The sequence below is a fragment of the Aphelocoma coerulescens genome, chromosome 13, assembly GCF_041296385.1.
Source record: "Aphelocoma coerulescens isolate FSJ_1873_10779 chromosome 13, UR_Acoe_1.0, whole genome shotgun sequence".
Lineage (NCBI taxonomy): Eukaryota > Metazoa > Chordata > Aves > Passeriformes > Corvidae > Aphelocoma > Aphelocoma coerulescens.
Genome location: NC_091027.1, coordinates 12,336,037 through 12,402,123, shown reverse-complemented (window position 1 = coordinate 12,402,123; position 66,087 = coordinate 12,336,037). Strand labels below are relative to the sequence as shown.

The 66,087-nt window shown below is 37.0% G+C and overlaps 1 protein-coding gene across 5 annotated transcripts; it reads right to left on the bottom strand.

Annotated features, from left to right (window-relative positions):
• Positions 1-14,039: 14,039 nt before the first annotated feature.
• GABRA1 (gamma-aminobutyric acid type A receptor subunit alpha1) lies at positions 14,040-56,801 on the bottom strand. Of its 5 annotated transcripts, XM_069029060.1 has the most exons (11): positions 56,623-56,801; positions 55,770-55,807; positions 54,300-54,387; positions 50,535-50,647; positions 40,849-40,916; positions 36,157-36,377; positions 34,495-34,577; positions 29,816-29,959; positions 22,852-23,004; positions 20,119-20,321; positions 14,040-16,840 (listed from the first exon to the last, which is right to left on the bottom strand). In XM_069029060.1, the coding sequence occupies exons 3-11, from the start codon at positions 54,371-54,373 to the stop codon at positions 16,532-16,534; spliced, it is 1,368 nt and encodes a 455-aa protein (XP_068885161.1). In that variant the 5' UTR covers positions 54,374-54,387; positions 55,770-55,807; positions 56,623-56,801; the 3' UTR covers positions 14,040-16,531. The 5 variants fall into 5 exon arrangements, with proteins under 5 accessions (XP_068885161.1, XP_068885162.1, XP_068885163.1 ...); XM_069029061.1 differs by lacking the exon at positions 55,770-55,807; XM_069029062.1 differs by lacking the exons at positions 55,770-55,807; positions 56,623-56,801 and adding an exon at positions 56,476-56,582.
• Positions 56,802-66,087: the final 9,286 nt, after the last annotated feature.

Below are 66,087 nucleotides of genomic sequence, written 5' to 3'. Positions count from 1 at the left end.
TTATTTGAAGAAATAAAATATTACATTGTCAGACGTCTAGCAGAGGAATACATTCTTAATTTTAGAAACGTTCATTTCCAGTATTAATTTCCCTTTTTGTAGTTCATAAAATTACATGTATGCTTGCTGCATATTTGCATACACTTGTTTTCTTTGCATATACTTTTTCAACATTTTAAGCTATTGCACAGATATTCATGAAGTGTGTTATTCTGTGTAGGTAAACTCATTTAATTTTTTCATTCCTGGATGATTTCATTCATCTATAAACCTCACTAGATATCTCTGCTATGGAAAAGCTGACTATTTCTTTAAATGCCTGTCTTCAAAATAAATAAAGAAGCATGTGCAAGAACAAAGTCTCAGTGAGCTAACATTAGTCTGATTACTAAAGAAATTCAGTTTTCTATTACTTTTTTTCTTTAGTCTCTTTGAATATCTGTTCTAAAGAATCCTGATTATGAACCAGTCTGACAGCTGTCAATCACAGGCTAACTGGAGTGTAACTGTGCAAAGAGCTTGGACTCAGTTATATGTTGAAAAAAATGCCTTAGAACTAACCTTGACTTCTTGTATCTTAAAGTCAAAATAAGGAAATATGTGTTTCAGTTGGGGGTTTTTGTTCTTTTGAGGTTTGGGGGTTTTTTTTAGGACCATATCTGTTGTTTTCAGAATGTTTTTTCTGTAAGGTAAGTAAGATATGGAGAAAGAAAAGTAGATGCTTTTCTACTTTTCTTTCTTTCTCAAGCAAAAAGAATGCTTCCAAGTACAGATCTTTCTTTTATGAATAAGTGTTAAGGATAGAAATAATGACTTCAAGGTGCCCTGCACTGTAACTGCTCTGGAGCCATTGTGGGTTAGCAGAATTTTCCAGGTCATTTATGATAATCCTTTTGTTGTAGCAAGATTGGTAGAGTGATGCAAAAAGTGAACTAAGATCACTTAAATCTGTTTATGACAAAGGCTATAGCACTTTGATTATCATGGGGATTCAGGAGAGACTGATTTTGTATTTGAGTGGCAAGGTCTGTTGGGGGATGGAGATTAATTTTATAAAGAGGTTATATGCAATCTCTCTCAAATCTTTGGATGATTGTTCCAGCAAAGCTGGAAAGTGAGCCTCCAATCTGTTGTCTCAGCGTCTTTCAGTGTCTGAAAAGACATGGAGATAATCAATGATTTGGATGGGATGGATGAGGCAGGGATGTGGCAGGGGGAAGAGTCTAAGATGTAGTTTTTATATCCTGAGTGGGATGGAGATACAGCATAGTATAGAAGTGAAACTGGGCAAAACGTGGAAGAATTGGTTCTCTTATATTAATCTGCTCTGATCTGTGTGTCTGGCTCCCTTATCAACCTTTCTTTCTCTTCGTTTGCTAATGGTCATTTCCTGGAGAACTCTCATTTGTTTAAAAGTGCCTTTTTCAAGGAAGCCACAGTATTGTCTGGGGCTCTAAGCTGTCTGTTGTGCAGACGGAAACTCATGGCAGGCCAAATCAGCATTTACAAATATCTCCTTGAACTGGTCATCAATCAAGATGACCCAGAGGACTCCCAGACTGGTCTGCTCATGTGCTTCTCATCAGTGTGTGCCATGATGGAGAATTAACCCTAGAGGCTTACACTTGACATGTCAGTAGGATTTGGTGATGAAGCAGATTAATTTCCTCACTTCAGATTGGGAATTTGGCTTTTCTGATAAATAATAATTCTGCCTTTACAGAGGGTATCCCAGTAGGGCAATTAATTTGAATTTGCTGCATAATATTAATTGGTTTAGTCAACGTGCTTGATTACTGCTTCTTAATGAAACAGGTAGCATGTCATTTTATGTATAGTTGTTCAAACTACTGCACAGATTCCTTGTTTGTACCACATATTTTAATCTCTCCTTTTTTATCAGAGACAGTTTTTAATTTTAATTTACTATATTTAAAAAATTAATTCTGATCTGTATTAAGTCATATGATGTACATTAGTTGTGTTGCTCAGGCACTGTGCAATAAATTCTCATTTTTTTCTCAGCTTTCTCATCCAGAATTGAAAAGGATTTCTGTATTTAACATCCTATTGCTGTAGATGGAAAAAAAAGCAGATACCACCAATTCTTTTTATTTATTTTCTACTTCAGTCTCGTTGGAGCTCTGATTCTAATTTTCACTTTCCTGCTTCATGACTGCATTGTATTGAGTTGAAATTTGGGAGCAGTAGCTCCCAAATTCCTACCCATGTCAGTTTACAGCAGCATAAGCCTAGACCTCATGTCAGCACTTTTACTACTTGCTTTTCTGTTTCGTTTTCCCACTTTGGGCTTGTAGGTTTTTATTGCTAGGTAAAAGGATCCTGCACTCATCTGCTATTTCTATCAGCTAAGCCCAGGAAGTAAAATGCTACTATAATCCACTTCAAATCACATTATAACAATCCTTATTAATTGAGGCTTTGTCTTTAATCACCTCATAAGATTATGATGATAGAGTTTTGCCTAAAACCTGCCACCCAAGCTGTCAACTGGGCCACTGGATCTCCCTGGAATCCTCTATTTCTATACAGTTGAACATGTTACTTCATTAAAGTTTTAATTATATTTATATTGGCTCAATTAGTACCCTAGCAAAATTTTGTGATGTAGCTGGAGAGGGTCCTAAGTCAAATCACTACTTAGGTCTTGCTTTCTTAACATGAATCAAAAATGTAGAAATACAAACACAACTAAAGTACTGGGATGTTCAAGAATATTCTCAAATCTCTTTACTGGTGGATGGAAGCTTATTCCCTCTTATTTTTTTCTGCTGCAGCTTGTTTGAATCTTCCTTGTATTGCACATAGGGCTTTTTTACTTCTTAATATTTTCCAGCTGAATTTCTGAAATCCATTATCTGTGCTGCTTTTTTCTTCCTCTTTCTTTTTGCCTTTTGTACAGAATAAATTTTTTATACTATTCAGTATAAAATACAAGACAGACTGCAGATATGAGAATGTTTTATATAGCAGAATACACCTAACATTTATTAACTTTATTAACTCATGGAAGTTGAGCAGGATTTTATTTGTCTGCTATCTATTTCTTGTGAATCATTTGATAGCCTAATAATAGTATTGCTACATTATCGACCTTGCATTTTAGTCATCATATATAGACCCACATTTTTTGCATAGCATCTTATATCCTCTATTAACTTAGAAATAAAATACCAACATCATCTCATCAAAATATTTTTTAGAGCAAAAATATATTTCTCAAAATAAAGTATAAATATACCTTTTAAAGAAAAAAACCTTATGGAGCACAGAAAGTAAAATTTTATGTTTCAGTATTTACAGGCTATTTTTTATACTCATGTCTCAGTCTTGCACATCATATGGTCGGATTGTATTCAGTTTAGACTAGAGCAACTGTACATTGGTGTTCCTGATTCAGGCTTCTCAAATGATACACTACTGATTCATGAAGAGTAGACTACTCAGAGGTTGATTCTGTACCTGCTGAGTACCTGCTCATTTAGTATCATCTAATCCAAGTAAATTCCAGTATTTGTTTAACACTCATTAGGGTCAAACTCATTTCTCCATTTTTTGAGTCCAAATACAATTTATCATAGGGAGGAAAATTATATTAAAAAATCCAAAAACCGAAAGAGCATTTATATTCATGCCAAAGATCCAGTTTGGTAATTCAGCATCTTACTGACAGTAACAATACACTTTTGCTCCAGAAGATAATTTTTTAATCACATACAAAGGCTGTGTTAGTTCAGGATGAAAGTCTCAGAATGGACTGGAATGCAACAACTACTTAGTTATTCCTTTCTATGTCTTACTGTCTCCTTTGACTAGATTGGACATGACTAAATGGGGTGGTTTCTTTGGTATTTAGGCCATATACAGTTGTTACAAGTCACAGCTCTGGGGCACTGCTGTCCCAGGACTACTGCTTTCTAATTCCGACATAGGTTGCCTGCAGCCACAAAATCATTCCACAAGCTCTTTGTGTTTCTTAATCCCATAGTCTCTTGTGGCATGAAACAATCTGTCATCTCACTTTTTTTCCTAAGTCTTTTCCCTATATCTTATCCTAACAAGTCTTGGCAAAAGCAAGAGTGAAACAAAAGCACACAATTGAAAGTTTAGCAAAATTGAGGTGAGGGAATCTGCAAGGGAATTCTAGCTCAAATGTTCCATTAATATCACTGAGAACAGAATTTCCATGATTTGTTATTTTAACAAGATCTGTTGAGAGTGAAATTCAATACATTTCAGCCTACGTGAGCCAAGAGCCCAGACTGATTTAGGCACCCACATTTCAGTTGCTAGCTGTGGTTTAGATATCTGGCCATCATGTGCTCAGTCATCATATTTGGCCACCTTAGCTTTCCTAGCTCATGACAACTCTGTCTAGGTATGCACAGCTTGAAAAACGGCTTTGTAAAAAACTCCAGGACTGTAAAGCAAATTATGCCAATACAATAAGAATTTGTGGAGAAAAGAGGAGAAGAAAGTGGCAAATGAGTGAAGAGTTCTGCCTCTGTGTACATGCTGAAATATCCACTTAAAATCAGACTTCCAGATTACGTGCATCAATGTAATTCACGCATTTGAGTAGCTCACCATTTATCTCCATGTGAAATTGGAACACAGTTTTGGGGGTTACTGAGATGGACATCGCTCATGAGGTGCTTGCTCTGGCTCATTTAAAACTGTGGTTATGTTGTACATATGGCTTTAAGTAAAAAGGAAAGCTTGAAGTGAGTGTCAAACCCAAATTTTCCATTGGTTTCCACAGTTTAGGAGAAACTGTGGTTCCGTGGTTCTGTTCATCCTTCTCAGGAAATTATGCAATGTCGTATTCCGTGCATGTCAGAGACTGAAATATTATAATTTATGACTTAAACATTTTCTTGAAGGACTTTTAAAACTGTATTACAAAAGCTGTAGAAAAGACTACTGCACCCTGAATGGGGCCCTGAGTGAGGCCTTACACGGATCGATGATGAAGTAACAGCTCAGGACTGGGGACATTCACAGAGTACAAGCTTAACACCTCCAAGGTGGAGACCACAGCCCCAGGGCTATCAGCTGCCAGGCTCACACAGACCCTCCAGTAACCGGTGGAGGGAGGAGAGGCTTTGGGTATCTTGGAAAGGCCTCTGGTCAGAGGCACAGTGACTGCCCATCCTCCACTGTGCAGAGGAGCCCAGCCAAGGGATCCTCACTGGCAGGGGGAAGCTTATCCACAGCAGAAGGGGGTGACATGGCCCATCACAGGGGCCCCCCTCAAAGACCCCAGACCCTGCACCAGAGATGATGCAACAGACCTTCAGTGTTGCAAGGGACAGTGTCAAGCTAGCCCCTGCAAGAGGAGGCACGTGGGTGTTCCCACCTGGCCCAAAGCATGTATTCATCCACGGGATTCTGTACTCTTTGGCGTGTGGCAGTGCGGCAACGGGGGACCCTCACCACCAGCAGATCAGATGGAGGGGAGAAACAAGACGTCGTTGGGACCCTCGGATGGGTGATATGCTTCCACCTAACCCCTGTCACCTCTCCCTGCTCCCCTGCCCCCCCACACACACTCCTCCCCTGCTCCCCTCCTCCCCTTCTCCCCTCTTCCTCTCTTCCTTTACCATTAAATACATCAATTTTTTGGCATCAACATCTAACCTCATTTGGTTTTAATTTCGTTTCTGGGAATATTTTGAACCTTCTAAGTTCTTTCCAGTTTATGCTCAGAGACTTAGCTTTCTTTGCTTTTCTGGGTTTAAACCGGATCGCAACAGTGCATGAATCCTGTTGTGTTGCAGGTGTCTAGACAGAAAAGTTTAAGTGCAAATTAACACTGAAGCTATGGCAGATAGAACACTCACTTAAACTTGGGGAGAAAATTCATATATATGTGTATAAATTAAAAAAAATGTCAACGGCATTTTAATAATTTGATTAGAGATTTAGTACTGTTTCATTAGGGTTGAGAGTTCCTCATCATCATCCCACAATTTAAGCTCTAAATACACATATTTAAGACATAGTTATTTTTCCTCAACGACTTTGTGCCCTTGGCAGAGTCCCAGAGCTGATGCAAATTTCTCTAAGGTTCAGCAGGTTTTGCACTCTTTCTGTTATGTTAGCCATGGAAATATTTTTAATGTATTTTATAAACACTCTACCATTCTCCCCCCACCCCCCCACTCAAACAGTAATTAGGAGCAATGAAAAAAAATCTGTTTTTTTCTGACTTGCCCGAAGACTGTGTTTGACTGTGTTTCGTATTTACTGAACAGCAGTCTCACAGCATCCTCCTTGGAAGATTCAAGAGCCATAAGGCAACTGGTTGTATTTAGTAATCTTCTGCATCGGTAGTTTTGCCTTTTGGGCTCCAGAATTGATTTTCCTCATCTTGGTGTATTTTTACAGCTCTGCCCCTTGACCTCTGTTGCTCTGCACTGGCCAGCAGTGACATGAGTGGCAAAAGAAATCTAAGTCAGACTGGTGATTTCTGGAACATCGGAAGTGACAACTGTAGAGTAGAACTGATGGGTAGAGTGAGTTAAGACAGTTCTTTTGAAATATATTACAGCTGGGAATCAGTCACCACAGAGACACCATTCAAACTTAGGAAACTTTCTTCTTTATGAAGAAATTCACTGCAAGTAAGGGAAGGTGCCTACCCTGCAACCACAAAACCCAAAGGCTGTAGAGACATTTTAGGCACCTGCTAAGAATTCCATAAACTGTGTGAGAACCATCTATCTCAAAAATCATAATGTCTTGGATTTTTCACTAGAAACATGCTGGGGTGAAAAGGGCTTCCACAAAATGTATTTTTGTTTAATTTAGAATTCTTTTAAAGCTGACTTAGCCACAATATGCTTGTGTGCTATTGCCTAGTATGGGCTAGACTTTTGGGTATTGATAGCACATTCCAGTACTGAGACTTCTAATGTACATGAACATTACCATTACTGTGGTGAGATTTCCAGCTTTTTCACCCTTTTTCTAATTACCTGCCTCTTAGCTCTTTGTACAGCATTCACTGCTGAGAAGTCCCAATTGCACACCACAGAGCCTAGCTGCTATTAGAGACAATAGCAGTAATACCTAGCTGATACCTGACATTTTTTCTCAGCAGAATATAAAGGTCATTGAAGAAGCCTGGGAGAACAAAGTGAGTAGATACTTGCATGATTCTTTCAAATCCAGTGAAGCACAAACAATTCTTCCTCTTAAAAGTCATTTATTTAAAGAGGGAAACATGGGCATTAGCAAGCAACTTGGCATTATTATTGCTATTTCACGTTATTGACAAAGCGACTTATCTGTGTTCACCCAGAAAAATACTCGATAATTTGAGTCCTTGGACAGTTAAAACATACCTAAGCCTTTGGGTTATATCACCTAAAATATGGTAGTGTGACCATGGTGAATTTTTTCTCTTGACTGTGCAGAAGTGGACTGCAAGTTATGTTCAACTGAGCAATTTCCTGAATCTCAGACATCCTGAGTTACCAGTTATTGCAGCCAACAGGTTGTGGTCTGGTCTGGCTGTTTTTTTGCCTGCAGAAATCTGAGTTTCTTGGACAGAAAACTGTTGGCATACATCCAATGTTAATGGTTTCTTGGCCTTTCTGAAACACTTGGTTTAACTGTGGAAATAATCCAATTAATACATTTAAATAAGAATTATTCAGAGATAGGGAATAGTGTTTCTTGTGAGAACCATTTGTCTGCCTTTGGAGCAAAGACTGTTCAAGGACAACTTTGTGTCCTTTTCAACCTCATTGTTCAGTGATGCCACAATGTTTCTCCTGAGGGGACCGCAGAGACAGCCCCACACCAAGGCTGAGGATTTTCCCCAGAAAGCTGTAGCAGGCACAATCCTACTCTGTGTCAGGTCACTCCTGCAGGGAGACTGTTTGGGTCGGGGCAGCCAGGCAGGGCAGTGGGCAGGGGAACATTTTCCAGATGGTTTGAGCATGCAGGCACTGGCTGCTGGTGAAACCCAGGAGTCATGGATCAGTAGCTGTGGCATCATTTCCTCCTCCCTTCATACAGGTGCACATCTGGTGCTTGCCAGCCAGCCTCAGCCTGTGTTAAGCTGCTTCAGCTCTGACTTTACACCTTTCTTACCTTAATTATTCCCTCTGGTGTTGTATAGGCAAAGTTCCTTTGTGTTATTTTTCTCTGTGTGCACTGATGAGAATTGGATGTCCATTCTAACTATGCAAAGTACACTCTGTGTAATGGGTCAAGTGCCAGAGCTGAGATCTCAGGCAAGTTCTTTTCTGTTCCTACATAGAAACTAAAAGTAGTAGAAACAAGTTATATTTTCCATCTAAGATTGTTATGTGATTCATAGCAATTCTGTTTGTTCTGTGTTAGTTTCTGTTCACGATCCTTCACTGCACTGACCTTGATGTAAACTTGTTTTCTTTTATTCTTGCATACCATCCAGCTACAGTTATGGTGTGAAAAGAAATCAGTGATTATTTGCTTTTGCACTGACTGTGCTTTAAGATATTATCAGTCTTTTTATCTTTAAAATATACTTCCCAGCTATTAAATGCTATCTATAATAAAACAAAATAGCTAATAATCTGTGTAGCTTGCTTGCAATACAGAGATATAGTAGCTTGTCTGACATTTTTTAGAGCCAATATTTACCTTTATCACTGGTAAGTGCCTCCTGAGACTCATTATTCATGTAATTCCCATTAAGAGGCAGTAGTAAAACAGCCTGTTGTCTTACAACTCTTGTTAAGTACATTATGTTTAGTCATAAATACGTCAGCTTTTGTTACACAAGAGAATTATTATTTCTTATCTCTAGACATTTATAAATAAATGAATCATGTTTATTTATAAACTTCTTTCCATTTATTTCTTGCAGCAGCCAGATAAAACTGCTTTTCTTTAGGTACGTGGTTATATCTCTCAAAGCTTATTTATTCCTTTTGAACCTAAGGCTGTAACAAAATTAATATTCTTGCGCTTTTTATCTTTTACTTTTCAATTAACCAAGATAATATTTAAGAAAAAAAATAAGTTGTGTTCAAAGATAAATTTTGTCAGTTTAGAATAATGTGGTAAAAATACCTCACAGAATTGAGTTACTTAATTGTTATTCCTACTGTCACTACTAAGGCCTGATACAGGAACATAAAAACTTGTGTCTTTGTCTGATCAATGGTTCCATGCAGATCTATGAAAACCCTCAATATAAATTTCAAGATCTGTTATATAAGTAATAAAATGTTTTGCAGCAATGTGAATATAACCTAGAATTCTTTGTCTCTTTCAAAGCCTTGAAACCCATGTTTCCATGGCTTCCCACCTAAGTATTTATGGTATTGTTCACATAGCTGCCATCGGAAGATTTTTAGCCACATGCTCTGGTAGAATTCAGACTCAGAAAATTTTGTTTGCAGAACTTGCTGCACAATCTAATGATGTTTTTCTTGTTATAATTGCTTTTTAGCATCACCAGTATGCTTTTAAAAGTCATTCTGTACATGGAAAGAAATAATGAGGTTTTCAAAATCATCAGGCACCTGTTTAATTCTGCTCATATCCACTTGAAAGTGTTTTTGTTGTTTTATTAACTCATTTGCTAGGAGCAGACCAGTGCTCTCAGGGGATTGAATGATGGATGGTTAGTCATCAACTAAAGCTACAATAAGCATCTGAAAGTGGACTTTCTGCTTTACCAGTTGTTTGTATTGGCTCCTGGGTTGCAGTGTATTCTATTACCGTCCTCATGAGCTGTTGAAACCAGGGGGGGCAGTGTTTTCCTTGCCTCCTCCTTCCGGACTATCTTTCTGATTAACGGCCCATCAATGCCTTGCCTCGTGACTCATCATCCCATTGTGAGATGCTCCACCCAGAAGGAGGAACCAAGCATTCCATCCTGGATATAATCTGAGATTCCCAACACCACAGACACCCTTTCCACTGGATTCCCAGATGACAGAAGCTACACAGCAACCACTGGACTTTCCAAGGAAGAGCAGACCCTTTCTACAGGATCACCTCTTCAACAGAACCACATCCACCACTTCAGGAGGACTGCAGCCACCATTTTATCAGACTGCTACCACCACCCTGACTAACAGGGAGTCAGGTTGTATCCTGACTGTCAGTTTAACCCAGTGTTTTCTGCCTTTATTTTTTTGATTTCCCTATTAAAGTGTTACTCTGACTTGGTGCCTCCCACTGGTTTGTTTTCAAACTAGTACAATTGGCCATAATGACCTTTCTCTTCTGTCTCAGTAGTCTTAAAATCATTATTCTCTATATTGTTTGGGATCTGTCTGTTCAAAAACTATTAAACGGATGCAGAACTTTTGGCCCTGCAACCTTTGTTGGAAAATAAAGCCTAGGTTAGGATCAGAGATGAACATAAACATTGAAATTCAGGAACTCCGTGACCAGAACAGAGTTTCAATACATTTTTAGCAGCTGCTAGTGGAGTCATGGCTGGCATCCTCTGGAACTGGAAATTATTTACCGTTTCTGAAATCTGGTTATCTTTTGAGGGGTGAGCTGACATGGATGTAAAAGAAGTGCTTGCGGGTGAGAGCATTCTGGCTTTGAAGCCATTAAACATTGTATCAGTACATTAATTACTCTCATAGTTCACACTGTCCTTTAACTGTTGTAAGGGGATACATTGCTCCAGCAACTTCTTTAAAGTTTTCTTTATCTTCCACAGAGAAGATGAGAGAGGTTGGTCAGGAACAAGCTGGTAAAGGTGCTAATGGACCAAAGCCCCATTTTACTTGATCTAAATTAGCTGAGTTCCTACAAATCAGGGCTGGTGAGGCAAGGTAGGGAAGTGTGCGTCAATGGAAACCAAACCCTATCAAGCCCACAATGTTTTTACATTAATCTGTGTACTATTTTGTAGTGTCCATGAGGTTTAGCTGAGCAATATGTGTAGCTACAAAAATACAAGACCATATTAAAGAAAATATTTATTGTAAGATTCCTATTTCCTGACAAATACATCACTATCTTGGAGAATGATGTCCCAGACCTCTTCATGCCTGCCATAGCTCCTCAGGCAGGAGAAGGAGGAAAACAGGTGTTGAGTTTTGTGGGGCTTTGTAACAAAAAAAACGCAAAGCAAAACCTTGTCTGAAATGCCTCCTGAATTATTAAAATTAACAATTTCATCAAGAAAAAGAAATGAATTATATCTGATTCTGTGTAATTGAAAAATGTTAGTTTTCTTTCCTAAATTTATGTGCCTACAGCAGGTCCTAATAATCAGCAGAGGTTTTTACTATGACCTCCATTGTCTTTTTCTTTGATTCAAAAGGTGTATTCATTGGAAAGGTTCTTGGCTAAAATCCATTTTACTGCTTTTATAAAGTATTTAATAAAAAGATACTTTAATTTAAGAAAAAGATCTCTCTACTGTAGCTTTACTATGTTTTATATTTGGTTTTGGATAACCATAAAAGATTTTCTTTTAATTTTTTTCTGGGATTTTTCATATCCTTGCAGTAAATTTGTTACATTAATATATGTCACTACAATGGAGAGCCATCCTAGGAGCAAACCACTTCTTCAAAGTGTGGTTCTGCTGCTATGGGAATAGCAGCAATGGAATAGGTTCTCCAAGTATGTGAGGTCTTTAAGAAACTTTCATTAATCCTATGGCAGCTGAATTATTTTTTTCCTATGAGGCATTGCAGTGATCTGGTGCTAAAGGATGATACATGTAAAATCAAACAGAGTGTAGCAAAGGTGGTGTGTGCTGGGCAGACAACAGCAGATCACTGCTAAACAAATTTAGCATCTTGGGGCTGGTTCAGATCTTTAGGCTTATACCATTTGAGGCTGATCAAATACTGCATATATAAGGACACTAGAAAAGAAATTCATTGTATGTGTTTACATTCAAATACCCTCAGCTGAAGAAAGAGTTCAGCAAACACATCTTTGCTCCCTTGACAGCACATTCAGAAAAGCTGTGCCCTTTGTTGGTCGATCTGCAGGTTTTTGAGGGGAAGCATCCCTAGCCTTTGGGTGAGATGCCTGTAACAGCTGTGCTGGAAGTGCAAAATCCACTCAGAGCATCTTCAAAAGCCTTAAAGCAGTTTAATCAAATAAACTTATCAGCATCTGTGAAGTCATCGTGCCAGTTTGGGTGGGCCTATGGCCAGAGAGAATGAGCCTATAGAAGCTTGTGGTTTCAAGGCTTTTACCGCTCTTGTTGTATTTGACATAGTTTGCAATCAGATGGAACATGACAGCAACAGCTTGACAAGCTGATAATACACTTCACTTGCAAAATTCATGTGCTAGGACTGTAAACACTCTTTTTTTAAGCTGTGTCATTTTTATGCATATCACAAGGATTTTTTCTTCAGTGGATCTGCTCTAGAAAGTCTGAGGAGATCTAGCATTTTTATATTTTAAAGTATGACTGATATTTTTACCACCCCTAAGAATAAGTTTGACTTTGCCCAGTCACACTAATTTATTTGGACAGTCATTCAAATACAAAGCACAGGCTGAAAGAAGTTATCTTATTACTTGCTCCTTGAGGCATGTGGGCCCCATTTCCCTGACGTTAGGGTGTTTCATAAGCTGTTATTATTTACCATATGGATGAAAAATAGAAGGAGATGGAAAGAAAATCAGGTTTTTTAGGTCTTAAAAGTCCAAGAGAAAGAATTTCATTAGAAAAGTCATTTGTGTTGTAAAAAAGGTTCTTGATCACTAAGAAAATCCTGCAGTAGCTTCTAGGGATGATTCAAGGAAAACTGAAGGAGCTTCTGTTGATGTAATATCAGAACAAACACAGAACTCCTGTGTTGGAGTGTCATGCTGGACTGACTGGTAGCTGTAAATCTGTCATCATATGAGGCTGTTCTTCCACACTGTGAAACTGAATAGTGCTATATGTTTTTTTTCCTCTGAGTCAAATCTTGCCTTTAGACATTTTGACTCATTTTTACTTGGGTAAAATTCTGCCTAAAAATGTCTGAGCAATGACAAAGCTGTGAAAATCCCCATGTATGCTCTGCATCTGGCTTGTGAACATAGGAGGTGGGTGTTCAAACACTTTCTTTACCATCCTCTTCCAGAAAAGCCCATGTGGGTTTTCAGAGGCATTCATCTCTATGGAGTCAGTTGTAGGAGGCAAGGAACAAGGATTCAGACTGCATTATCCTAATTCAAAATAGAGGAAAGTATCATAAATTAATAGAATCTCAGTCCTTCCAGACTTTCCTTCCATTTTGAAGAATCCTTCTGTAGGAATCATGTTTAAGAACACTACGAACATTGTTATATACAAATATACACTTATATCAGCCTTTTGTATTCTCTAAAGCTGTATGTCTGCAATTGCTTGTCTCTCCCTACATAAGAGCACAAGCCTTGCTTTCAAGGATCTTTTCCAAGAAAATTTGAGGGCTGAATGCACTGGAAGGACTTTTCCTCTCTCTTTTTTTCTATTTGAGGGAGAAAGAGGAGTTGAAAAGTAAAATTTTCAAGCTATACATATGCTTGTTTGAAAGCTATCCCTACAACTATTTTAGTAAGAGAAATATTATTTTATACAGCCTGAGGTTCTTCTCTAACAGTCTCTTAGATTTGTGTGTTTATTTAACCAGTTAAATCTCTAGCTTAAATAGTCATATTTTTACTCTCAATCTCTGGTTTATCTGCCATTTTATGTGGGAGACAATGCATTTTATTTTGTTCCTACCTTATATTAAAGTCAATGTTGTGGTACAAAACCTTAATAATTGTTCATCTGATGCAATTAATTGCCTTACTGGATACACATGGTATGGAGTGAACTCTTTTCTGAATGTCAAATTAGATTTGGGAAATGTTCCTGTTATATTTGTCCCTGGAAAACACTGTACAGAAAATCACATCTATTAAAAATGCACTCATTACCAAATTCAAGGAAACTAAGTTTTTGAATGAATAGCAGCTAATCAAGCAATGTGTCATAAAATGCAGTAACTAAAGAAAACCAAAGTAAAACATTCACTTTCATTATTGAACATTTTTAGCTTTATTATTATAATAGAATTACAGTCTGACATAAAATAAAGAGCTTTTGCTAAACTCTGTAAAGCAATACATGCTTCTGCCATAAACAACCTCTATTAGATTTAGGTTTTATTGCCACATCACTGCACTGAGGTGCAATAAACATTCAATGTCATCTTTTTAAAATTATCTCAGGAGTAAACAGAAACTGTCCTCTATAAGAGTGTATCATTATTTTCAAGGAAGACTTACTATTATTACATGGTTTAGCAAAGCATTGTAAAAAAGCTACATAGAGAATACCTTGTCTTTGATAAACTGTGCAGTCAAGTTTATACAGTATAATACTATTGGCATAGACTAACTAAGAGGTGATATAATGCAATCATTGCATAGCAAAAAGCAGACTAGTTAAGTAATATTCACATCTAATGTGCAAAATGCAGACCAAAAGGTAGCTATGAAAAGGTAGCTAGAAAGATAAAATGCCCTAAATGAACACACTAGTTTAACGCCAAAAATAACAAGATAAACAAGTACACAGAAGTTAAAGAGCCATAGTTTATTTTTTTCTATACATATATCTACACATGATACCAGAGATGAAACATCCCCTTTTAAATAAGCTCCAATCAGATAACTTATCAAGTTTAGACAGGACTAAATTTTAGACAATGAAGCATTATTAAAAAAAAAAAAAATCTCTAAATAAAACATTAAATATTTTCTTTTGTAGATAGAGAATATCAACTTTTTGATTTATTAAGAATTTAGAAATCACTGCCTATTAAACTTGACTCTCAATAGCTGTTTCTCTGGAGGCCCATGTAGCATTGTTTGAAAATCCATTCAATACCATATATTACATTTTTTAAATTGATGCTTGCAAATACCCACCATTCTTCCAATGTCTTTGAAAAAACTTTATCTGAAAGTTTACTTCTAAGAATCAGCAATAGTGATACTGACTATAATTTTTTTAAAGGGAGCACAATACCTGCAAAATGGACATCTTGTATTTAAAGCCCTTACATATTGTTCCTACAAATATATTGCTACAGTAAAAATGAAATGTAGTAAGTTTACTCAATAAAATCTATTTTCCTGTACATTCTTTTATGTATGACTTCTTTGTATTTAATGCTACATATATTACATCACTTATTGTAACAGTTATGTTTCAGGAAATATAGCAGTAATATACAGATGAATTTCTGTCTTAACAAATATTACACCATTTTTACCTACCAAATATAATCCCATACTTCAGTGTTTATGCATGACCTGAGCAGACCAGTCATTAATCTAATAGTATACAATGGATGACATTGTCAAATTGCAAGCTGCTGTACACTTAACCACTTTACAAATTGAATAAATTCCAAGCACTTTCTGCTTATTTGTTTTTTGTAAACTTTCCAGTACCACTGATTTATTTCTTCTCCTTTAATTCAGGCTCTAAATATGTTTTATTGAGCGTTTAACAACATATTAAGAGCTAAGAGGTGAATCCTACACAATGTTTTAAGAACACAACTTTAAAAAAGTAAAAAAATGTACAATCTCATGCTGCTTATTTACAGATATTATTTAAATACTATATTTTATCTTTCTGCTATTCATAAATCTCAATCCAAAGCTTCTTTTAATGTATCATTTTATAAAAGAATACATTCAACATATCTAGAGCTTGCAAAAATTTTGTTGTGTGTTTTTTTTTGTTTTAACCCCCTAAAACATAGTGATGAGTAAAAGCTATCCTTAAAGCATCCAGGAATTGTTTGGATTACACAGGTGATAGTAGAAATTTGGGATCTGCACTTGGTTGTGCAACAGGTTTTAAATCTAGTCTAGTGACAACTTAATGCTTGGAACAAGCCTGCAGTAAGAGAGCAGATTAAAGCATTTGTTACCATTAGATCTTATGTGCTATACAGTGACAAACTGTACCTAGAGTGAGTAGATTTCCTTTCTCATTAAAGATTATTTAATATTATAAGTCAGGTAGTTTGGAACATAGAAGAGAAAAGGGATTATGAAAATAACGTATCTTATGGGATTCAGCAAATGAAAAATTTTACATCCTTGAAAAGATTATAAACAGTGGCTGAATAAATGATACTGTCTAGAGTGTGCATCAGGAATGTCATAAAGAGTATTTCCCCCCTCCCTACAATCCTCTGAATAAAAATATCTTTTTCATGTACATATACAATATCTTTTGGGGACATTCAGTACTAAGCTTGCTACAAATGTTTCTTTTTTTTTTCTGCCCTCCCATTACTTTATAACTCTTTTCCATTTCTAAAAGCACTTTTCCAAAGTATATAGTTTATAATGTTCTCTCCCTCGCATACAGGTTTTTTAAATATACAGATATATTTTACCTTTAGCTAACTAAAGAAACCTTTATTTTCTTTAAGACAGAGGCAATGAAGTAAATGGGAATTACCATATGTGAAAAAGTAAAGCAATTCCCAGAGCAAAAGACAAAACAGAAATATACAAATAAATGAGGTTATTGATGTGGAGTTTGAACTTTTAGCTGGGGCTCCCGGTTTAGATAGGTAGCCCAATAGACTAAGTTAAAGATTCCAAAAAGCAATGGGAAGGCTATTCTTGATAGCCGATCAATTTTACTGACACTGTTAAAAGTTTTCTTGGGTTCTGCAGGTTTTGTTTCTGGCTTAACTTCTTTGGGCTCAATTGTTGCACTTTTAGCAATGGTTGCCAGCCCAGGGTCCCTTGCAATATTAGGGGTGTAGCTTGTAGCTGCAGCTGTATATGTGTTGTTTTTCTTGATGAGAGGATCCTTCACTTTCTTTGGCTGAAGAAAGAAGAAAATATTTTATTCCTAATATCTTCTGAACAGATGAAATTATGAAAAAACACTGTAACATTTTGCAATTAATTGAATTCATACCACAAAGTGTAATAAGCTGTAAGAGAGAAGTTAGTTCTGGATATCTAACTCATGCAAAATATTTAGGTGACAACAAAGACAAAATCATCCATTTGTATTACTTGTATTAGGTAAACCATATTAGATGATAGATAAAATATAATGAGACTTGATAGCTAGGCTCACTGGCAAAATCACCTTTAATGATAATCAGCAGTGAAAAACCACTCATAGTTCATTATTCCCTTATTCAACTGTTTTCCTTGATCAGGATGAAAACTTATAAGATGCCAAATTCTTAATGTAGCTTTCCAACATTACGACAAATATTATGATATGAAGACTTTTAACATAAGTCATACCGAAAAATACACACTAAATTATCATGTAACCATGCACTAAAGGACTGGTTTATGCAATAAGATGCAAAGCTGCCAGTATTCTACTCACTAATGGTTTACACCAAGGGCAAGTGCATTATGGATTAGGAACTTAATGTTCTTGTTTGAGTGTTACAGTCGGATCATCATGGCTGAGATGGCATTCTATATACAAATACTTTAATATCTGTATGACTTTTTCATCCACCTACTTATATTGTTAAAGCAGGAATATACTGAATATCTTTTGAGGGAGGAGGACTTATTGATCTTATTTAAACTTATTTTATCCCTAGGTCCTTATATTTTCTAGTATTCTATATTTGTGATCTAGTTGTAGGAAAAAATTTAAATTTTGACATCTGGGCATATGAGTTAGAATTCAACTGTCCCAGTTTCTGGAAGACCAAACCCCTTCTTCAGCCACCGCCCAAGGATAAACAGAGAAGAGAGAGGTAGTGGGTCATTAAGAAGGTGTAAGTATTCATCCAATCATGAGAAAAAAACCCCAACAACAAAACATATAGCAAAAACCAATTCTAACAGTTTAGAAAAATCTTCAGGCAGTATTTGCCACAAAACGAAAGGCAAATGTTATCCCTTTAGTCCTCTTGGGATGGGGGGAAAGATATGGTTGAAGAGAAAATATCAGTGGAATTTGATCTATTATGTCATTTCACAAGACAGCAAACACAATTCTCTGTTTTCAAGAAGCAGCTGTCCCAGGGAAACAATATTTTTTATGTGGTCACAGTACCTTTAATGACAGATCAACTATAGGTTAATGGCTACTTTGACCCCCTAATAGTGGAGTTTTGGTAAAAAATTCTCGTTCAAGACGTGAACATTTCACGGAGTGGACAGCTCCTGTGGGACACCTGGGAACAGGAAACGAAGCTGCAAAAGCGTGAGGGCAAGTGGGAAGATGCTTGTGGAGGAACAGCTTGGAGCCCCATGCTGGAAGGAAATGTATGCTCAAATGTTAAAATTATGCTACTTAGTAAGGCAAGGGATTCACCTAATGACTCTGATGTAGATGTTCTTTAATTCATGGCAATAAAATTCTTAGCTTCGGGCCAGAAAAAGCTTCAAATCTTTTTCGAATATTTCTACTGAAAAGGAGGAACAAAGAGGTTGAAAAAACATTCCCAGGCGGGGAAGCTGCTAACATGGTTGCTGAGTGTGAAAGCCAGTCCTGTTTGTTTCTCATTCAGATACTCTGGAGAGCAGCAATAAATCCAGCAGACAAAGAGCAGCTTCACTGAAGTCTCAGAGGAAACCCTTCCTATAGATTTAAATGTCACTAGAAATCTGATCCACAGAAAACATTGGCACCAGCCTGGGCCTTAATATTTCATGTCAAACTCAACTTCATGAAAAAGCAGTATGACAGCTAATTAGAGCTCTAAATTTGTTTAAGCTATGATGCTCTGATCATTGTGAGCTTGCCTTGCTCTCTTTTCCTCACTGCAGAAAACTCACACCACCAGGTACAAGCAAATGACACATAAAGCCCCTTACCTGCTGAGGAACACAAAGCCATAAATTTTCCAGTGTTTTAAACAGAGTTTATTGGTGTGGGTGTTTTTAGAATGTAATTTTCTTTGTAACAAATGAAACAGCTCATTATAGTAACTACATTACAAGGGAGGATAAATTAGCAAGGCCGTATTTAATATTTAAGGATACAGTTCTATCAATACAGCTCATTTTTATAACAAATGTAATGAAAACAGGAAAAAAAGAATCAAAAAAATTATTTTCAGTGAAAGCATCATCAATAACTGAAAGCTCAACATTCAGCAGCAGTTGTGCAACTCATTACTGTAAGTTTGTTTTGTTACTTCACTCGTTTGTTCTACAATACTTGTGTATTAGTTGTCATTGTATAAATGCCCTAATTTAATTTGGGTTTTTTTTCCCTGAATTATGCAACTAAAATACATAAATAATATATAGGCCTATAATCCTGAATTAAAAACATATCTTTGCATACCAGTGAGTCACATCTGCTCCTCCACATATCTGTTCTGTTGAATCTCTAGTCTGTGAATGCTCATGATAACCAGTTTGGCAAGTTAAAATAACCCAACCAAATGAGCTTGCTCACAGAAGAAGCTGACATGGTAACTCATAGGAAATGGGAAACTTCTTCATTCCCTAAATGTCCTCAACAATTTCTTGATGTACTTGTGGTTTACAGACCAGCTCTGATCCCAGAAAAAGGAATCAGTGCAAGTTTTCTCTAGTGCATTCAGGGAGGTACGGATCAGGACTGCACACTCCCAGCACAGGTCTCAATGTCTCCTTCTAAACAAACACATATTTCCTATACTTAAGAAAGGAAGAAAGAACTCCTGTGATGATTTTTTTGGTCATGATGATAGAGCAGCCCTTCTGAACTTCATGTTGGGGAGCACTATACCTTGGGAACTGTCAAATACTGCAGCCACAAGATTTTTTTTCCTACGTTTATACTAAGACATTCACACTTTCTCCTGTTCAAACACAAAAAATTAATTGTCTTCCCTAACAATTATACACATTCATCTTTTTTTCTGCTCAGTTGCAGAAGTCAAAATCTCAGTAGAATATTTCATTATTAATAGCATTAAGTATCATCCAGTATGTCAGAAGTAGTATTTAGGTACTCAATGTCTAAGTAATCATGGTGTAGAAATGCTATGTGTGGACACAGAAGGAAACTCTTTTGGAGTAATAACTGCTCTACATAATAAGAATTTTTAGTGTGCTAAACCCTCTCCCACAGAGTGACCAGGCATGGCTGAGTATGATGTTTTGGGATGGGTATGAGGGTGTTACCTTTTCTGGAACGACGCTTTTGCCATCCCACGCATACCCTCTCTTGGTGAAATAATTGACTGTGGCAAACTCGATAAGTGCTGAGAAGACGAAGGCGTAGCATACAGCTATGAACCAATCCATGGCTGTGGCATAGGCCACCTTGGGCAGCGAGTTCCTCGCACTGATGCTCAGAGTAGTCATTGTCAGCACAGTTGTCACTCCTGCAAAGCAAAGATTTTGTGTCTTCAGGGCAGGGGCTGGTTTTTGTGCTTTGTTTCCCAGCTGCTGCTATAAGTGGGAAAGCCTTTTCTTACACCCCTGGTTCTTACAAACTTCACCACCTGAGTTCAGTTTCTAATTGAGGATATCAAATTTCATGTTCTGTGGAAGTTGCAGGATTTTCAAAACATTTTTCCTGCTTTTATTATTGGATGTTGTTATAGTAGAATACTATTTTTGAAGCTGGAATAGAAATATGATTTGTGAACTACTTGTATTTGAAGGATTTGTGAAACACTTCCTGGTATTTGAAGGATCATTGTCGCTGTTCTTTGTTCATGCCCTGCAAATTGTACTACAGATGTAGCAATTTAAGATCTTTAGTTTTTTCTTGCAGCATTTCTGGGATACTTAGAAAACTAAAAAACTTGTTTCAGCTTATTTGGGATATTATACTTCAAAGGTATACTCAAGGGCACCAAGATTTATGTGTTATTCATTTTTTTAAATTGTTGTTTTTACAGATTTCTGTCCCTTTGTTCAGTGACTCCCTGAAAATAGCAAAGACTTTATGTAAGAACAAAGACAATGTAATTTGCATTTCTGATATCAGAGCTTCTCACTGCTGAACCTTTCCTCTTACCTGGCCCCAGAGAGCAAGCAGGACTGTACTGAATTCACTCTGCTTGCAGCTGCTTAGAAAAATTAATCTCCAGGTGCACACAAGGCATTTACATCAAATCACATGTCCACAAGTTACCTTGACAACTGCTCTGTCAGGTCTTGAATGTGTCTGGTGAGTTCATCTTCACTGCACTGAGTGTTAGTGGAAATGAGAAGTGGTCTAAAATAGGCCAATCAATGAACAACATATTTATGTTGTAGTGTGAAGAGGTTGAATTATTAGTGCCTAATGAAGAAGCAATTTCTCTTTCCTGAGACGCAACCAAATGGGTTTTTTTGACTTATTACTAGTGAGCTTATGGTTCTCTTACATAGTAGCAAAAAAAAAAAAAAAAAGTATAACTTTTATTATCTGTGGTACTAAGTGGGGTAAAAGATGAAAGTTGTGCTTCTGTGTGTATATGCATTCATGTAAGATGTTCTGAAACTGTTCATTTTGAAATGAAAAAGCTATCTTGATACATAATGATAGAGTAAACACAAGAGTATTTGCTAAATAACTGTCTTCTAAAAGGAAAACTGAGAAATTTGTGGGTTCTTGAGCCTGTGAAGATAGCAGTTTGAAAATTGTGCAGTATTATATATTATTCATTGAGACTAGAAAATTCTGTTCTCCATTTAGTGACAGTGAAGGACAGCATTTCAAACTGATGATCAGACATTTCTTTTTAAATGGTATGTGCAAAAAGAGGTAAAATAGCTACAATTTCAAAAGCTTTGACTATAAAGGGCCATAAAAGTCCCTAGTAGAGTAGTTCTCAGCAAAGCTGATGTTAATTATACCATAGTCTAAACCACTGTTCTGTAAATAGACTTCTGTATATCAATGGAAAACCATTGCTTGGTTCATGAGGTCTAAGGTTATGCAAGTTGTGATTGATTTCTAGAATAAACTGGAAAACTAAAGCAGAGCTGTGAAGAGTGCAAGAAAAGATCCATAAAAATAGCTCTTGTTCAACAAGAGTTTCAGAGGCTGCATTTCTCAGCACTGGCTCTCTGGCTTTGCCACTTCCAGCATAAATGGGTTCATTCTCTTTGGCAAAGCCAGAGGGCCTAAAGCATCCCGCCCTTGCAGTGCTCTGAGGCAGTGAAACGAGTGTCAAAGCCAGTTTGGCTGGGGGTGCTTCTACCTCCTGCCAAAGGTGTTCAGCAGTTCCATCTGGATATCATCAAAGACTAGATCACATAGCAGAAATCTCAGGCTCTAGTTTTCCTTAATGAAAATTTGGTGGGGTTTTTTTTTTTAAGTATGTACTTGACTTGGATTAATATCTTCAAAGAACATGAAAGTTGTTTGTTTCTAATTTTAAGATAAGCATTTGCAAGCAGTAGTTAAACTCTAGGGATCAGCTGTATAAACTTGAGAGTCCTTTAGATTGCCTTCTCACTGCATTCCTTGAGTGCATGTATTCACTGATGCACAATAAATTGTTGCTGATCTCAACAGTAGCCTGTAAAAGTGATTAAGGAAAAAAAAAATTAAAGTAAGAATTTCCACAGGGCCTAAAGATGTCAAATGATGGATACCCTTTGATTAAAGCCTTTTTGATAATCTCATGATTAACGTTATTGCCATTGTCAGAGATGTTTTATTCATATTCTGATTACTTAGGAAAATTCAAATGGTAATAGATGGCTTGAGGTATTTTCAGGTCTCTTTTCACAAAGAGTTTATCAGTTTAAAATCAGTTTAAAAGCTTTGGACCTATGTCTTCACAATGAAATTTGTCAGCTCTTGTGTACTGTACCATGTCTAGGCTCACACCGTTCTCCAATACTGCTTTTACCATAACATTTCTGAAACCAAATTGCCTCATTATTGCCAGGAGGCTTATCGGTCTTGCTTACCAAATACAGTTCTTGCTGGAACAGATTCTCTGTTAAGCCAGAAGGACACCTGTGACAGTATCACTGTCATGATGCATGGCAGATAAGTCTGGATGACAAAGTAACCAATCTTCCTCTTCAAATGAAAATGTGTAGTCATAACAACATATTCCCCTAAAACCAAGAAAAAAGAACATTAAAGCTTTTATAAATATACAGATCAGAGGTCTTTATAGGAAGTATTTTTTTATTATATTAACTCCTATTATAAATAGTCCTCAAATCAAAGTGGGTCAGCTTTAAAGAAAACACTTAATAAACCTGGTGGGTTTTTTAAATTTTTCCCTAATAATACAAAATTAGACATTTCTGGGAAATGCTAATTAAATGTACATATTTTCATCTCTGCTGAATAGTGAATGAAAGCCTGCATTAACTGATGGCTGTTCAAAGCTCTTGTGGAAGAAGATGGAAAGCCACCACAGCATACCCGTGTAAACATCATCAAAAAATTAAATCAAGACAGGCTCCCGGAAGTGTTTTTGTTGGGCCAAGCTTTAGATGTAATTGCTGATGTGATTGTTATCTGCATTACCACTGTCAGTGCTTTATGTACTCTGAAGTGTCCCTGTTCAGCTAATTTATTACCTTAGTAAATTATTATTCTCTCCTGAAGTAAATTACTGCAAGAATAACACACAATATTTTCATTAGCACTAATGCTTTTGGATCTAAAAAATCATATGAGCTAGGTACTACAAATGCTATGAAAAGGAATTGTTATATATATAAATACATTTTATTTATACTTTTAATAAGTAAATATAAATATATTTAATATTCTAATATACCAATGTTGTTCCATAAACCTTTCTTGCCAGCAGAGCAAATAATGCTCATTTTCAGATCATTAGTTATATAATTTAAAATGGATTTTAAAAAACAGTATATTCTCCAAAGATTGAAAAAACCTATTGTTTTGATTTTTTTTTTTTTTTTTTTTTTTTTTTTTTTTTTTTTTTTTTTGAGTAGACTGATTCTTCTTATGCAATAAACACCTTAGGAATGAAACAAAAAGACACATAACTGAATGGAAACTTCTGTTTATATCAGAGATGACGTGAAATTAATGTAGTTCTATTTTAAAATGCAGGCAGCTGGAAGGAGAAAACTGCTCTTGTACAAGAAAAGCTTAAACTTGTTCAAAAAACTATGTCTAGACATTGATTACTTATGCATCGAGCATGTCAAATGCCCATTTCTGTTATGCAGAGTCCAGAAGAACATTAATTTGAACAATCTTGCTCAACATCTAACCCCGAGGAAAGCTTATTTATAAGATGTGACAATACTCCTGGTATTTCAATATAAAAGACAGTAGCAAAGAGGGAAAAGAGAATAAATTTTAAATTGAGAGGAAAAGCAAAGGATATACAAGGAAATCTTTTTATTTCAAAAATAGGAGTGGCTATAGTATAGTGGGAATTATTACTTGAACTTTGCTCATCTTTTTTTAATTTTCACTGAAACAACTTCCTTCTCCTCTGTACCAGAGATTATGATTTTACGAAGGGTGCCAGTCTTGGCTAGGAGAGCCAATCATTTAATTTTATCTACTTCAAATATGATGTGGGAAGCTCTTCTAATGCAATCAGATATAGAATGTGCACAACGGTATGTCAGAATTAATTTAGTGATTGTAGATGGCAAGCTAAGAATACAGAGTGAACACACCACTGTACTCTGAAGCTTTATTTAGCTGCTTAAATTATCAAAGTATTTTTAACCTCTGGAAAAATGAGAACAAGATCCAAAGCATAAAGGCAATTAAAAAGACAGGGATTACTCTGGTCTGTTACACGCTGCAGCAGGTCTGAGCTGGAAGTTATCTAAAGGTAATGCTGGGAAGAGTGAATTAGGCAAAGCAGAGGCCTGGAATAATGCTCTGCACTTCAGTTACAAGGCAAAACCATGCTCTTAAGTTTCCACAGTACCAGTGGACTGGACTTATTGGACAGTCTCTTATTAAAAGGTAGTAGATGTTTGATAAGATTGATTGAAATTACTCTAGGACATGAAAGCACTCCAGTTACTTACTGAATCTTTAGCTTCCCATATTTTATGGCTTTCTTTAATTGAATAGCATCGCCACATTTGTGACAGTTGCTGATCTGACTCTTGTAACTTCCCAATTCCTCTGTAATTCTCTTTTGAAAGCATTGCAATACAGCCGTAAAATTCCCTACAATCTAAAATTTCACATAGCTCTTGAGCAAAATATTGCCTGTATTCACAGTGTCTGATTGCTAGTGCTGATTTCACAAGTTGTAGCTTATGCATATGATATTGTCTTACCGCTTATCTTTTTTTATCCAAGGAAGTTAGAAAGGTATTTCTTCTTAGCTTAATCTTAACTCCTGAAGTCTACAAATAACTGTGTTGTGCAGATAAATCTGGTTTTCATTTTATTTATTCCAAGAAATTTAAATTAGTTCATATGTAATACATGATAGGAAGCATTTAGAAGTTGTCAAACAAGTTCTGCATCTTATATTAACTTAATTTTTGAATGACTGTCCATGTTGGAACATTTCCAGTGGTCTGGAAGAGTCTGTACCTGTGTTCAGTGCTTCTGTAGCTGCAGTTTTTAATTAGCCCTTAATTCTACAGTGTACTGCAATAATTGAGTCAAATGTGCAGGTGCTATAAACTAACCTGTGCCCTTAGAAGAAAGTAGTTGATAATTCAGTAAAGTTACATTAAAGCTATTTCTCAGTGTTCCATAAACTATTTGTAAAAAGCCAGATTTATCACCACCTAAAGTTAATGTGCATCACATCAAAAGTAAGGTTTGAGGTGTGGACTGAGTTTGAGCTATATCAATACTTTTTCTATTACTGTAAGTAGAGACGTAAGGCTTTCCTTGCCATTAATTTAAAACAACATATTTATCATTTCATATTTATGCCATGTAACTCAGTAAGAAAAACTCTTAAGAACAACATTATCTCTGTAGATTTACAGAAGATAAGAAAAAAATAAACTGTTTTGAGTTTAAATCCTGATGATTCTCAGTGCAAAGCAATGTTTTCAAGGTGGCAAAGTAATTCTATATAAATAGAAACTTGCACAAGCCCTTTAAGTGTTTGTTAAGTGCTCACAAAAAGGATAATTTTAAACTCTTTCTGAGTCAATATAAATCCATAACTGGAGAGTGACAGAAATTTTACATACAAATAAAAAAATGAATGATTCTGCTTAAACAAAACAGCAGCAGCAATAATTATCATTTCACTTAGTACTATTTTTAAGCCTGTAGTACCTGCATATTCCATTGCTAGAATAGATGAATAAACTATACAATAAAAAAATTTTTCTTGTTTCAAGCTTCTCTTGTCATTAAAAAAACAGTGTTTGTAATTATCATGCTCTATATCCATAAATAAGAATTGCAGGTGGCCTACTAGCCAAGGAAGAAATTAAAGAAGAAAAAAGCACTATATAGATTGTGTTGGTTTTGCAGGGCCTGGTTTTGGTAGCGGGGCAGCCACAGAGGTGGCTTCTGTGAGAAGCTGCTGGAAGATTCAACTACGTCCAGCAGAGCCAACCCCTGATGGCTCTGAGGATGAACACACTGCTGGCCAAAGCTGGGTGAATTAGAGATGACAGTAAAACCTCTGTGATAACACATTTAAGAAGAAAATCAAAACAAAGTACACCCAGTTTTTCTTCTAGTCAGAGAAGAGGAGGAGGTGAGAACATGTGAGGGAAACAACATGGACACACCAAGGTCAGTGAAGAAGGAGGAGCAGGAGGTGCTCCAGGCGCTGGAGCCAAGGTGCCTCTGCAGGCCGTAGCGATGACCATGGTGAAGCAGCTGTGCCCCTGCAGCCCATGGGGATCCACGGGGGATGCAGAGATCCACCCACAGCCCGTGGGGATCCACGGGGGATACAGAGATCCACCCACAGCCCGTGGGGATCCACGGGGGATGCAGAGATCCACCCACAGCCCATGGGGATCCACGGGGGATGCAAAGATCCACCCACAGCCCGTGGGGGAGGTGCCCGTGCCAGAGCGGGTGGGTGCCTGGAGGAGGCTGTGATCCAGTGGAAGACCCAGTGGAGAGAGAGGGCCCTGCTTCCAGGCTGGAGCAGCCTGTCCTTGGAGGACTGCACCCTGTGGAAGAGTGACCCACACTGCAGCAGTTTTGAGAGGACTGTGTGCCTGTGGGAGGGACTCACGTTGCAGCAGGTGCAGTAGGACTGCTGCTTGTGAGAGCAGACCCACATTTGAGAAGTTCATGGAGAATTGTCTCCCATGGGAAGGGACCCCATGGTCTCACAGGGGAAGGACTCCTCTCCCGGAGCAGTGGAAAAAAAATCTCGGATAAATGAACTGACCAAAAACCACCATGCGGTGTCAGTGGGAAGGAGGGAGGGGTTGGGGGAAAAAAAAAAAAAGTGTTTTAAGGGCTTCTTTTACTTCTCATTATCCTCCTCTGATTCTGTTGGTAATGAATTCACTTTGCAACTTGAGTCTGTTTTGCCCTTGAAGTGTTTTCTCCTGGTCCTTATCTCAATTCATGAACCCTATGTTAATTTTTTTCCTCTCCTCTGCCCAGCGAGTGACTCTTGTAGGTGCCTGGTGTTGGGCCAGTGTCAAATCACAACAAGATCCATGAAATTATTTAATAGTTTTGAGAATATTTAGAATAACCTGGCTCCACCCAAATCCTTGGGAAAATAAGTATCTAGAATTCCACACAACTCTGAGTATCATCTTAAAGTTGCCCAAGATGTTGTAGATTGCTCTGGTGATCCACAGAATTAGCTGCAAAAGAGCTTTATTTTCTGGCATAATAAAGGTGTGTTGAGAACTCTTAAGTGAAGATTGACTTCAATTCCTTTTGTCTTTTTGTAAGATGAGTCACTATCCATGACTCTGAAAGCGGGGAGGAATTTCATAATTTTCATTAGATATGTTGCATCTTAAACCAGAGATGATCAGAGGACAAAGATATACTGGAAGATTCTGTTGAGACTACCTGCCCACCTACTTCAAGAGGGAGAAAAGGAATTATTAACCACTTCTGATCCTCACCTTTAGTATGGGGAAAGCAAAGCATTTTTCTTTCCAAAGCAAGTAATGAAGAATTTTCCTTCAAGACTTTAATTAGTAGCTGATAAGAATATACAGTTGTGGAAGAAACATATTTATTGCTAGCAAATTCAAAGAGGATTGTAAATTTGTAAATACTAAAAAGATTCTCTAATGAGATCGTTTTTAGTTTTGGTAACTATTGCATTTAGTTCTTTGTATGGTTTATCAGCATCTAGACAACAATGTCTTCATGTCAGCATATTTTATATATTCACTATACTGTATTTAACTTTATAGATAGGAATTGTAAAGAGTTTCTTCAGGTAGAAAAAGGAGGCAGAATTCAAACCTTTGAAATAGCATGGGCAAAAAATATTGTTTTTTAATGGAAATGCATGAAGAAATCTTATACTTATGTTTCAGTTCTGTTTGAAAATTTCTTATCTGCCCTTCTTAACAATTTATAGCATGCTCCTCACATTGCTCTCTAATTACCCTGAACCATGTCTGGCACTTCTATTTGGTTTAGTTATGTTCTCAAGCTCATGAGTCTTTTCTGATTATCCTACTGCCCTTAGAGCACATGCAGCAAGCAGGGAGCAAAGGCAGCCCCACAGGCTGGCAAGGTCACTCTGAGAGAACCAGGAGCTGAGCTCCCTCTGTTCCCCTCAAATCCTATTGACTTTTCAGCAAAGGGCAGTTGTGGTGAATTACTGGCTGCAGAAAAGCCAATGGCAACATTTCCATCTGTGGGAAGGTCAAGAGTTCTCCCCTTTTCTTTTTACCTGCCTGTTGCACACCTCTGTGCTCAGCAATGAGAGCAGTTGTGTTGATGCTGTTCTTATGCAAAGTTCCTATTATTGCCATCCCACCTACTTTTACAATTATATCAACTGAACAGAATCTTCCAAGCAGTAACCTAGAAACTTGTCTATGAGAACTTTTCTAGGCTTAACAGAGCATATGAATATATTTTAGCAAGCTAAATAAAAAATTCAGACATAAATTACGGTTCACCTTAAACTGACTCACTTTCCCTTAAATGTTCATTGACTTTAACAACAACACATTAGGGAATTTGGTTTATGCAGCTGTAAGTGAACTTCTCTCTAAGTCACAATGTTGGATGTATCCAAAGCAATGCAGCCACTTCTCCTAAAGTAGTGTTGCTTTTGGTCCATTGACCAGTCAATCTGGTCAACAGAGCTCTTGTTCATGTCCAGTGCTCAGTTTCTTACTGCACTTAGATCTTCCAAATTATTAGAAAATAAACTAAAAAAAATTTACGTCTTGAAACAAACACTGTACAGTTGAAAAATAAGGAGCTCTAGCCAGCTTCAAGGTTACAGGTATATCATACTAAAAATGTAAGTGTATTTCTGTATATCATTAAATTTTTGGAATTAAATCTGGTGGCAGCATTAAACTAAATACTGTTTGGGTAGTTCAGATGTTTTGGATTTGATGACAGTTTTTTTCATTCTCTAAATACCTCCCTGAGAAACTGTACTTGCTTTTAGCAACTTCACTGCCTCCAGAAATATGATCTTTGAAGATTCATATTGTTATGCTATTTTATAAGTATGTATAGTAAGCAGATAATATAAGAACATGAGAAGTGCTTCTTTATAATGTAAATTATTGGTTTTTCTGTCTAGATATGACACTGTAGGAAGCTTTTTAATTGTTCAAATATTTTTACTACCAGTTGAAGTAGGAAAATAATCCCAGAATGTATTATCTTTTCAGAGTCATGTTTGCCTAATCTGAAGTACCTATATTATAATTTACCCCTCAGTCTTATGTCTTTGTATTTTTTAATCCTGCTCTGAATTATGTAATGACAGTTAAATATCACCCTTCCAAAAAAATTTTCACAGACCTGTACTGGACTGCACAATTCCAGAGTCCACAGTTTGTCCAAGCAGATCATACTGGTTTAGTCGAGAGCCATCTTCAGCCACAACCACTGACCTTGCTGGTTCCCGTGTCCATTCATACACAACCTCTGCTCTGGTATAAGCATCTAATTTAAAAGAAATACATTGCATTTAAGCTTTGCACTTTCTGTTGCCTTATGGCTTTATCAGAACAATGTTTTGACCAGTAGTTTGAATATTTAATTCTCTTTAATTATCTGTGGAAACCCACAACTATCTTACTGGAATTTATCTATTTATAAAATAGCTTTTATAAAATATCTAAATACCTGCTGTAGGGCTGGATTAAGTTTGGTCCTCAATGGCATGAAAATATTTCTTTCTTATATATTTCCTGCCTATGTAAAGGAGTGAGAGTGAGAAGTGGAATTTCAGGAGCATGTAAGAACCCCAACCCTTTTTCTAACTTTTAGCTATTGTCAGGTAATATGAGCCCCAGACTTTTCAATTTTACATAGTGTGATGTTATCTGGACCTCTGTAAGTCCTTCTCAGAGTGGCTTCAGTGATCTTCTCATCCTCAGCCTGGCTACAGCTCCCCATTTGGTCATGCCCCCATCACACTGTCCGTGCTGTAAAACAGGCCTAGCAGACATGTCTGAGGCTGCCTAGGAGGGAGTGCTTTTAAAGCACGATTACTCTATTTTTTTTTTTTTTTGCTTTGGTTATTTCTGAGTAGTTCTCACACTCAAGACTTGAGTTTGGAACAAGGCAAAAGAAAAGCACCATGGGGTCTCCAAACCCAAGCAGTCTGGTGTGTTACACAGATAGTTCAGTACCATCTACATATGCCACTGAGGGGCTTTGTGCTGTTATTTATGTTATTTCAGGAATCAAGGTACACATAAATATTTTTAATCCTAATTCCATAGTAAAATTCTCCTGTCATTTTGTGCAATCTGGAATCTGGCAGCTCTCACTCGGAGTATTTGGGTGGGAGTTAATTGACTACACAGAGGCATTTCATGTAGTTCTTTTCACCTAAAGAATATCCAAAGGCATGAATGGGAATGAACGTGTGGCCAGAGCCTACATCAAGCTTGCACCCAACAAAGGCAGCTGAAGTCAGATGCATCATCAAAATGACAGCAGGATTCTACCTACAACGTGAGAATTTCCTTTTTTTCAGACTGACAAGCAGGAAGGGAAAGGGAGGAATCTGATTCACTTGACCTCATTTGTGAGTTAGCAATTTTGTCTTACCAGTGTAAAAGGTAACAGCTAGTAATTGATGAGGTGGTTGGATAGAATGTGCTGGTAAATTAATTGCATGGCATTTGATTCTGCATTATTGAACCTGAAGGGGGCTTTGATCCTCGAGCTTCATATTTGCTAAGCACTGTAACATATCTTGGAATATATTTTTGGAATCAATGGCAAAAGCAAATCTGCATCTTAATAATTCTGGCTTTAAAAATAATGGCCACAGTAAACAGAGAAATTGACTTACTAATCTAGTCACATAAAGACAGAAATAATAGTAATTTTGAAGCATTTGTTCTGGAGTAGGAGAATATCTTGGAAGACAGAGGAGTGCTTTTCTGAGCTACTGAGAACAACTGGATTGGGTTAAAGGGAAGGGAGTGCACTGGGCAGTACTAGAAATGAGCTGCCAGAGTTGGTGCTCGATTCAGCTGCCCCCCTTGGCTTCCAATTCACGTTGCATAAGCAGCAACACAACCGTCTGGTCCCGTCACTGCTGGTTTCCAGAGTGGACGCAGTTTTAAACTGACAATCAGATGTTTGTGGTAAGAGTTGAGGAGAGCATCTGCCTTTCTGATTTTGTTTTGCCAACATATGGCATTTTGTTTTTCCAGAATTTCTTTAGCATTTGTCACATTGAATTTACACGGGAATAACCTATAGCTTAAGCTGCTGTTCGGCAAATCACTTTAGCCTTAGAGCTGGGTCAAACATTTATTGGTCCCTACAGTATGGGCAGAGTCCACAGGAGATGTACAACTTCTTCATCATGAGGCTTGTAGGAATCCAGCTCCAACAAGTGATGAGTAACAGTGGAGGATATAAAAAACCTCTTATCCAATTTAAACTAAAACAAATGGAGCTAGGCAAACACTACCTTGGGGAGCTAAGTGTTAGATTGTAGTCTGCTCTTTAAGCGTGGATTTTGTGACAATTAAATGCATTTTTCAGTAAATTTTCCAGTCCATTAAGATGATTATAATTAATTGCTTTAGTTTGACAAAAATGTCCCAAATGTATTTAAATATGATTCTCACTTAAAAAGTGGCAATTAATTATAAGATCTGTTCTTTTTCTCTGTATAACAGTGAGTCCCACTTTCATAACGTGCTTGGGTCCAGCCATTTGTCCTGTGGGAGATATTTCTATTTATATAAATAAATATTGAGAAAAATATTCTGTAACTTGATAATTATGGCATATGATCTTATGAGAAGGAAGGGATAGATCCAGATTTAAGGGCTGTTTTAGACAGTGAATTCTTCATGCAGTGTTTGCAGTAAAACCGTATTACAGAAGGAACTCCTCCCCATGGGGATACCAGATTAGGAGCTCGTCTGAATTTATTGGGTGAATGCAAAGTTACCCTGAAAACTCTCTGATTTTGTCTAATGATCCTTCCAAGCATTTGGAGTTACTTGTTTTTCTAGGCCCAATTTAGGACAGCTGCCATGGAACATTAGTGTTCAAACAAAAATAAAATTTAAAAAAACCTGTAAAACATGACAGTCCACAGCTGTACTCTGAGCTTAGAATGTCAGTTATTGCCTTTGAGTGGTGTAAGAAATGGTCTTTCAATAAAAAATATCAGTGATTTTTTTTGTTCAATTAAGAAAATTATGTACATTATGAAAATATTTTTTTGAGGAAAAAAAATCAATTTAGATACAAAAGATGCAGATACACTTGCATGTTTTTCTGCTGTCTTGTTCTTGCCTTCTGGTGTGGTTCTGGACTATTATGCAAATCCACATTATCTATCCCTTTTATTTAATAATTTCTGCAAATCTTAGTCATTTAACTGAGGCAAAGTCCTCAGTAATCTGGAAAGCCGTGCACTTTGTGAACGAAGAGTACACTAATCTGGGACAAAGTGAGCCAGAAAGAACTCAGTGTAGGAAAAGAATGGGAAATATTGTTCATATTAGGGAAGGTCTGGTGTTTGGGCTATGGTTCAGTGATGCACAGATGTGGTGATACCTGTCTTGTTGAGTCTATATAATTTAGTCTAGTAAGTCAAATTTGTTCGGAAACTGTTCCTGGTTTAAATTGTCATTAGCAGGTTTTTTGCAAGATTAGCCGTCTCCCTATCTCGAACTTCCAGCATGAAGCCCACAGGGACACTTTACTGAGGACATCAGAAGAAATTCGATCCTGCAGCCCAGATCTCACTGGGATCTCGGGTGCACAGCTCTCTTATTAATCAAGAACCCACTGCAGTATCTGTCCTATTATAAACTGGAGTAAAGTTCCCTCCCACTCCCCTCTGTTTCACGGGAGATTTGGAAAGATTTATTAGAAGTGCTCTAAGAAAACTTAACATTCAAGGAGTAAACTATTCTTGTCAGTTATACTCCAAGGTTGTATGAGCTTTTTGTTCTCTAAGCCTTACCTAGGAGATTAGCAGCTCTTTAAAGACAAAACATCAGTGCTGTCTCATGGCAAACATAGAGCTGTTCAGCCCAAAGTAAATTATCACCCTGTTGGGTACCATGTGAAGAATGAACTGCGTTTTTTGTTTGTTGACTTCTAAAATTGATCAAGCCACTAAGTATCCATTATCAGTGAAATGACCAATTTCTGTTAGAAAAAAAGTAGCCATTGAGGAAACAATTTGTACACTTACATCTTCCATATATTTGAACTTCCCTGTCTGTTAAACGAACTAGAGTAAATTAGATCTTCACTTTTTTTTTCTTTACATTTAATTTCTAAAAATATTATGTTTAACTAAGTGTCAGGTTAGTTGCTATTCAAATTGAAATTTTAAGGAAAATTCTCAATTTACGAAAAGCTTTGTCAGTTATTGCACTGATTTCAATTATATGACTTCGTTCAATATGTTCTCTCATCTAGGGCTATGTATGCTGCTGCAAGTGTAGGACTCTATTTAGAGATTTCTGAGATTTTTCACTTCCAAAAATGTTTCATGGTGGAATATGAGTATCTTCTAATCCTAGGAAAAATGTTGATCTAAACATACTGAGACTATGGTAGCAGAACTGTTTTCACCTAAACCAATTCAGTTATCCATGGCATGTACTACTTTTCTTTAACTTTAGGTTGACTTTAGGTTTCAACAAAACAAAGCAACTGTAAGATTAACAGCATCTTCTATGTGACAAACTACTCTTCTAGCTATTTAGAGCGCTGTCATTTTCATCTTTTGTGAATGTCCAGGCATCACATTGTAGGATATTTAAGACAAATAAAAGAGTTCCATTATATTAAATATATATATATTAAATACATATAAATATATCTTATATTAAATATATATATATATAAAAGAATAAAAATACAATCCTGACAAAAACGTGAAAAATACACAAGATTAAAACCTTGAGGTTTTCTCAGTTGCAAAACACTCTTTTAAAGTGGCCTAAAAAGGGAGAAACCTCAATTTAAAATAAACTTACAGCTTCCAAATTTCAAAGGGCAAGCATGTGCATCCATAGGAAAGTCTTCTAAATGCATTGGACATTCTGCTCTCACAGTCAATCTATAATGGATTAATGAGCAAAAGGATACATTTATTCTAGTTTCATAGAAATAGCAAATAGATTTCTATTAAGATACATAGCATAAGTATAGCACAGTACCTGTTATGTGATTCATAAGCAGTTACAAAGGGACCTGAATTGTCTGGCTAGGGGTGAGACTGCTCTGCCCTTCCTCACGGTACATCAGAGGCAGTCTCAGGCTTCTAACTTGGTGTGAGGATTAAAATCTATTAGCAACTGCAATTGCTTCCTTGCTGCCATCATTAAATTGGCCCACTCTGGATGCTCAGACATCTGCTGAAATCATTTCATTGCTATCAGCTTGAGTGCGAACATGTTTCTCAACAAAAGAGATTAAATGAACTGGAAACAGTCACATACATCAGCAAGGAGTGAACAGTAGTACTTGAATAGTAGGCAGAAGATTGCACTAAGGCACTTGTCTTTACAGTGAGGAAATAGAAATGTTTATGATCAAAAGAAGAGACACGTGTGAGCAACATGCTGCCACGGTAGTGCTCCTGTGGATTAAATCCCTAACAGCTGAGCATTTAGAAAGACAAGAAAAATTGATTGACCTAGGTTTGTGTAGCTACCAGCCAAGCAGATTCTACTTCAGTCTAGGCAGTCTGGAAATATGTTGCACAATAAATTGAACATCCCAAATGCCTGGAGAGTTTGTTTTCTCCAAACCCTTGCTCTGATCTTAAAAATATCTTTAATTTTTTTTAAAGAAAACTCAGTGTTTACCTGTGTACTAAGTTATCCATTTTGACTTGAAGTCAACAGAATCCCTTTATACCTTGTTTTGATTCCATGGGAGACATAAAGGAGGGATGTGCAGCTCTATAGAGACAACATACCGTTCTTTTCATTCTTTATTTGTAGGTTTTTAATCCAGGATGTTTACATGACTGTATATCATCATTATTTCAAAAGGATTTATTAACTCAACTGGACAGGTAAAGTTCAGTTATCCATGAAGAGAATAATATATTTCCAATGAATGCTGTCAGCACAAAAATAATTTTTTCTCCTAACTTACCAAATGCTTTAATCAATGGAACAAGAAATGTCTATTTTTATGCTATAAATGTCTATTTCATGCTTTATAATCCCAAGCACAAGAAATATTAAGAATGGTCAATGAATTCTGTGTGCATCTGTTAGTTGTTAGAATCTGCTTTCTATGGGATCCAAAGATTAAAGACCCTTGCACACAATTTAGGAGTACAGATTATATTAAACTTTCAGGTTTTATTATACTTGCTTATGGAATCCTTGAAAGCAATGTCAAATTAAGATCCTCTGCAAACTGATGGATTACTAATACCATAAGAACTTTTTTAAATGCAAGCATTAAGACACATCCAAGGACTATAGAGGTAGCACAGCAGGAGAGGAAAAATAAACACTGCAAACAGCTCAGTTTGCCCGTCATCTCAAGGTCTATTGTGAAAATAATTATTAAGCAGGAATCAAATTATGCTCAAAAAGGAACCAGTTTCCTGTCTGGAAAATACGCTTTCACAAGTTAAATTGTAAAACTAAATGAACGATGTAATATTTAGGGCTCACCTCATTGTGTATAGCAACGTCCCATCCTCTGTAATTCGTAATAGTTTATTTGGCATCGTCATGTTATGAGCCACTGACTTCTTTCCATTGTGAAAAAAGGTATCAGGTGTCCAAATTTTGCTGGCCATTAAATTATTTAACCGGAGAACTGTCATAGGTCCTTTGAATTTTAATCTCTCATCTTTCCAGCTTTGGCGGAAAAATACATCTATAGTGTATTCCTACATCAATTCAGAAAAAAAGGGAAACACTTAGGATGTCATGTGTTGCAATATGAGAACTTGAAAAGTGTGTTCTTACCATTCCCTAGAAGCAAGATGACTATTAATGAAATTCGTCATAAGCAGAATGTTTATTTTCTGTATTACTTACAATGTACCTAAAGCTGGTTATTAAACAGTTACAATATCATTACTGTGTTCAACAGAATAAACATCATGAAGAATAGTATTTCAAAATTTGCACGTGAGTTAGATATGATAAAATGGAAACAAAATAATTCACCCTTTTCCCACTTAAACTGTAATTTGAAGCTGCAGCTGGGTGGCCAGTATGCGTGGCACAGGAAATGTGTGTCAGAGTAAAATAAGCCTTGTAAGACCGGACCTCTTGTTCTAAAAGTCTCGTTAGCATAAACACGTAATCAACCTGCAGAAAGTTCACAGTTCACTAAAATGATGTGGTCTGATTGATGAGATGCGGAATGGTGCATTGGGCTAAATCATTGGACTACAAAGAGCACAAGCTGAGGACGGCTTTGGGCCAAAAGTTACAATCTGATTCCATATGGACTGGGCCAGTGCAGAGAGAAGCAGTGGACATGGGGACAACCAAAACAACCGACACTCACTACAATATGAAAGAAATATGAAAGAAAGTAAGAAAGATATGTTGGAATATTTTACACAAAATATAGAGGTATGGGTGGTGAAAATGTGAAAAACTGAATGCAGTGCAATATAGCATTTTCCTAAGGAAAAATTCCACCCTGACATGGGAGTTCAGTATGGGATTATCCTGCCCCTTCCATCTTTGATATTGTGATAAACATCAAAAGCAGTTATCTAAATGTGGTTCTAAATTACCCTGAATGAGACTCTTTTGGCTGAGAAATGGAACCTTTGCTGAGATGTCCCGCCAATGGAGATGATAAATCCTGAAATAGAGAGAACTTCTGTGTGTGAAGGCACACAGAGCTATAAGGAAAAGAGCTGTCCTGATACACATGTTAGTAAAGAAAAACATTCAGGAAGGAGTATGCAAAATGCCTCCACAGCAAATTCCTTTAGATTTGTGGCTTTTTCAACAACCAGCAACACTCTACTACATAAGCACTTTTGAGCTGTTTATTCCTTGTGCAACCATTAGCAAGAAAGAATGGTGATTCTTACTGATGTGTATTTTTCCTGCTTTTAGGGTATGAAATGCCTGAATAAATTTTTTGTTGACATGGAAATGTAGTTACGTGGGGTGTTATAATTTCGGGTTCATTTGGTGGATTTTTACATTTAATTTTATTTTATTTATATCCCAGACCTGTGAATCATTTGGGTGCATACTTAGTTGTATTTCCATTTTTTTAATCACTTGTTCAGTAAACTGCTGAAGCCTGAATTTATTCAGCTTCAGTGAAAGCAGTTTGCGCTTGTAACCAATTACTTGCTTCAGAATTTTGCTGGGTCATGGCCTTATGCTGAATTGTGACAAAATCCTGTCCGAGGTGTGCAGCAGAGTAGGAGAGAAGGAGGTGTAAAAGACAGTATCAATCATTAAAATTTTGGATTTCCTCCATGTTTTACTAGCACCCAAGATCATTTCCTCCTACACACATGGGAAAGGTAAAAGACATGCCCAGAAGGTGACATCATTTCAGCATGCATGTTAGCCATTCCCTTTTTCTCTTTCAACTGCAAAGGAGGTGAGTGGGAGGTTGAATAGGTTGAGAAAAGAGAGTATGGCTTTTCACTTTATACAAACACAAGGTTCATTTGCTGGAAAAGGACAAGGAGTCAGAAAGATTTGATAACAGTCCTGACAGCTTAAGATAAAAATCAACTAAAAAGTAGCTGACAGGTCATGCCTGGCACAGACTGAATCTTTCCCTGTCCCAGGCCATCACACTATATAGAATGAATTAATTTTGGCTGAGATATCTCAGCTTTTCAGCTTTCACTACCCACTTTAGCATGTACATTAATTCTCCTCAAATGGATCCTGACAGACAGCTGATCTTTAGGGACAAGCCATCAGACACTCTGATTAAGGCTTTCTTCTACAGCAGAGGGGCATACAGAACAAGGGACCAGAAGGATTTTCTCCAGACTGTGTACAATAGCAGTGGCCTATGTTCAAACATATGAGTGAGGTGGAAGTTGGAATTAATTCTCTGCAGTGAAAACTCTTCATTCCATAGTGTGCAGGTTAAAAAAAGAAGATTCTTATCTGCAATTTGAATAAATGATATGGTATTGAATATTTTTAACACTTTGACTTAAATGTTCTCTAATTTATTCTTCTAATACCTCTCCCTGGAGATTTTTTATTCACAGACCACTCTGTGGTCTACATGAGGTGCTGTACAGGAAGATAGCAAGACAGATAATCATTCCTGAAAAGCTTACAGTACAGAAAAACTGGGAATGAAGGGTTACTAGAAAAAGAATCTGTCTTTATGAAAAAGTTAATTTTAAAATGCTTCTTATTCCAAATAATACATTTCAAAAAAATTCACAAAAATGACAGTTTTTATGAGAATAGCCAAATAGCTGTTGATCAGTTCAATCCACCATGTGAACATGCCTGAAAACCTGCAAAGTTCTTCCATAAAAACGTTTCATTTTAGAAAGTGCTTTTCTCCTGTTTAACTTTATTCACAAGTATAAGAACAAGCCAGGACAGTCTCTTTATAGAATAACAGGCTATGTCTATGCTGCTCTTAGAAGAGTGTATTGAGAGTGGGTAGGAAAACCACGCACTCCCTGATTTATCCATGGAAGTGCCTCACTGGCTCCCTGCAAACAGATGGCTGAAGTGTGCCAGCATCTCAGCGTGGCTGTGCTTTCCTTACACTCAGTGTGAGCTGGAAGAGGCCCTGGCCAGCCTCAGCCCCAGCCTGGGCTCAGACGTAGCACATCCTCCCTTTGCCTGCCAAAAACCGCTGCTTGTGCAGCCTCCCACACTCCACAGTTTGGGCTGCAACACAGGGGGAGTCTGGGGAGCCCTCAGCTGAGGATGCCTGCAACCAACCTGTCATATGCAGAGGACTTTCCACTAAGTGTACAGTGAAATTAATATAAACTCTGCATTCTGGTAAATTCTTTAATTTATCTTTCTGTCTCTGATTTCACACCTAGTTCCTCAAGCAAAAGATTTAACATGAGTAGGCTGCACATGTTACTTTTTATGGGAGGTGAGTAGGAGTTTTAGACTAAATACTTTTCTGTGAATTCTTTAGTTTTCAAAACATATGAACACTTGCCTCTGTGTTTCTTTGTCACACACTTTACTAAGAGGATGATGGGTTTTTTCTCCTGTTTAACTGACTGAAAAAGAGGAGCCAATGTGGTATGGGTATCATGGCATTGGTTGCAATTATAAATTTGACTGTAGTTTTATGAATGCTCTTTTCCAAGCAATCAAAAACTGGTGTCTTTTCAGAAAGTTCACTTAGAAAAATAAACTTGTCTTGTAAAAGTTACTTTTTCTGGTTTTCCATTCCTTAATATTGTTTTGATTAGTCAGAAACTTGTAATAACCTGGTGTTTAAGGCCTGTCTACATTTTTAGTTCAAATTAAGCAGCCGACAATTTTGTAGTAAGAAATGGTACTTGTTTCCTTTCCTCTAATTTTTTTTTTTCATCTTTCTTTTGGTAAGTGTATTTAGCTAAATGTAGCCAACTACAAGTTTGAACTGCTTTCATTTCTTCATTTAAATTAATAAGGATGTTTCTAGCATTCATACTAATACAGCATCCACCAGATACTGGTGGCTGCAGACCAGGCTTTCCCTCTCAGTAGCAACCTCCTTGTGCAAACCTCATTTATATGCAAAATTTTAAGTACCTCATCCGTATTTCTACACAACTCTTAATATCTCTTAAGACCAGGGCTCACAGCATCTTCATTCAGTTTTCTGAACTTCTCCATTCCCTGCAGTTATCTAGCAATTTATTTTAATATTCATTCCGTAAAGAAGTGACACTAATTCTCTCATTAATCTTCTCTTCTCTCTTTAGCAGCCAAGATCTAGGAAATTCACTTTCCATTGATCAGTAGCTTTTAATATAAAAATACAGGTTAGACTGTACAGATGTCATACCATAGGCGTGTTAATTGTGTTTTAAGATGATCTTTCTTGGCAAATTGGATCAGTGATGTGCCAGCAAGGACCTAAGCAATCACTCTCAGAAGAATACTGATCCAAACCCTAATGCATTTCATAATATATTATGTAGCAAATATAAAGTCTGTTAAAACATGTTATTAAAGTCGCTGAGGCTTCTAATTTCAGGGCACTTAAATGCAGGGACAACAGCAGGAATGGTAGCACATAAAAGCTGATGGCATTTTTGGATCAAGGGCTTAAAGAAAGCCCAGCCTTAAAAGGGATAAATAAGTTATTGCATAGATCTTTCATCCTCCAAATTAAAAAAAGAGAAAATGAGTGCTGTAGAAATATAGGCCATCACTTACCATATCATGGTCTGAAACAGGCCCAAAACTGGTGACGAAGATGTCAGTTTTCACTTCAGTTACACGCTCTGATGAAGCAGGAAATTAGGACAGTGAGTGACTATCAACAGTCTTCATTAGATCTAGCCACTACCAATTCTCACAATAAATAGAAAAATTACTGGCTTTGATTAGCCATTCTGAAATTGGTCTGCAATATGGGCCTGGTAATTCAATGCTTCTAGATGTAATTTCACAGTCAGTGTTGTCAGCAACAGTTTTTTTATTAGAGGTTTTCCACAGAACTTTTTGAGATGTAACAGTACAGCAGCTGCAGTTACGCTGTTGTGGAAATCTTTTCACTATTTGATAAATCATCTTGTCTGACACTATAACCAGTGCTCTATAATCTCACTGGGTACTCAGTTTCTGGGCAAACTAAAATAAGGTCTCTAATAATTAACCCTGGGCTTGCAAATTATGTATTTTGTATTGAGACACAAGAACATAGAAGAAAGAAAGAGAGAGAATACATTATGGTGTATACAAACATGAATATACTTTATTGGTATGAGTTAGAAATGGCTGTATTACCCTTTACTTCAATAAACAAAAAGGAGTTTAAACTTTTCCAAATAAACATCAGCTAAACTTCCCTACTGAACTAATCTGTGTAAATGTTTTTTGAAAGTGAGCTCTCCAGTCCTATAAGCCTCAATGATAGATTAGTATAAATAATACTTCAGAAATCTGTAACATGTACATAACACAGATTATATGTATATGCTGTATCATACAGCTGGACTCCTCTATGGTTTCCAGGATGTACATTTGCTCCATGGCACAATGCCTTTGGACATTTCAGAAGAAACTAGTGACTTTAGTGGTCACAGGTGTTGAGACACCTAAACTGGTGTTGACCTCAAGAAAGAGATCAAACATCTGACTTCTGTAGATGGACTGGCAAAAGAGCCTTTGAGAAAGACCCAGACTTCACCTCCCCCCTTCCTCTCCTCTCCCTCTACACACACACAGGATCAGTCACTTCTGAGCATACTGGTATTTTCTAGGGCACACATAGCAAAATATTCACCCAGGATGGCATATATCAAAATAACCCTGTTGAATTAAATATAGCTGCAGGGAGTAACACCACCTGGAGGCAGGAATCCAAGCAGTGTTGAGTGGAGCTAACCCCATCAGCTTTCCAAAGTTACAGTGACATAAGTCTGAATGCATTTACTGAATACATTTACTATTGTGATTCACAAGTCAGCATGGGGATTTTGGTAGAAGTTTCAAATGTGTGCATTTCTGAAATAACTTTCAAAAAATAAAAAAATTGAGCAATCTGGAATATTAAAAGTAATCCTAAAGAAAATACAATAGTACATGTATAGTAAGCAGACATGTAGCAGACAAATTTTTGCTTAGACTAATAAATATATATGTAGCTATTTGTATAATGTTATTTAAATATTGTAAAATAATTAATGAAACACCCCTAATTTAATACAACCCTCTGAATTCAAAAGACTTTGGCCTGCTTAAATATGATTTAATTCATCTGACAAGAAAATTTAGACTGAAAGGAAATAAAATAAGGAATCAGCATTAAGCAGCCAGTTACAATATACGTTTCTGTATCTGTGCAAAAGTTCTAATAAGAATCAGTGTTCCACAATGCTCATACAGGTCTTTCACTTTCATTCAAAAAAAGTGTGCAACTTCTAAATATATAAAAACAGAAAAGAGTTCATATAAATATCTAGTATAGATACAGTAAAATATAGGAGAGACAGAAAAAATCAAGAAGTAATATTAGATCTGGTTCTACTGTCAATCTAGAAATGCAGTGGATGACCCATATTCTGTTAATAAACTAATGCAAAAATTATGCAGTATCAAAATTAATCTTCAGGACTCATAAAAATGATGAAATTTCCAATTTATTATTCACAATCAAGGAAAGTAAAATACTGGGTTGTGGATGAACTGCTTAATATTATTTTTGTTCTTTATATCTGTGACTGAGACATGTACAAAGTACAGCGAGTATTGAGAAAAGTACTGGATAGGTGAAATTTCCTCCTTAGGTGTCCAGTTGAATTAATATGGGACCTCATTGTTGCTTACAAACTTTGAAATTGACAAAAGAAATTTCAGTATTTTCTTGACATCTAATTGTCTCTGGACTTAAAAAAGTTGATGGTGAGAATTTGACTTTCTGGAACTGAAAAAGGCATATGGTTGTTCAGAAATTACTTGGCTTGAGAGGAAATGATTCTGTCTTTCAACCCATCACTGTAACAAAAACTCAAGAGGCTATGGTCATGTATGAAATAGTGGGCAGAAAAAGGACATGGAGATTTCACAGGGTCCAGTAAAACTTTGCTGAATGGACTCCAGCTACCAAATCCAGCTGCCTTTTCTTAAGACTGAGAAACTGATACCATCCTGAAATCTATTGGCCTTTTAAATACTGAAAAGTGAATCTCAAATAGCTTTTATATCTTTCATCCTTCTTCCCCACCCCTCTGTCTTCTTTCCTCTGAGGCACTTTGGGAGAGAGAAGATTCTAGAAGCTCTTCAGACACAAAAGGATGATCCTTAAGAGTCCCAGCTCTAAGCAAGACTCTATTTAATATGATTCAGCTGGTTTGCCTTGCACAAACACAGAATATGCTCTTTGATTCAGCAGCATATCGTGTTGTGCTATCCTCACTTCTGGCTTTGGGAGACAGGTACTCATAGAAGAGAGGCTGAAGCTTAAGGAAATCACTTGAGGACACAAAATAGAGACTTAAGTCTTTTGCACCAAGAAGGAAGATTTCCAAGGTAGTGAAAAAATAAGCAATGCTTTTTATTTCTATATAATGTTGAAAATAATTTAAGTGGCATGTAAATCACATGAAAATTAGAAAATTCAGATTGTGAACTCAGAAGAGATTGTGTTATCTTCACACTGATTACAGTTTTGCAGTGCACCTAATCACTTCAAATGCAGATAAACCAATATACAAACCACCAATTTTTTTTTCCTTTGGTGTGTACTTCATTTTCAAGACCAATGAAAAAGTGTGTATCAACACAGAAAAAGATTAGCCACTCCAAAATCATATGGAAGTTTTGAAATTTTTGTTTACTGTTTTACTAATTAGATGATTCAACTGTGCTTTGTTAAGTGCTTCAGAAGTTGTGAGTCATTCCTGCACAGGACATGTGTTTACTGATACAGTTAGGATATATATTTAGAATCAAGGTTACCCATGTTAAATTTCCATCTGGATTATCATGGGAAGGCTTAAATTGTGCTTCAAATGCTCAGAATGCATTTTTCAGGAACCACAAATCCTGAGTTATATTCAAAACCTTCCCTGAGAACTAAAGTCTTAGTCGTTGACCAAAACAGGCGCACGTCAGGAGCTGGCTGGATTGCTGAAGAGAAATCTAGCAGTTCTAAAGATGCATTAAGTATGTCTCTTGATTATGATGTCTATCTCATGAACCAGTAGTAAGTAATGTAGAGATCTGTAGAACATGTAACTATTTAAGTAAGAAACCCTAAGGAAATTATTAATGACTTACTGGTTTTACTATAAGGCAGCCACAGGGTCCAAGTAGTTACTGAGCAGCAAAAAAAGCAGATGAATACCACACCCAGACACTCTGGAACACAGCTTTAGGCAATTGGTCCACATACAGCTACAAAAGCATCAGTCAACATCAACTACTGTAATTTTACTGTTCACAAATACCGTGTTTTGCTAATGATGCTAGACTCGCATAAACTCAAAATTAGTAACAACAAATATTTTGATTTAAACTCCCAGGGATCTCATTATTGCTAGAATTGTGACTGGATTATAAATTGAGAACAAAATAAGAAATAGAGATTTATTTAAGCAGCAGGAAATAAGCCTATTTATCAGGAGGGACCATACATTAACTGTTTTCCTTTATGACCTGTTGGTATTTGAGCACAAGGCTTATTTGAATTGCATGTTTTAGTGGTTTAAGGTAATTCCATTTTTTGGTAATGCAATTGTTCTTCTGTATGTCTTGTGTACGCTTGTGCTACAATTATTAATATGGAGGAGACTTTCTTCTGGCTTTGAACAAAAGGAATTTTGATACATTAGACTAATCAGCCCATCTGTGTCCTGTGAAGTGTTTTGATTGGAGAACCACAACAAATACACTCATAGGAATTTTGTGCTGCTGCTTTAGTAAGAGTAGAGACCAAAAGGGAGAAGAGGGAGCCATCCTGTGACCGCCCACTGCAGCCTGCGCTGGATTTACTGGGACTTGCACATGACAATTAACAGCTCAAAACTGTTAATATCCTACCTACTTGCTCATATCCTACCTACTTCCCTACTCCTTCATTAAATCAATTTTCCTAGGATTTTCTAACACTTTGTACAGTTGTCTTTACATTAGTGTGGTGCCTACAGAATGGAAAAAAAAGACCAAAATCAGCCCCTTCAGTTTTACAAAGTGTAGCATCTGGTCCTTTATTTACAGAATCATGTGTAGGGGGTTAGGTCTTTTCATTTAGAGGAGGAACACTTAAGTTTAATTTTTGGTTATGCATACAAGCAAAACCCTTATTTTCCCTAAACTTTATATTAGTTCAGATATGTCAAAATAAAATACAATTTCCATTTGGACCTCAATAACCAAGAGGAAATTTTATCATGTTTATGTGTAATGTTCTCATGCAACTGAATCTTAAAATTTAATTAACATAATACTGCGAGGTTCATTTTCCCATCCCTTCCACTCTGCAGAAGTAAAGAATTGCCTGAGATTGACTGATGTTCCACTTAAGGGCAGTCCCACTCAATTTTGATAAACATCACACAGGAGACATCAATAAATACCTTTTACTAATAGCATAAAATAAGTATAATTCTGTTCAATACTCAAGTTGATAATCTACTTGGGGTGATCTACTGGGCATTCAACCCAACAATAAAACCAAATTTAATTCAGGAAGATTCTGGTCTGTCAAATCAATCAAACCATTGTTGCTTGTTCTGTATTAACCTTTCTACTACAAAATCCCTCTCAAAGGGATAAGCCACATTTACCATTATTCTAATTAAAAAGGTCCCAGAGCATGTGGTATTCTTTAGTTTTAGGGAGAGGAGATGTGCTATGAAAACGTGAAAGTCTTAGAAAATCTGTAGCTGCCCCTGATCTCATGTTAATGAATCTCATCACCAAATACAACCTGCCCTAAGTAAGTCTTCCCTGTCTCCACTGTGGCACTTCAAATTTGCTGTGGTGGCAACCGAGGGATCATCTTTATGCCCCACATGAAGACAACACTGAACAAAAGGGAATGGCATATACATTTACCTGAGGAACCTATTTTTCCCACCCTTTTTCATTGCTCTTCAATTCTTTTAACTCCTACTCTAGACACAGCGCTTTACTAGGAGAGATCACTACACACTGAAGTGAAATTTTTTTTCTTATTTCACTCCTTCCCAGCACATTTGATCCTTCATTTTTTTCAGGACTGTGTATTGGAATAGAGATCAGCATCTTTATTATTTAAGCCATTTTAATCACTTCTAGTTCTACAGTCCAGGTAGTTCCCGCAGAAAATTATGCCATTACCTCAATGACTTCTCTTGGGTTTTTTCCCCTAATGTCTGACATGATTTCCTCTTTTCAGCTTCAATATGTTACTCTCTGCAAATGCTCCTCCTTGCTTTTTGTAAATGATTATCCTCTCATAGAGTCAATAGGTGTCCTCTAGTATGATTCACAACATTTTTACATTTATTTTGGAAATTCTATTTTCCATGCATAAATAACTAAATGTAACTACTTGTTCGTGTTTATGGATGGGTACAACAGATGCTATTTCCTAGCAGTGTCTGACTAAGTGACTAAGCCCACATACGAAGGAGGAAAAACAAGTAAATAACGTAATTTATATCAATAATTATTGATAAGAAATGCAAATGTGCTAATGCATAATATGGTGTTGCATGCTCTTTTAAAAAAGAATAAGATTGATTTTATCAATGATGTCTTTTTTTGAATAACAAGCACATTCAATCACTATAATTTTTCCCTGTAGGTCACCAACTCCGTTGTTTTATATTCTGGTTAATGAGAAATAATTCCTTCTTTCCCCCTTGTTTAATGGTAAAATGTTCAGAGTTTTTCATTTCATTTCAGATATGGCCTTATTGGGTTATCTGATGAATGATAATTTCCATTCCCATACTCTTTATGAAGCATATATGATTTTTAGTTTTCCCTTTGAAGTAATACCTCAGAAGAAGATATTAAAAAAGGCAAGGGTGGAGTTAATTTTAATCTATCACTTATTTTATGCATGCTCAAAGAGGGATTCAAAATTCAGCACCTCTAAATTTTTCATTATCTTAATGCTCCACCTTTTACCCTGGCTTTCTCATGAATACACGCTATAGCTCCTACAACGAATCTTTGTAATGAGATCTCTCCAGAACGTTGTTGGCTTCATGGCACCTCATCAGCTGCACTGGAATAGTTCTACCAAACAGTGAAACTGTTCACCACACTAACAGGATGCTTGCAAATTTGGAATTGAGAAATATCATGGTGTTTATTTCAAAAAAGGATTAATTTAGTCCTCTAAATAAGTAGAGCCAAAATCAAGATCAAACCCCTTTCACAATTCATTACAATTCTTCAGTAACAAAAGATACCTTTCATCACTGAATTCTTCATGCATACACATAATGGCAAGGAAGGAAAACCAAAAAATCTTACTGAAGAAATTCTATCATCTCCCTTTTATCCCATAGGTGAGAAAGAAATTGGTCTCGTTTCTGTTTCTGTTCATGCACACAATTTTGTTTCTGTAGGTGTAGAGATTTGTAAAAACTGCACTACAGGAGGAGAGGTCGTACCGGGATAACCAGAGTTTTCTGCAACGTGCCCTTTTCCTTAAGACAAAGTAACTGCACCACACACTGTTTTACCTCATCTACTTTATCTCAGAAGGCATAGAAAGAACAAAACAGACGTTTTGGATGATTGAAAAAGTGCTATAGTGCACTCAGTGATACACAGATTTACACTGTTCCTAACAGCATAACATTTATCAACATAATATATAAGGAGGCTGTCTGGTCTCTTAAATTCTCAAATAGCTACATTGCAGCTAATATGGAGGGAATGAGTTTTAGATCTAATTCTATATATCTAAAAATGCTGTAACATTGGTAGATTTCTTAACTTTTGCTTCAGAATGGATAAAGGCTGTGTTCTGATCAAAATATTTAACAAGAAACCATCACTTATGTTGGGAAGAAAAATGACACCACTGCTTTTCCATACATTTTAAAATTTCCAGTAACAAGTCATGATATCATGGAAAGCTATTGAACTTCCAGTTCCAAAACCCATGCTATATTTGATATATTGATTTAGATTTCTCACTGGATATTTTTATGCATGGAACATTCCATAATAATTTTCCCCATTATACCAAGGATCTAAATCAACTGTCACAATTGAGTCATCCTGAGGTGCTTCACTCATATTTAGATTTAAATACCTGAGGAAGAAGGTATTGAAGATGTGAATTTCCAAATTCCTGAGCACATCCTTTATTATAAGTTGCTACCAGGACTGAAAACTTCAGCCTAGGTATTTGTCTCTAGTTTTTGAGATCTATAATTTATATCTTTTGAGTAATGCCTTATACAATAGTTAAAAGAGTAAATCTGCTTCTTACTATACCTGATTTAAAACATTAATTTACTGCCCACAATTTAATCAGATGTGGAATTATTTTTTAAAGCCATGGTACTCTTATTTCTCATGTTCAAAGCTAACAAACATAAGAGAGAAATTTGCTGAACTGACACTGTGAAAATATAGTATACTGTGCAGGAGAAAAATTGTGATATTTGAGGTTCTTGGTTACAGGCAGGAACAGGCAACACAATTCAAAAAAGGAAGGATGCAAAGATTATTCAAACTTCTCTAACCTTTAAAGAAATTACTCAATTCTTCCTTCTCTCCAACCCATATTTCCCATCACTCACTATTGCTTTCAAAAGCCATACAAATTGCTATGTAACTTGTGAAGAGAATAATTTCCTTTCTGTCAAGAATAAATTTTAACTCGACCAGATGATTCTTTCATGAGTACACCTTTGAAGTCTGCATTCAGAAACATATAGATAAAGACACAGACATAAGAGTTTATACTGATGTGCTTAGTTCTCTAAATTGCAATCCAGAGAGTAAGAGAAAATCCTTTCCCTGCATCTCCCTTTGTTTTCTCTTCTAGTATCTGTTAAACAAATCAAAATAGCTATAAAACTCATATAGGAAATCATCATATGCTCAGATTTTCCTTGTAGACATGTACCAGACTCTACAAAGTTTACAGAGTCTCATTTATTTATTGTCTTCTGTGCTTTATTTACTGTGATAGAGTAGCTGACTGAACTCTACAGTTCCATTAAACAAAGAATAAAGGAGCATTTATCTACCCTAGGTCAAGGGTTCACAAGAAAGCAGGCAATAATACTGGTAGAAAAAAGTGAAAAATTACTCTTTTGTTGTATATTACCTAAAATTGCACACAAAGATTTACAGACCAAGACATTTTTTTATGTGTTAATTAATACTATTTAAACAGAATTTTATCTTTAGCCATTCCTCAAAATCAGTGAAGTCAATTTTTTGAGGAGCCTGGCTCACAATTCAATAACAGCTGCAAGATGGTAGCCTCAAACCACAGAATAACCTCACGCTTAATTACCTTCCATTTCATCCACAGGAGATGATATAAGAATTCTTAATGCAATAACCCCTTATATTGCAGTTCCTCCAAGAGTGATTAAAGGGAAACAATCTGAACTATATTTTTGTGGGGTTGCTCTGTTTATTTTACCTGAAGGGTCCAAAAGGGAAAAAAAAATCTGAAAGAAGTAAAGCCAACCTTTGCATGTACTGGCAAGACCAGATTTGTAGATTTGTGCTTGTCTGTTTAGAATTTCCATGTTTGTGAACAGTAAGCTTTTAAGATCCAATTTTGGGATTGTGTCACAGTAGAACAACTCAAAGAGTGAACACAGAGATGCTGATGAAGACCAGGCTCTGTAACAATGTTTTTATAAAGACATAATTGCTATGTGGTTTTATGCCTTTCTCAGGATTCAGCACCAAGTGCAGTAAAAAAAATGCATTTTTACCAAACTGTGAAGAAAAAAATGTTACAGAAACAAATCATTACATACCTAAGTAGAAAAGAAAATCTTAAAAACGTCTCTGAGACAATCTACTAGATTGTATCTAGATTGATACTTTCACTTTAAAAAAACCCAATTCATTTTATGAAAATAGTCATAGATATATGGGCTATTTAGGCCTCATTCATCAACTTGTCATTTGTCAGGTCACAGGTTGCATTTTTTTATCTTTTATTCTTTATACATTCAAAGTTTTACTACCCATTCAGCAGTCTTCTTGAATTGTGAACCATTTTCTTCTTTTAGGTACAAGTGTGAGAAAACCAAGTATGTGAGGCATGGCTTTGGGGGAAAAAAAAGCTGTGTATCAGCATTACTTTATGTATATATATAAACAGAATTTAAATAAGTGTATTATGGAAAAAATAATAATGTTTTAACTGATTTTTTTATCCAGCATGTAATACTGAAAATCATAATACAACACACCTCCCAGTCCTGGTCTCAAGCGGTTGTCGTAACCATCCAGAAGACGATCCAATATTCTGGTGAACACTGTGGTGTTGTCTTTAAGTTCATCTTGTGATGAGGTTTGTCCGTAGCTGAAATACACAACAGTTAACACTGAAAAACAGTAATCCACCAATAACCTTAGAAAATGGTAATTCCAAAATCCATTTAATCTCACTTATACTGGTTTATGGTCACATAACCTCCTCCATATAACAAGACTAGTGCTTTATAGAGTTCTTGCACGATTACATTTTCTCCTTAAATTATAAGTTTTTAAAAATCATAAAAAAATCAGTGCCCCTCTATAAATGGTGAGCAAGTAGAATGTTAGTTCCTTAATGTTTATCTCATTACTCCTTAATGTTTATAATGTGCTAATATGTGTTTTTCTCAGGAAAATGCTCGTTTGTCAGCAAAGATTAATGTGTTTAATTCATATTAGCTATAAATGGTTTGCATACAAAGAAAGATACAGTAATTTAGAACACTGAAAAGTACTGACAAAAATAGAGATATCTTCTTTTTAAATATAGAAGTAGATCGAGTGAGTGTGCATTTTCATAGATCGACATATAATTTTGCTTTTATTACTCATTTTTTGGTAGCAGTTATATTTGGAGGAATATCCCCATCTTTGCCTTTCAAATGCGTAACAAAACCATCTGTTGATATGAAAATCTCTCGTGTCTATAAAGCTTTCCTTAAAGATACCTATGTATGTCTCTAACTCAGTCAAAGGTCCTGAAATTTTACTTGAAGAAGGATAAAATTCAAACTCTTTGAACTCAGCTACCAAAATCTTAACTTCCATCAATACAAATCAGAATTAAATCCTTAGGTTTAAGGGTTTCTGTCTGCTGTAGATGACAGAAGAATCAACCTTTTTCTTAAATCTGAGACCTTTACCTAATACTCTGCCACAGATGATTTTTTTAATCATAGATTACACGATAGATTAAATCCTAACCCAGTAGAGGTTTTTCATTCATTGCTGGGAAGACTTCCATTACAAACAAGTGGAGTCATCAGGGCTAAAAGCTGTTTTTCAAAACATCATTTTGTTGCACACATTACTACTGAACTGGAGAAACAGTGCAGCACCAAAACTTCTCCTTAGGATCAGGTCTAGTGACAGAAGTAATTCTTCCACTGGTCAGCCTGTCTCCATTCAGAACATGGTTCTTGGTGCCCTGCCAGTCCTTCCTGCTCTAACCACCAAAGACTTTCTCAGGAGGAATATGATGTTACATTAAATGATCAGGTTCTGTTAAAAAAACTATGAAATTATTTTTCCGTGTGCTGCATCAGTCAGACATCCTTTGTGCATCCTACGCTTACATTCCACTTGGATCAAATATAGAGAGAAGGAGGAAGGATACCCTGAATATAGCTACTCTGGAAATGCTTCCAAGTTGATTTTGCAGCACAGGTTTAAGTATTTAACACTATAAATTTAAATCAGTTTCAGCACTGACATCCACAGAAGTTTTAATTATTTTTGGTTTATTTCCATAGGGTGCGATATTTTAATGCATATAAATCACTATTTCCAATTAAAAGGCAAAATCCCTAACAGTTAAAAAAAATACTATGAATTTCCTCTAACCGTATCATACAACTTCACTTAATAAAAAAATAAGTTGATTTATATTTATTGATCATACGTACAGTTGAATTTCAAGTCACACATATTAATTTTTTTTATGATTCCTCTGTTACCAAATAACAAGTTCTCCTGCTGTCTGTAGCCAGCATTTTATCTTTTAAAGGATCTTTCCTCATAAAGCTTCCCCAGAATTTCAACACAGGACCTTCAGTGGATTAAATTTTATATTAACACTCATTGTCAGAAAAAAAAGCTGCTCTTTATACATATCTCAAGGATATCAGAAGGTCATCAGTATTAAGGTGGAAAAAGGACGGAAAAACACTTCAGAATATTAATGGTAAATAAATGAGTATGTTTGTGAGGAGGCATCAGGAAGATGGGCTGGAGGCAGGGCAGTTGGATACTGTGCACCACTTCCATGCTGGGAGTCACATTTGTCAGTGCCCTCACCTGTTCTTCCCACCATTTTAACAAAGGTAAAAAGCACCATGAGGGCTGGGTTTAATTGGCATATGGTCACAACAGGAAGATTCTGAACATTTATGCACATGTGGGGTAGACTAACTCCAGAGTGATTGTGAATTTTCATTCAAACCACGTATTAAAATAGTCCTATTGCTGGGCTTTTTTATGATAAAAAGAGTGACACGGGAAGACTGTCTTTCTGTATCTCAGACACTTTATCTAATTTATCAATTGTTTTTTATCATAAAGCATTCACAGCACTCCAGAGGGAAAGCAAGGCAACTAGCTATGACAAAATGGCTTTAAACCCACATCTGCTTCTTGTAAGGTGTGTACATTTTGAGGAAAATATGACTGTATGCAATTGTGTTTTCACATTAAACCCCAGTCTCATAAAAAACTGTGCAGGGACTCCATCTACAGGTCATTATAATCCTGACACACCATCGGATTTTTAAACTCTGGTCCAGTGTGTTTTAATTCTCACATTAAGAATGCACGTGCACCCATTACAGCTATGATAAATATCTGTGCATAGATATCACTAACAACCTGCACATCTATAGAATAAACATGTTTTCAAAAAATTCTCTAGCTAGGTCAGATGAAGTGCTTCAGGAAGACTTCAAATCTTGTCTTTAATATATTATAAAAATAAATGTATTGTTTCTGAAACATTATTCAATACAGCAGCTGTTACATGAATCAGCCACTCCACAAAAATTTAAAATCTTCAAGGCAGTAAGAAAATAAGTTCCTCTAGAACTATGAATGCATAAGAAGACAAGACTAACCGTGGAGATCAAGGCACAAATAGATCTTTTAGGGATCACTATTGACAACAACAACAGTCTACTGCTTTCTGGTCATTAGGTAACATCATTTTTCAAGCATATTAAATGTGTTTTATAATACAAAAATACATCTGAGAGTCTTCTTAAATGTCTTCACTGAATTTTGAATTAGAGACAGTACTTCAAGCATACCTCAAACTGCTTTATAGTCTTTAGTTAGGCTACTAGTTGTTTGATGAGGTGTTTTATGATTACAAATTGTTCTTTAATTAACGTTATTTTTAGATTATTATTTCAACAAATATTCCACAAATACAAGTGCAGAATGGTCTTTCAAACATAACTGTCATGGGCTTTGAGCTTACAAATTCTTCTTCATGCAAGCAGTCTCCCTTCACCAGGAAGGTCTACTTCAGATTTTCAATGCAACCACTAAAAAAGCACACAATCCCGACCACCAAAGAAGTGAAATTATGCCTCTGCTTGCAGGCACAATAAAGTTACTAACAGCATTTACATGAGATTTTAAAAAACCCTTCAGTATACTTTTTTTCCCTCTGAAGAAACTTGTATTTCTGAATAGTCATTACATAAGAACAGAAAAAAATTGCACAGGTTTTTAAGAGTTACTTTAGTTTCAATTTGTTTCAGAAAGCTTTTGCTTTATTTTTTCACCGTATTGAGCAAAAAAGTTTCATGCAAACAAATTGTAGTTTCCTTTTAAACTTCCCTTACATTTAGCTGGGACTTGAACAGGGATTAACTTCCCCCAATACACTTAGTGGTAGTGCAGCCCATGCAGAATTTGTTTTATGCTGCTACACTAAATTAAAGGTTCCTAAAATATTAAAACATTTAAAAATATCTCCCCACCTTCTTTCAGTCAGTGCATTCAGGAGAAGGCTCCAGGCCCAGAGGCAGTCACAAAGCACCAGGAATCCCTTCATGGTGGACTCTGGAACTAGAAGGAAAATAACCATTAACATCCCCCCCATTAAAACAGGTATTAGGGAAAAAAAACCTGACATTGGAAACTTCTGCAGAATAATTTGATGTCAGGCAATGACCTCACAACAGTAGAGCTCATGGCATTCAGAATAAGGGTGCACGGCCTTGGTTATTCTCCTGGTTACCTTTTCCTTTTAGACCCAGAGACTGAGGATGAGGTTTATTTTGTGGTAAGGGTGTATTCTTTTTGCATTATTATTGAACTTTAACAAAAACAATTACATGTAAAAGCTGCTGTCCCCAAACCCTGTGGCAATTCTTACTCAGTTTCCCCCTGTGCTGACAATGTGTCAAGGCACTTCCATAGCATTTCCAGATAACCAAATGTAATTGGTTTTTTGTTTGACTTGAACAGCCTGAGCCCTTCCTAACCTCTGGGAAGGTGTCAGTATATGGTAGTGTGACTGAGGAAAGTGATGCTTTCCTCACAGCCACTGCTTTGCTTTGGTGTGACCGAAACAACTTTCTTTACAGATACAACAATCCTCCTCTTCCCTGAAATACAGCATCAGAAAAGGACTAAAATGAGCAGATTCTAGCTCTGTGATCTGCTGCTACATAGGCACTCTTTAGGGCTAAAGGGCACAATTAGTAATGAAACCATGTGCTGACAACATACACATCATCTCCTAAATCTCTACCAGTCTCTGAATGCTGCTAGGAAATGTTTTTGCATTAGCAGCCTTTTCCTCCTCTCCAAGAATTTTCTGTACTCTCTCCAGACTTCACTGACTTACTCTCAGTTTACCTTTGAGTAAAAAGTAACACAACTCAGAAAGTTTCTTCTGCTTTCTAATAAACCATAAAATAGAAAGTTAGGTGATATTTGTGGAATCAGTGTGGCAGATTCAACTAATTGCCCAGGAGAGGTTGCAGGTCCCTTTATATATCAATTAAATGTGTGCTGGGATACAGTCGATTTTTAGGATTCATTACATTAAATAAGGTTAACAAATATGAAGCCTGCATTTTCCCCCAACAGTGAATTGGAGGGTTTTTACGCACCTGAGAAAATGAAGCACTGTACATACAAATGTTATTGTAGCTTTAAATAAAGCTCCCCCAATTCACTGTGCACTCTCAGGGACAATTTAAATCAATAAAATACCGTTACAAAGTGGTATGTAAGCAATGAGATATAATTAATGCCTTTATAGCCAAATGATCATCAGATAAGCATTGAATGGAGCTGAGCTAATCTAACTGGATAGGAAGGAGCTGGATGTGGCAGGAAAGCGTGGATAAAGATATTCAGGGACGAGACTGCATCTTAACTTGCTCTGTAATCAGCCCCCTTACATAGGGAAAGACAACATCAGTGGCTTCAAAAATCACCTTCTCTCGGTCCTGCCAACTTCTGCCTTTGCAAAAGGCTCCTCGGGATAAAGAAAGGAAAGTGAATTATTCTGAACTATTTTGATCTGTTGAGCTCCACGCTCGCCCCCCTCCTCCCAACACCACCCCCTGCTTCGATAAACCCATCCAGGCACTATAAATCCCGAAGAAGGAAAGTTTCTTGCAGCTGGAAAAAGCAGATGTTAACTAAGACTTTAAATGAGCGTTAAAGCCCAACAGCCCCCGGCCTCCCCCACCCGCTCTGCCTGACAAACCAGCGCCGGTTTTCCCATTCAAAATGGGAGCAAGAGCTCGGTTCTGGGAGCGTTTCAGCAGCGCCCACTGAAGAAAAAAAAAAAAAAAAAAATGGGGGGGGGGGGGATAATTAAAAACAAAATCAGGGGCAAAATGTGGGCATTTTGACTCACGGTGAGAGATTGAGAGATTTGCTCCTCTCTGAGGCTCAAATTGAGACTTGTTTTCCTCCCGGCATTTCAACTTTGCATCCCCCTGCCCGGAGCAGCCACCCCTCCCACCGCGCCCGCGGGAAGGAAAAACCCAAACCCAAAACCTTTCTGCGAGGGACCAGCGGAAATCAGTCGGCGCTAAAAAATAAATAAATAAGATAATTGACAATGCCCATCGATCGCTGCGGATTTTCAAGCTGGAGGGATAGGGGGAAAAAACCACCCCGACCCGGCGGTACCTGCAGAAAGAGGGGAGAGGAGCCGCCCGCGCGCGGAGACGCGGTGCCTGCAGCCGGGAGCACCCGGAGGGGTGCGGATATGTGTCCGTGTGTGTCCGTGTGTGCCCGCGCGCGCGTCCGGGGGTGCGAGCTAACAGCCGCCCTTACCGGAGCCCTCGGGCGCGGGTCCGCGGCGCCGCTGCCCGGCGCTGCCCTGCCGGGTGCCCGCCCGCCGGCGCGGAGGCTGCGCGGCTCCGGCTCCGTCGCTCACTCCGCCTCGGCCATCGCCGCCGCTGCTCCGCTCCTCCGGGCTCAGCACCCAAATTTCGCTTCCCAGTATTCCGACCGCTGCTACACAACAAAAGCTTTCTCTTTATCAAGACAGTAGTAATACGTCCCAGGGTAAACCGGATGTGAAATAGGCTGTGACTTCATGCCAGAGAGATTTTATTTTAGAAAGGAAGGTGGTACCAAGCTCTCATCTAGAGACCAATCCGCCCATTTTTTATATGCAGCACAATTTAACTTCCAGTGCTCTCGCCCTAATCCCTTTCTCTCTGGCTGCAGACTCAAATCCTTCTACAATCTGCAGCATTATTATTACTGGGGGGAGGCTGCGCGGCCGGGGGAGGCTGCGCTGAGCATCTTTATAGACACTTGCAGTTTACAAAACAGTCTATTTTAAGGGTCGTACATGAAAAATATAACCGATCTGTGTTAGCGTTCAACTTTTGATCAAATATTTAGTCGAGGCATAAATATGAATGAAGGCTGGCCAGGGGTATTGAGGATGCAGCACTACGAGCGTGTGCCTATAGACTGTATGCACCTATAAGGACCTGGCAGCAGACCATGGCTGTAACCAGACGGGGACAGGGATGCTGTGCAATACTAATTAAACGTTGGTTGCACGCATTTTGGGCGAGACCCGTAGGAGATGGATCGGCTCCAGGAGCCGGCGGCTCTTCCCCACTTCCACACGCCTTTAGTCGGCAGGTACCACGTTCGCCCGACGCGGTCCTGGGGCTCAGCTGAGGACTGTGCTCGGGGGCTGCCAGCCCCTGCCCACTGTCCCGCTGTCCCTCAGGGCCCCGCCGGGCACCGGAGCCGGGACATTCCCGGCACCGGCGGAGCCCGCGGAGCCCCTGGCTCGCTCCCGCGGCGGGTGGAGCTTCAGCCGCCCCCCGAACACGCGCGGTGGCCCTGCCCTGCCCCACCCGTGGTGACCGAGGGGCACAGTTAACGTCACTTTAACCCCTATCCAGACCTCCTCCCCTCAGGTGGGAACGAGCTGGGTGAGCCCGGCGGGCGACGGCACTTCTGCGGAGGAACAACGAGAAAGTTTGATGCATCAGGTCCGGAGAGGCGTCGGTGAGCGGGGGAGCGCAGGCAGCGCTCACCTGCCCAGCACAGGTTATGGTCCCTTTAGCTCGAGGCGCCTTTCACCAGCTCCAAGCCTTCTGCAGAGATGCCAGACATTGCTGCCACGAGCACAACGTGGTCAGCTGTCCTTGCTCTGGTTAATGTAAAGATAAAACGAAGTCCTTCATCAACATATCTCTTCCTTATAAAGCGCTACCAGCATCTGTGGGGTGGAAAAAAGAAATTCCTTATATCATATACACCTACTGGATTTCAAATACCTTCTACTTTCCCTCTTCTCAATGCCATCACTGATTTAGTTTCTGTTCCCTCCTATGATGCTGCTCCAAGGGAGATCAAAATCCATATATCTTGCCAGAGATATATCAGAGATAACCTGAATTGATATCTTGTATTACAGTTAAGCTATCTGTTGCAAGCTTTATCCAGATTTTTAAATCAAATATTGCACATTCTGTGCATCCTCATGAAATGCATGATCTGTTTGTAACAGCACAAGAAGGTTTTGATTTGACCCAAGAAACCAATGACATTCATAGCTAAGGCTGGCAGTAACTTCCAAGGTGGCAATCATTTTGGATAAGTGCCTGACATAACAGCCTAAACACTGAAATGATTTTCCTAAGCACAAGGAGAATAGAAATTTTGCTTATCAGAGTGCCCTGGCGCACCAACTTTACCCAGTCATTATGATCAATGCTGAACAGCCACAGGTTATTAAAGGCTTGCAATGGACTTTTTGCTTAGTTTCTTGGCATTTCCAATGTAGCTCATCTCATTTTGATTCAAGGCTGTTAGCAGTGCACAGAGAAGCAGGGAGCAGAAAAACCTACCCACTTCCCAAGGAAATTACAAGCAGTGACTTTTCAAATCACTATTACATAGACAGAGTCTTAGTGCCTAGAGGGATGTTTTTAAATATGCAACATTTTCACCTTCGTTTGCTCTTAGCTAACACAATTTACTATGTTTTTGTTCTTCCACTGAAGCATGAGAGAGTTTTGCTTAAGGAACAAGTAAACTGAGGTCCTCACCTGAGTTTACAAAAACAACACAATGAATTTTTATTAAAGGACATGGACATTTTGTGGCTGTAAAACCACTGAGATTCCTTCCCCTGTCAATAGGGCATTAATTATATCCTTATAATGACCTTAAACTATTTTTTCTAGATGAATAGCATGTATTTGCAAAAATAAATAAATATTAAACATAGCTTTGATATTTCATTTTTCCCTTCATTACTCATGAACAAAGAGGTTGTAAGTATGTTTGCTCTTTGTGTGCATCTGTGATAGGTAGCTGGACAGAAAGATGGGCTAAAAAGTGAGTGATTGAATGGATAGAGATTAATGTACCTATGTGCACTTAAATCTGAGCAAGTGGATAGCTGAAGCAGTTTCAGAGCCCAGGAGACATAGCCTTGCATCCTATAGTTTTCTTGACTTATTTTAATAAGTATATATACAATGGCAACTGTTTTTAGTTTACTAAAGTGTCAAGGGTTACACATGATGTTCTTTGCCTCTTTGCCTCCATGGACATAATTGCTGGATTATATGTTTTCCTGAGTTCTCACTGGGTGAAAATATTGACCTAAAATTGAAAAGTTGTTAATTCTCTCTCTAATTCGCATCTGCTCAGAAAGTAGGACAAAACTATTTTTCCTCCATGGCTGAGATTCCTGTCCATCAGTGCTCACATATAACCCAGATTTTCTCTTTTCCTTTCAAAAGCTGTTATCGTAGTTATCATGTCATTCCATAGTAAAGGCTAAGAATATTTGGATGATATCAAACAGATAGGCTGTTTTATTATGGATTGCGTTATCAAAACAAATACTTAAAAAATAAATAAATAAAATACGAGTTGTTTTTACCAGCAAAAATGCTCTTTTGAAGGAAAAAAGCTAAGTGTCTTGCTTTTTCTCTTTTTCATCTGAATTCCACTGACCTAATCCAAACATGACTAAGGGTAATGCATTTATCAAATAAGTCCATCTGTGGATTTCAGGCACCTAACTTAAGAGGATATCTTTGGAAATCCCAAGCTATATATAGCAATGTGCATAGTGCCAGTGAGTCTTAGGGTCATATGATTTCATTCTTGAACAAATTGTTCAAATGAGAAAGGAAAGATGCCTTTCAACATATATCTCTAGGTAACTTAGTATAAGGTGATGTGCATATCTGCAGTTTTATAGTCACACTTGGAAAAGGAAGATGTCAGGCTAATTTTTTTTTTCAGGCCAGATTTATTACTCCATAAAGTTTTCCAAAAGAGGTTATGTCTTTCATGTCACACGGGAATGTAGAACTATATCCTTTAAAAACAATATTATTAAATCTAAACAGCTAAAGCAAGCTTGGCACAACTCCTCTGTGTAATACTTTGAACCCTGATGTTATTGCAAGTGATTAGTAGCAGTGAAGTTAAAACAATTGAATCCTAATTTGGTAAAATATATTTATTAAGTGATGGCTTAAAATTGACATAGAGAAAGATTTTCAAAGTAGTTAGAACTGTTTTTGCTTTTAAATTTCTAGTAAGCACTTTTTGAAACTTTTTGAAGTCTGGCCTATTCCTTTGGTATATATACACATAGACATATCTATATTATTTAAATAGGTCACCTGAAAAGAATATATTTTTCCAGTCTTCTGGTTTTTATCATGTGTATGCAAAATATGCATATGTTTTATTTTAATTTAGGAATATATAACACAACTGAAATTCCACAGCAGAATGCTTTGACACAATGTGTCCTTAATAGCCAACGGATTTGAATAAAGCAAATGAAACTCAGAGATTTACTGGCATACAGCAGATCAGATGAAGAATTAAAACAGAAAGACCATCTGCTCCAAAGCTTTGAACTCTCTTATTTACAAGTCCTGCTCTTGTGATTAAATGGAAATATTTTGTAAAATATATGACTCCAATTTGATTTCTAATTTAATGTTTCAGTAATATATCAAAGCACTGTTGTTAACCCTTTAGTAGACATAAAAAAATTCAATGGCTTAACTTTTTTTTCTTCCTTTAATTTACAGCCACAGTAAAGAAATTAAGACATATATTTGTCACTTAGTGGTGGATTTTTGTTTTGTTTTTGTAAAAGGCAAGTAAGGATACACAAATCAGTTCACTCTGTTAATGCCTCTTTCATTTTAAAATAAGGTTTTATTCATCATCTTTTTCCTCTTCAAAATGAGTAGAGGGAGAAAAAAGAGAGAAACTTTTAGGGAAATGTAACTGAGAATCTTCATGAAAACAAGTTGCACTATTTCCAGAGTCAGTCTCACTTACAATGTCAATTAAAGACATTTGAATGTTCTTTCTAGAACTGTGTTGAAAATTGGAAGTGACATTTCTTTGAACTCATTATCTATTAAAAATGGAATAAAGATGTAAAATAGCTGATGCTCAGAAATTCAGAGATGATGATTGTCTCTTGAGATTTAAAGTCTTTAAGTACAGTATTTCAAACAGAAAACCGAGTTACTGACAAGTTTCTCAGATTTTCTAATCCACAGAGGCAACAATTTATTATGCCTTGCCATGCTATTGCCAAACATAACCACAAAGTTTAATCTGTAAAGCCAAAAATGGAGGATTCTTTCCTAAATAATAATAGGATTTCTAGTTTGATGTCAGAAAGGAAGAATGGCATACTCATCTATTTTCTAAAAAAACCCATTGTGGAATTTACAAAAACCACCAAAAAGAACAAAGGTCACAACTGGGAACTTTTGGGGATTACACAAGACTTGTAAATCCAGTGGTGATCACTGATGAGATCTTTGTCAGGAGACTTTTCTCCAACAGCTGGATTTATCTGCAGTGGACTACAAGCACCATATGTGGTTATCTCCTACACTCTCCCTGCTGCTGCTGAGGTGAAGTCTTGACTAGAGATCTACAGTCTCCTGGAGCTTTCGTAGTACAAGATCAGCTGTCCTTAAACAACAAGGCAGCTCTCCCCACAGAAAATTAAGAGGGTACTCCTGGCACTGTGGTGTGTCAGTCAGTTATATTTCAAAAATAAGTAAATAATTTTGAGGGTTACTGTCCTTCCTGATCTGCAGATGGAAGAAAACATTTGTTTAGGACTCAGATCTTAGAATGATGACTCGCAGTTTGGTATACTTAATGACAGTTCATGTTCCTATGGACCAATGAACTCACCTGTATCTTCATATCTTCTTAAGTAACAATATTGATCTGTAATGATGATTTTTCCTGAAGTTGGATAGGACAAAAATCTATGTAAAGAGAAGTTCTAGATTACTCAAAATTCTTGACTTTTACTTTTTTCCTTTAAAAAATGATCAAACCATACAATGTTTAGTGCATTAAGAAGCCCTTGATACTGATCATTTGTCGATAAGGAAAATTAGTGACTATGAGAGGAATGGGAGTAAACTGAAATAAATATTAACAGAGATAAGAAAAAATAAAATATATTTTTAAAAATTAACAAACAATCATTAAGAAAAACTTCAGTTCACCTGTCCTTCTATAAATACTTACGTTTGATTGAACTAAAAGATGTAGAGTCAGAATATCTCAATCTATATTCAGATAGATGCTTAAAACATGTTTAAATCCATCCCTTTTCAGCCAAATATTGCAGAATCCACTAAAGGCCATGGGTTATAAATATTCTTAAACTTAAATGTGTGCCTCTAGGCTGAATTTTGCTGCTGTGTGCTTTGGAAACCGAATACCCTGCTGACTTCTCAGGTGACCTTAGACACATTTACTGTCTCTCCCTGTCTTGGTGCCTTTATCTGGACTGAGAAGAGTACAGCCTGTAAAGTTCAATTAGCCCAAATTCCTGTAGATTTCAGTGGGTGCAGTGCTAAGCTGGAACTTTTCTGCAAATTTTTGAAGTCACAGAAATTTGTAAAGCAAAGGTAACGAACACATTGCCTTATCAGGTGCTGATCCCACCCACAGTTAGAGGCACAGTGTTTGATTCACCCATTCCTCCTACTCCAGTGCCTTCCTCACTTCCTAGAGATAGTGACAAGGAGACTCATCAGATGATTTTTTCTTCCAGTTGGAAGCACCATATGCTTCCTGACTGCTGATGTCACTGCATAGAGATCTGCTTGCTCAACTGCAGTGCACTGTCAGAGTTCCCCTATATGCACTGTCCTGTTCTAGAGGTTGAAGGCTGCTGTAGAAACAGTCACATAAATATTTTAAGTGATATTCACATTTTCAAATTTAATTTTTGCATGACCTGCTTAGTGCAAAAAATCCAAGTGTAGTGAGGGTTAGCAAATGGAGATGGGGAATACACGGGGGCAGTCATTAACAAAGTGATGTAATGACATGATTTTTAGCTTAGATTTTGTACTCATCTCTTTTATAGTCCTTATCTAAAAGATAACTCTTCTGCATTTTCCTCCTATTTTAAAATTATTTATGTTTAGCTTTATACCTACTGAAATTACACAGGCAAAACCTGTGTAATTTTTCCAGAACAGCTGTGCTGCAAAATGAAAGCTCCGGGTGTTAGTGGCAGACATTTACAGGCAATAGAAGAGCAGGGCAGGGTAGATGGAAGTTCTGCTGCCCAGGGCTCCTTGTTTCTACTCATTTGCCTTCTCAGGTGGACTTCTCCTGATTTATTTTCTAGTTTGTGTAGCTTATTTTTTGCTGTTACAGATTATATCATGATTTATATGTTTTGAATTTCCTTGCAGAGCCCCCAGTGTTAGTCAGGCAGTACTGAATTTTTTTAATTGATTAATATAATATAAGCTAGAGAGTTGCTTGATGAACTTTTAATTTTTTTTTCTTGCTCATTGAACCATGCTGACTCAACTACAATTCCTATTCCATCTATTTAATTCATAGAAAAATACCTCACAATTTTTATATTTATTTGGCAAGCTTTGCAACATCAAATCTGCATTTGCAATAGTTTGCATGGATGCTTATATTATACTAGGAAATTATTGTTTTCATCCAGAAGCAGACAAAATAATCACTGGGCTATAGAGGCAAAACCCCAAACAATTGAAAATCAATATTTTTTGGACATTATTAATGAATGTAAATTTTAGTTGGAATTGAAACTGTTTTGCAATCTAATTCTGCCCTTTATTCTAAGGGAGAGCTCTAGAAATACAATTTCTGAAGGTCTCTAATAATCCAAGATGATCCAAGTGATATTTTTGAATGTAACTTCTTTTTTTTTTTTTTTTTTTTAACTGTTGAGTAGTATCCACAGTTTTGTAGGTGTAAGGATTAGCTGCCCCATACATATAACTGGCCCAGCTGAGCTGAGTTCAGCTGGGTTGTTACAGCTCGATCTGGTCCCTGCCCACCACACTGTTCAAACAAACTGGGATAAAAAGCAGGGAGGCTTGCTCAGGTAATATGTGAAATGGCAGCCAAGTTCATATGGAGCCATATTCAGCCTCCATAGTCTTTACTTGCTGCTTTCATAAAAACTGTAATATTTACCAAGTCTTTGCTGCGGGGATATTGGTGTGCATTTTTACCTTTTGAGACTCCCAATATTAATTTGGTTTTGGTTTAGAAATTAAACTGTTTCTTAAGAAAATTAGGAAATGTGTCTGCATAGAAAAAGTACCTCCTAGGTCCATATTGTTTCCCTAAAAAGGGTTATTGAGCTTTTTTGTCTTTTTGACTGCTGCCAATCAAGAGCAAGGAAGTAGACATTTGAGGAATATTTGAGCTAACAGTTACTGGTGTTACTTTTAGGGAAGCCACTTCTGCTCTTGTGTTCAGTTGTGGGAAAAAGAGGTCTGTATTTTTGAGAGTAACTTGTTGGCGTGGTTATGGAACCATCCTCTTGATTGCCATGGTCTACTCTCAGCAAAGAGAATGACACTGCACAGGCTTTGGATAACACAATGCTATTATTAGCAATATTTCACAGACTGACTAAAAAGTTATTGTGACTTTCTCATTTTGTGGGAAGGTAACCACTAAAGCAGTAAGTTATTCATTTTCAAAGTATAACTGTTCTGCTGGTTATTAAAGGCAGGGTTCATCTCACCCATCTCCAGCTGTGACTAATTAGATTCCTAAAAGCCTTATGTAGACACCCTTTTTAATTGACAAAAAATGAGATGTACCCTTACAATACCAATAAACATTTAGCTAAAACTTAGTTGCATAAATGTAATAATGCAAAGTCAGACCTATAAAATATTGCTGCTATTTTGTAGCAGTTTTGGTGGGTTGTGCTTTTTACACTTTTTAAATTTGTATCTCATCAACTGAGAGTTTGAGGACAAATATGCAACACAACAATATTTTGATACTGAGCCATGTGTGATGCCATTAAAATATCTTCTGTTTTTTCAGGACAAAACCCTAAACCATATTGGTGTATGGGATCTCTTTTCAAGAGTGGAAATACTTTCCTCCTTGCAAACTAAAAGCAGTGTTATTCACTAACATATGTAATTCAAACAATAATTTGAGACATCTAAATGTTGAAATTACTTAAGGCTGCCATACAACAATTTGCATGTGACATTTGCTTTACCAAAATTCTGTGACAAAACCTTCAGCTGTAGTGGTATCATGAATTTCTCTGATCAGCTGGGGATGCCAATGGCCCCATGACTGCAAAACTCCTGGTATTTTCTTTAGTATGCAGAGTGGTTTTCTTTAGTAACTAAAATATATCAAGGTATGCTTTACCTTGGATCCTAAAGAAAGAGACTGGAGGTCCTTTTCCGGAGACAGTGATACAAACTTATCAAGTGGGACAGCAAACCAGCACGTGCCTGTAAATAAAACTGTTCAGTCAGCAGAATTGTAATTACTCCAACCTCCTAATGCTTGATCCTTGGCTGGTAGCAACTAGAAAGGGCTCAGCCTTGGACTACTCCTCTTCCCAGAAAGAAATAAAACAGAAGAGAGAAGCTAAAGAAGTCTCCTGAAGGCAAAAATTCACTATCACAAAATATCTGCTGTAAAATATAAGTTCTGTCAAAATGGCAAATTTTGTTGTAATTTAGGAGAATCACCCAGAAGGTGCTTAAGGAAATAATTCTGCCTGTAATTTATATTTTTCTACCAATTTTCTCTTCAAAGAACAGAATATGCACTCTTCACACTTTTTCCCACATGGTTTTTCTGTGCAATTTTTCTAGTTCTATCTTTTCATTTACCTTGAAATTAAGTAACATAGAAAAAAGTATCAGTCACCCAAGCAACTCAGGCATTTTCCCCGAGTTTTGGAACACATGTTCA

Bases quoted from the DNA above. Each gene is read 5' to 3' on its own strand.
- GABRA1 (XM_069029060.1), bottom strand. From the start codon at position 54,373: ATGAAGGGATTCCTGGTGCTTTGTGACTGCCTCTGGGCCTGGAGCCTT. The intron at 36,378-40,848 runs GTAAGTGATGGC...GAATTGATGTAG, and splicing joins CTGTTTCAGACCATGATATG to GAATACACTATAGATGTATT. The intron at 23,005-29,815 runs GTCTGTGAAAAT...TCTTGGTTTTAG, and splicing joins AATTGTGCAGTCCAGTACAG to GGGAATATGTTGTTATGACT.